The sequence below is a fragment of the Aegilops tauschii genome, chromosome 7 (assembly GCF_002575655.3).
Source record: "Aegilops tauschii subsp. strangulata cultivar AL8/78 chromosome 7, Aet v6.0, whole genome shotgun sequence".
NCBI lineage: Eukaryota > Viridiplantae > Streptophyta > Magnoliopsida > Poales > Poaceae > Aegilops > Aegilops tauschii.
Window position 1 is genome coordinate 122,464,647 of NC_053041.3, and position 72,089 is coordinate 122,536,735.

Below are 72,089 nucleotides of genomic sequence, written 5' to 3' on the forward strand. Positions count from 1 at the left end.
CACAAGGGGAGCCAAAGAATATTCTCAAGTATTAGCAGTTGAGTTGTCAATTCAACCACACCTGGATAACTTAGTATCTGCAGCAAAGTATTTAGTAGCAAAGTAATATGGAAGTAACGGTAACGGTAGCAAAAGTAATATTTTTGGGTTTTGTAGTGATTGTAACAGTAGCAACGGAAAAGTAAATAAGCGAAGAACAATATGTGAAAAGCTCATAGGCATTGGATCGGTGATGGAATATTATGCCGGATGCGGTTCATCATGTAACAATCATAACATAGGGTGACACAGAACTAGCTCCAATTCATCAATGTAATGTAGGCATGTATTCCGAATATAGTCATACGTGCTTATGGAAAAGAACTTGCATGACATCTTTTGTCCTACCCTCCCGTGGCAGCGGGGTCCTAACGGAAACTAAGGGATATTAAGGCCTCCTTTTAATAGAGTACCGGACCAAAGCATTAACACATATTGAATACGCGAACTCTTCAAACTATGTTCATCACTGGGAGTTGTCCCGATTATTGTCACTTCGGGGTTGCCGGATCATAACACATACTAGGTGACTATAGACTTGCAAGATAGGATCAAGAACTCACATATATTCATCAAAACATAATAGGTTCAGATCTGAAATCATGGCACTCGGGCCCTAGTGACAAGCATTAAGCATAGCAAAGTCATAGCAACATCAATCTCAGAACATAGTGGATACTAGGGATCAAACCTTAACAAAAATAACTCAATTACATGATAAATCTCATCCAACCCATCACCGTCCAGCAAGCCTACGATGAAATTACTCACGCACGGCGGTGAGCATCATGAAATTGGTGATGGAGGATGGTTGATGATGACGATGGCGACGGATTCCCCTCTCCGGAACCCCGAACGGACTCCAGATCAGCCCTCCCGAGAAGTTTTAGGGCTTGGCGGCGGCTCCGTATCGTAAAACGTGATGAATCCTTCTCTGATATTTTTCTCCCCGAACACGAATATATGGAGTTGGAGTTGAGGTCGGTGGAGCGTCAGGGGGCCCACGAGGCAGGGGGCGCGCCCCCACCCTCGTGGACAGGTGGTGGCCCCCTGGCCTTGATTCTTTCGCCAATATTTTTAATATTTTCCAAAAAAAAGTTTCGTGGAGTTTCAGGTCATTATGAGAACTTTTGTTTCTGCACATAAATAACACCATGGCAATTCTGCTGAAAACAGCATCAGTCCGGGTTAGTTCCATTCAAATCATGCAAGTTAGAGTCCAAAACAAGGGCAAAAGTGTTTGGAAAAGTAGATACGAGGGAGACGTATCTACTCCCCAAGCTTAAACCTTTGCTTGTCCTCAAGCAATTCAGTTGATAAACTGAAAGTGATAAAGAAAATCTTTTACAAACTCTCTTTGCTCTTGTTGTTGTTGTAAAGCCAGCATTCAAGTTTTCAGCAAAAATTCTGACTAACCACATTCACAATAACTCTTAGGTCTCATGTTTACTCATGTCAGTAGCATAATCAACTAGCAAGCAATAATAATAAATATGGGATGACAACACTTTCTCAAAACAATCATAATATGATATAATAAGATGGTATCTCGCTAGCCCTTTCTGAGACCGAAAAACATAAATGCAGAGCACCTTTAAAGATCAAGGACTGACTAGACATTTTAATTCATGGTAAAAGAGATCCAGTCATAGTCATACCCAATATAAATTAATAATAATGAATGCAAATGACAGCCGTGCTCTCCAGCTGGTGCTTTTTAATAAGAGGGTGATGACTCAACATAAAAGTAAATAGATAGGCCCTTCGCAGAGGGAAGCAGGGATTTGTAGAGGTGCCAGAGCTCGATTTTAAAATAGAGATAAATAATATTTTGAGCGGCATACTTTCATTGTCAACATAACAACCAAGAGATGGCGATATCTTCCATGCTTTACACATTATAGGTGGTTCCCAAACAGAATGGTAAAGTTTATACTCCCCCTCCACCAACAAGCATCAATCCATGGCTTTCTCGAAACAACGAGTGCCTCCAACTAGCAATAGTCCCAGGGGGAGTTTTGTTTGCAATTATTTTGATTTGATTTGCATAAAGCATGGGACTGGGCATCCCGGTGACCAGCCATTTTCTCGTGAGTGAGGAGCGGAGTCCACTCCTCTTTAGAATAACCCGCCTAGCATGGAAGATACAGATAGCCCTAGTTGATACATGAGCTATTCGAGCATACAAAACAGAATTTCATTTGAAGGTTTAGAGTTTGGCACATACAAATTTACTTGGAACGGCAGGTAGATACCTCATATAGGAAGGTATAGTGGACTCATATGGAATAACTTTGGGGTTTAAGGGATTGGATGCACAAGCAGTATTCCCGCTTAGTACAAGTGAAGGCTAGCAAAAGACTGGGAAGCGACCAAGTAGAGAGCGACAATAGTCATGAACATGCATTAAAATTAATAAACATTGAGTGCAAGCATGAGTAGGATATAATCCACCATGAACATAAATATCGTGAAGGCTATGTTGATTTGTTTCAACTACATGCATGAACATGTGCCAAGTCGAGTCACTTAAATCATTCAAAGGAGGATACCACCCTATCATACCACATCACAACCATTTTAATAGCATGTTGGCATGCAAGGTAAACCATTATAACTCATAGCTAATCAAGCATGGCACGAGTAACTATAATCTCTAATTGTCATTGCAAACATGTTTATTCATAATAAGCTGAATCAGGAACGATGAACTAATCATATATACAAAAACAAGAGAGGTCGAGTTCATACCAGCTTCTCTCATCTCAGTCAGTCCATCATATATCATCATAATTGCCTTTCGCTTGCACGACCGAACGATGTGAATAATAATAGTAGTGCACGTGCATTGGACTAAGCTGGAATCTGCGAGCATTCAATAACCAGGAGAAGACAAGGCAATATGGGCTCTTGGTTAAATCAACAATAATGCATATAAGAGCCACTTCAACAATTTAATTATGGTCTTCTCCTATCGACCCCCAAAGAAAAGAAAAGAAATAAAACTATTTACACGGGAAAGCTCCCAACAAGCAAAAGAAGAACGGGAAATATTTTTGGGTTTTCTTTTAATTATTACTACTACAGCAAGAAAAGTAAACTAGCTAAAGCTATTACTAATTTTTTTGGTTTTTCTTAAGGTTTATTAAACACACAAGAAGAAAGCGTAAAAAGAAAATAAACTAGCATGGATATTACAGTAGAAAAGTATGAGCACCGACATCTAGCAACGAGTGTGTGAACATGAATGTAATGTCGGTGACAGATACGTACTCTCCCAAGCTTGGGCTTTTGGCCTAAGTTGGTTTATTGCCACGGATGGCCTGCCGGATATCCAAAGTTGTAGTTGGGGTCGTACTGAGATGCAGCGCCTATTGCATTGTGGGCTGCAGCTTGGAGGCGAGCTGCCCTCGTCCTCCTTTCGTACTCATTTTCCTCCTCCCTGGTTACAAAATGTCTCCTCTTTGCCTGAAAGTCAAAGAGAGCAGGAGCAGGGAGAACAATATTGACAGCGTGACGCCTGTCAAAGATTAGTCGGTACTGGAGAGGTGGTTCATTCCTCTCGACAACCTGATGGTGAACCATAGCATTAAAGTCTAGATAAGTAGGAGGCAATTCAATATCATCATCACGTATGGTTACACCAAGAAAATCAGCTAAGCGGGTTGCATAAATTCCACCAAAGAAATCTCCATTAAATCTATTATGATGCAACCTACGTGCAACAATGGCTCCCAAATTATAAGATTTGTCTCCTAAAACAGCACTCCTACGAATACTGAGGTCAGGTACACACATATGACATGCTTCATCTTTACCATTTATGCACCTACCTATGAAGAGAGCAAAATAATGTATAGCAGGAAAATGAATGCTCCCTATGGTAGCTTGTGCTATATCTCTAGATTCCCCCACAGTTATACTAGCAAGAAAATCTCTAAATTCAGATTTGTGAGGTTCACTAGCACTACTCCATTGTGGAAGTTCGCAAGCAGTGGTAAAATCCTCTAAGTCCATCGTATAAGATTTTTCATAAAGATCAAACAGGACACTTTGAGAATTGCATGAAGATGAAAATTCAAACCTCCTCACAAAGGAACTAGTGAGATAGTGGTACTGGCGACACTTTTCCTCCTCGAAGCTCACAAGATCAGCGTTACGCAAATATGCGTTAAATTCTTCCTTGATTCCCGCTCGATCCATAAAGTCCTCTGAAGGCCATTCACAAGGCCGCACTGGAGCGTTCCTTGGTGGCTCATCGTCAGCATCACGCATTGCAAGCCTGGGTCCTTGCTTCCTTGAAGAACCACCTTGGTACATTTTCCTAAGCATATTTCTCTGAAAAATTTCTGAAATTTTTAGTAACTTCAAATAAAAGTGAACCAAGCTCAACAAAATTGATAGCAACTACTCCCACAAGTGCCTAGAGACTATATCATGCATTAGAACTACTTGGAACCATATAAATTTGACATGCAAGCTCAAGAACATGGTCACCTAGGCAGTACAAATTTGCAATGAATAAAGCACTAGAACAAAAACTAATTGGACCAATGGAGGAGTCACATACCAAGGAACAATTCCCCCAAGCAGGTTTGTGAGAGGTGCTTTGAGCAAGGAGATCGAAAATCGCAGCAAAATGAACTAGAACTCGTGCTTGAGCTGGATGGTGACTTTTTTGGGAGGAAGAAGAAGTGTGTGGGTGCAGGAATAAGTGGAGGGGGCCACCGTGGGCCCATGATGCAAGGGGGCGCGCCCTGTAGGGGTGGGCGCGCCCTGGACCCTCGTGGCCAGGTGTTTGCTCCCCCTGCTGTGTTCTCAGTGCCAGATATTCTCAAATATTCCAGAAAAAATCATATTTTAATTTCAGGGCATTTGGAGAACTTTTATTTTCGGGGTGTTTTTATATTGCACAGATAAATCAGAAAACAGACAGAAAAATACTAATTTTACTTTATTTCAACTAAATAACTGAAAGTAGAGGGATGGTACAGAAGGTTGTGCCTTCTAGTTTCATCCATCTCATGCTCATCAAAAGTAATCCACTAACAAGGTTGATCAAGTCTTGTTAACAAACTCATTCCGAATAACATGGAACCGGAGAAATTTCGAATAGCACTATGTTACCTCAACGGGTATATGCACATCCCCAATAATAAGAATATCATATTTCTTCTTGACAGTAGGAAGAGGAAATTCAAAACCTCCAAAAATAATCGATGGAATTTTTCCAATAGAATTGATACTATGAACTTGAGGTTGTTTCCTCGGAAAGTGTACCGTATGCTCATTACCATTAACATGAAAAGTGACATTGCCTTTGTTGCAATTCATAACAGCCCCTGCAGTATTCAAAAAAGGTCTTCCAAGAATAATAGACATACTATCGTCCTCGGGAATATCAAGAATAACAAAGTCTGTTAAAATAGTAACATTTGCAACCACAACAGGCACATCCTCACAAATACCGACAGGTATAGCAGTTGATTTATCAGCCATATTTAAAGATATTTCAGTAGGTGTCAACTTATTCAAGTCAAGTCTACGATATAAAGAGAGAGGCATAACACTAACACCGGCTCCAAGATCACATAAAGCAGTTTTAACATAGTTTCTTTTAATGGAGCATGGTTTAGTGGGTACTCCTGGATCGCCTAGTTTCTTTGGTATTCCACCCTTAAAAGTATAATTAGCAAGCATGGTGGAAATTTCAGCTTCCGGTATCTTCCTTTTATTAGTGACAATTTCTTTCATATACTTAGCATAAGGATTCATTTTGAGCATATCAGTTAATCGCATACGCAAAAAGATAGGTCTAATCATTTCAGCAAAGCGTTCAAAATCCTCATCATGCTTTTTCTTGGATGGTTTGGGAGGAAAAAGCATGGGTTTCTGAACCCATGGTTCTCTTTCTTTACCGTGTTTCCTAGCAACAAAGTCTCTCTTATCATAACGTTGATTCTTTGATTGTGGGTTATCAAGATCAACAGCAGGTTCAATTTCTACATCATTATCATTACTAGGTTGAGCATCATCATGAACATTATCATTAACATTTTCACTAGGTTCATGTTCATTGCCAGATTGTGTTTCAGCATCAGAAATAGAAATGTCATTGGGATTCTCAGATGTTTCAGCAATAGGTTCACTAGAAGCATGCAAAGTCCTATCATTTTTCTTTTGTTCTTTTTAGAAGGACTAGGTGCATCAATATTATTTCTCTGAGAATCTTGCTCAATTCTCTTAGGATAGCCTTCAGGGTAAAAAGGTTCCTGAGTCATTTTACCAGTTCTAGTAGCCACTCTAACAGCATAATCATTATTCTTATTATTTAATTCATTGAGAAAATAATTTTGAGCTTTAAGTACTTGTTCTACTTGAGTGGTAACCATAGAAGCATGTTTACTAATGAGTTTAAGTTCACCTTTAACTCTAGACATATAATCACCCAAGTGTTCAAGCGTATCAGAGTTATATTTCAATTATCTACCAATATAAGCATTGAAGTTTTCTTGTTTAACAATAAAGTTATCAAATTCATCCAAGCATTGTCTAGCAGACTTATAATGAGTAATATCACCTTCATCAAATCTATAGAGAGAATTTACCTTTACTACCTATGTCGGGTTATCAAGACCATGAGTTTCTTCCGTAGGTGAGGGATTAAGATCATATATTTCTTCAACAGGCGGTAAATTAAGACCATGTATTTCTTCAATAGGAGGTAAATTCTTAACATCTTCAACTTTAATACTTTTTTCTTTCATAGATTTCTTTGCCTCTTGCATATCTTCAGGACTGAGAAATAGAACACCTCTTTTCTTCGGAGTTGGTTTAGGAATAGGCTCAGGAGTTGGCTCAGGAAGTGTCCAATTATTTTCATTTGTCAACATATTATTCAATAGAATTTCAGCTTCATCCGGTGTTCTTTCCCTGAAAATAGAACCAACACAACTATCCAGGTAATCTCTGGAAGCATCGGTTAGTCCATTATAAAAGATATCGAGTATTTCATTTTTCTTAAGAGGATGATCAGGCAAAGCATTAAGTAATTGGAGAAGCCTCCCCCAAGCTTGTGGGAGACTCTCTTCTTCAGTTTGCACAAAGTTGTATATATCCCTTAAAGCAGCTTGTTTCTTATGAGCAGGGAAATATTTAGCAGAGAAGTAATAGATCATATCCTGGGGACTACGCACACAACCAGGATCAAGAGAATTAAACCATATCTTAGCATCACCCTTTAATGAGAATAGAAATATTTTAAGGATATAAAGGTAGCGAGATTTCTCATCATTCGTGAACAGGGTGGCTATATCATTTAATTTAGTAAGATGTGCCACAACAGTTTCGGATTCATAGCCATAAAAAGGATCAGATTCAACCAAAGTAATTATATCAGGATCAACAGAGAATTTATAATCCTTATCAGTAACACAGATAGGTGAAGTAGCAAAAGCAGGGTCAGGTTTCATTCTAGCATTAAGAGATTGCTGCTTCCATTTAGCTAATAACTTCTTAAGATCATATCTATCATTGCAAGCTAAAATAGCTCTAGCAGCTTCTTCATCCATAACATAACCCTCAGAAACAACAGGTAATTCATATTTATTAGGGGGAGAGTCTTCATCATCACTATCTTCAATATTATCAGTTTCAATATTTTCATTCTCTCTAGCCCTAGCAAGTTGTTCATCAAGAAATTCACCAAGTGGCACAGTAGTATCAAGCATAGAAATAGTTTCATCATAAGTATCATGCATAGCAGAAGTGGCATCATCAATAACATGCGACATATTAGAATGAATAGCAGAAGCAGGTTTAGGTGTCGCAAGCTTACTCGAAACAGAAGGTGAAGTGCAGAGCTAGATGGCAGTTCCTTACCTCCCCTCGTAGTTGAGGGATAATTTTTTTTTCTTGTCTTTCAAGTTCTTCACAGTGACCAGTAGATATAAATCCCAAGTGACTCAAATAATAGAGCTATGCTCCCCGGCAACGGCGCCAGAAAATAGTCTTGATAACCCACAAGTATAGGGGATCGCAACAGTTTTCGAGGGTAGAGTATTCAACCCAAATTTATTGATTCGACACAAGGGGAGCCAAAGAATATTCTCAAGTATTAGCAGTTGAGTTGTCAATTCAACCACACCTGGATAACTTAGTATCTGCAGCAAAGTATTTAGTAGCAAAGTAATATGGAAGTAACGGTAACGGTAGCAAAAGTAATATTTTTGGGTTTTGTAGTGATTGTAATAGTAGCAACGGAAAAGTAAATAAGCGAAGGACAATATTTGAAAAGCTTGTAGGATCGGTGATGGAGAATTATGCCGGATGCGGTTCATCATGTAACAATCATAACATAGGGTGACACAGAACTAGCTCCAATTCATCAATGTAATGTAGGCATGTATTCCGAATATAGTCATACGTGCTTATGGAAAAGAACTTGCATGACATCTTTTGTCCTACCCTCCCGTGGCAGCAGGGTCCTAACGGAAACTAAGGGATATTAAGGCCTCCTTTTAATAGAGTACCGGACCAAAGCATTAACACATAGTGAATACATGAACTCCTCAAACTATGGTCATCACCGGGAGTGGTCCCGATTATTGTCACTTCGGGGTTGCCGGATCATAACACATAGTAGGTGACTATAGAATTGCAAGATAGGATCAAGAAATCACATATATTCATGAAAACATAACAGGTTCAGATCTGAAATCATGGCACTCGGGCCCTAGTGACAAGCATTAAGCATAGCAAAGTCATAGCAACATCAATCTCAGAACATAGTGGATACTAGGGATCAAACCCTAACAAAACTAACTCGATTACATGATAAATCTCATCCAACCCATCACCGTCCAGCAAGCCTACGATGAAATTACTCACGCACATCGGTGAGCATCATGAAATTGGTGATGGAGGATGGTTGATGATGACGATGGCGATGGATTCCCCTCTCCGGAGCCCCGAACGGACTCCAGATCAACCCTCCCGAGAGGTTTTAGGGCTTGGCGGCGGCTCCATATCGTAAAACGCGATGAATCCTTCTCTCTGATTTTTTTCTCCCCGAACACGAATATGTGGAGTTGGAGTTGAGGTTCGTGGAGCGTCAGGGGGCCCACGAGGCAAGGGGCGCGCCCCCACCCTCTTGGACAGGTGGTGGGCCCCCTGGCCTTGATTCTTTCACCAATATTTTTAATATTTTCCAAAAATAAGTTCCGTGGAGTTTTAGGTCATTCCGAGAACTTTTGTTTCTGCACATAAATAACACCATGCCAATTCTGCTGAAAACAGCATGAGTCCGGGTTAGTTCCATTCAAATCATGCAAGTTAGAGTCCAAAACAAGGGCAAAAGTGTTTGGAAAAGTAGATACGACGGAGACGTATCAGGAATCAATCACGGAGGGCTTCTACATCAACACCATTGCCTCTCCGATGAAGCGTGAGTAGTTTACCATAGACCTTCGGGTCAATAGTTATTAGCTAGATGGCTTCTTCTCTCTCTTTGATTCTCAATACAAAGTTCTCCTCGATGTTCTTGGAGATCTATTCGATGTAATACTCTTTTGCGGTGTATTTGCCGAGATCCGATGAATTGTGGATTTATGAACAAGATTATCTATGAATATTATTTGGTTCTTCTCTGAATTCTTATATGCATGATTTGATATCTTTGCAAGTCTCTTTGAATTATCGGTTTAGTTTGGCCTACTAGATTGATCTTGATTGCAATGGGAGAAGTGCTTAGCTTTGGGTTCAATCTTGCGGTGTCCTTTCCCAGTGACAGTAGGGGTAGCAAGGCACGTATTGTATTGTTGCCATCAAGGATAAAAAGATGGGGTTTATATCATATTGCTTGAGTTTATCCCTCTACATCATGTCATCTTGCTTAATGCGTTACTCGGTTCTTATGAACTTAATACTCTAGATGCATGCTGAATAGCGGTCGATGTGTGGAGTAATAGTAGTAGATGCAAAATCGTTTCGATCTACTTGACACGGACGTGATGCCTATATTCATGATCATTGCCTTAGATATCTTCATAACTATGCACTTTTCTATCAATTGCTCGGCAGTAATTTGTTCACCCACCATAATACATGCTATCTTGAGAGAAGCCACTAGTGAAACCTATGGCCCCCGGGTCTCTTTCTTATTATATTGCATCTCTTTTATTTACATCGCATCTCGTTTACTATTTTGCAATCTTTACTTTCCAATCTATACAACAAAATACCAATAATATTTACTTTACTATCTTTATTAGATCTCACTTTTGCGAGTGAGCGTGAAGGGATTGACAACCCCTTTATCGCGTTGGTTGCAAGGTTCTTGATTGTTTGTGTAGGTACTAGGTGACTTGTGCGTTGTCTCCTACTAGATTGATACCTTGGTTCTCAAAACTGAGGGAAATAGTTACGCTACTTTGCTGCATCACCCTTTCCTCTTCAAGCGAAAACCAACGCATGCTCAAGAGGTAGCAAGAAGGATTTCTAGCGCCGATGCCGGGGAGATCTACGCCAAGTCAAGACATACCAAGTACCCATCATAAAATCTTCTCCCTCGCATTACATTATTTTCCATTCGCCTCTCATTTTCCTCTCCCCCACTTCTAAAATGATTTTTGAAAACCTTTGCCTTTTCTTCGCCCCTCTTCCGTTCGTCTCTTTTCGCTTGCTTCTTGTGTGCTTGTGTGTTGGATTGATTGTTTGTCACGATGGCTCAAGATAATACTAAATTGTGTGACTTTTCCAATACCAACAACAATGATTTTATTAGCACTCTGATTGCTCCTACTACCGATGTTGAATCTTGTGAAATTAATACCGCTTTGTTGAATCTTGTTATGAAAGATCAATTTTTTTGCCTTCCTAGTTAAGATGTCGCTACCCATCTAAACAACTTTGTTGATTTATGTGATATGCAAAAGAAGAAAGATGTGGATAATGATATTGCGAAATTGAAGCTATTTCCGTTTTCTCTTAGAGATCGTCCTAAAACTTGGTTCTCTTCTTTGCCTAAAAATAGTATTGATTCATGGAATAAGTGCAAAGATGCTTTTATCTCTAAGTATTTTCCGCCCGCTAAGATCATCTCTCTTAGGAACGATATTATGAATTTTAAGCAACTTGATCATGAGCATGTTGCACAAGCTTGGGAGAGGATGAAATTAATGATACGTAATTGCCCTACACATGGTTTGAATTTGTGGATGATTATACAAAAATTTTATGCCGGATTGAATTTTGCTTCTAGAAATCTTTTAGATTCGGCCGCCGGAGGCACTTTTATAGAAATTACTTTAGGAGAAGCTACTAAACTCTTAGACAATATTATGGTTAATTATTCTCAATGGCACACCGAAAGATCCACTAGTAAAAAAGTTCATGCGATTGAAGAGATTAATGTTTTGAGTGGAAAGATGGATGAACTTATGAAATTGTTTGCTAATAATAGTGTTTCTTCTGATCCTAATGATATGCCTTTGTCCACTTTGATTGAGAATAATAATGAATCTATGGTCTGAAATTTGTTGGTAGGAACAATTTTGGTAACAACGCGTATAAAGGAAACTTTAATTCTAGGCCGTTTCCTAATAATTCCTCTAATAATTATGGTAATTCCTACAACAACTCTTATGGAAATTTTAATAAGATGTCCTCTGATTTTGAGATTAGTGTTAAAGAATTTATGAGTTCGCAAAAGAATTTCAATGCTTTGGTTGTAGAAAAATTGCTTAAGATTGATGAGTTGGCTAAGAGCGTGGATAGAATTTCTCTTGATGTTGATTCTATGAAACTTAGATCTATTCCACCTAAGCATGACATCAATGAGTCTCTCAAAGCCATGAGAATTTTCATTGATGAGTGCAAAGAAAGAACCGCTAGGATGCATGCTGAAAAAGATTGCTTTGTGAAAGCGTGTTCTTCGAGTTTTCATGATAATAATGATGAAGATCTGTAACATCCCAATTTTTCAAATTTGGATGTTATACATAGGTCATCATATGCATATCATATTTTCATTTGCATTGGGTTGTGATCCTAGAAATCTTAACCAACTAAAGGACCCAAGGAGTGAGTTGGAGGCTTCATAACTTTTCATATTTGAATTTATTCAAATTTGAAAAAGAGGATCAATTTGGTTTTAATAATTTTCTCTCCAATTATTTCCAATAACAAAAATAAATGAGAGAAGATAAAATGACTTCTTCAACATCGGAGGAATATTGGAGAAGAAATTTTAAAACCAATTTATTTTATTCGTATTTTATTTGTTATTTTATTTTAATTAGAAAAAATATTCATTTTTAAAAATTGCATTTAGGTCCAGAAAAATATTCATCTTGTCCTAAATATTAGGTTTGGACGGTGAAAATTGTTTCTGAAATTTTTAGAATTTTTTTATATTTTATTAGGATTTTATTCACGGCGGAAATTATTTTAAAAAAAGTTTCGGACCGACCGGGCCGAAGGCCCAGCCGGCCCAACCAAGCTGCACCGCCTCCTGCTCGGGAGACTCCCGGACGGCGCCGCCGCAGCCATGGAGTCCGGCTCGGACTCCACCGCATTGCCGCCCCTTCCACAAGCCAAGCGTCCCCGGCCCTTTATAAGCCCCCCCCCCGCCGCCACTTCCTCACCACCACCCCGTCGTCGCCAGCCACCGCCGCTGCAGTCGCCGACGCCGCCAGTCACCGCCGCCGCCCGTTGCTGCCGCGCACCGCCGCCGACGCCGCCCGCCACTGCAGCCGCGGACGCAGCCACGCCGCGACACCGCCGGATCCCACCGCCCCGCCGTTGACCTCGCCGCCGGTTTTCTTCGGTTGACAGGTAAAAACCGTTCGGTTTTTCGTTCGTTTTTTCGGTTTAGATTAGATCGGTTTTTATTTATTAGGTTAACTAGCGAACGTTCACCCGCTAGTCTCTGCTAGCGAACATGTTCGTTCGGTTGTCTCTGTTTACGCACGTTCGTTCGTTAGTTTTTTCTTTTATTTTATTTTTTGGCCAGGGACCTATCGATAATTACTTTTCTTATAGATTAGTCCCTGATCTTCAAACGCTCGTTACTTTTACCCGTTTATCCAAATTCAGTGAAACCAATGCCAAAATCTTCGTCTTGATCCCCTCTATTCAGATAAACAACTTGAACATGATTTTGACAATTTAAAATTTGGTTTCAAGCATATTTGAATTCAAACTTCTTTTGATCGTAGTTTGTGTTTCGTAGCTCCGATTCGATTGATGCTTTTTGCAAATCGAAGCTCTTCAGTTGAACTTTCAGTTTAGATCTTTTCTTTTGAGTTTTACCTTTGAACGTTATGTTTGAGTGCTTATGTATGCTATTGTTTGTTCATGATAGAGTTTCCGGAGTGCGAGGCTTGCTACTACGAATCTCTAGGCTTTTCCGATTGTCAGCAAGGCAAGTAACACTTTGATCATATCCCTTTATTACCCAGTTTTTATGCATTAGTTTCAACCCTCAAACATTGCATGAGTAGGATTGATAACATGTGGGTTTTGGGAAGTAGTTGATGAGGCAGAACATATTGTCTTATATCAAACCCTGGGGAGTTACTACGTTATGCTTATACTGCTATACTATGCTCGTAGACATGGTTTGGTTTGAGTGATTCATGATGGATGTGAGTATTATTATGATTTAAGGATTAATTTAAGGTGGCTACTTTAATACACATCTGGGTGGATTGTTTGTGGGAACCTAGGGAATCCAGTGCTGTCCAAGGAGATCCCGGGGAACCCGTGTGATCATCCTATGGTCTGCCACCCAGGCTCAAAGGGATCATAAGATTATTCATGCTAGAAACTTCCGTGTGCAGCCACAAGCCATTATGGGCTCTGGCATAGTTGAGTATGTTGTGTGACCTCTTTCAGTGGTAAACTAGCAGATGTAGGGGATGTAGGTGGTACGGTTTACCCGTTGAAAGAGTTAATGCTTCTGAAAGACAGTGTCTCGGTCATCCATTTCTTAAACATCATGTAGTGCGAGAAATACAACGGAGGAGATCGAGTCTTGTGGGGAAAAGTGCGCAAACCTCTACAAAGTGTACAATCTAATCATGGTTAGCCGTGTCCCCGGTTATGGACATCTTGAGTATCTGGTACTTGAATTATTGATTTGATCTCATCACTCTACCTAATTAATTTTGTTGGGTTGTTAAATATTATTTTGGGATTGAGATGGGGTTACCATTCTCAATATTATCAACAAACTTGGTTGTTAAATAAAATATATTCCTTTGTTGTAGGGAAAAACTAGCTTTATGCAAATGATAACCATAGAGCCTCCACCAGCCATATATGCATGTAGTGATAGTTATTATCTGTTCATTGCTCTATAGTGTTATTTTGCCAGCATATTCCATGTGCTGACCTACACAGGCTGCAACATATTATGTTGCAGAGTTTTCAGACGAAGAGTAAGGTGCGCTAGGCTATTGTCGTGCACTCAGCTATGCCGTTGGTGTTGATGGACTCATTTATCTTCTATGCTTCTGCAGTTATCTTTTAGATGGCCTTCGGCCATATTATTGTAAGAAGTTCTCTTTGAGACACTCGATGTAATAAGTGTGCGATTGAACTCTGTTATAAATCCTCAAGTATTGTGCGTGTTAGCATTACCAATCCAGGGATGACACTTATGCACAGAGATTTGACCGTCTGAGGTCGGATCGCTACAAGATGGTATCAGAGCACAGGCTGACTGTAGGACGTGACCACTAGGATAAGCAACAAGATACTCTTCTCTACTCATTTCTGACTCTCCTCCATTTTCTAGTCTATAGATGGCAGACCCAAGGAACAAGTTCACTCAACCTGATGAGGACACCCCGTTTGGACGACACTTGAATGAAGTCACTAAGTACCTGAGCATCGGAATACCAAGATTCACCGGGACCTACACCGCCACTCCACCTGAAGAAGAGCGCTGGATGATTCGAGTTCATGTTCCAGGAAGGACGTTCGCGCCAGTCACTGAGCCCATAGAGTTTTCCTTTGATGCACCCACCTGGAGTCTAGGAAAGAGCATGGCCATCCACATCGCCATGGGACGCATCAGCGAGGTCTACAACAAGGATCTTAAGGACATCATCTACCAGATATGTGGACGCCGAGTTGAGCAATGGGAGATGATTTGCACCAGGAGGGATAAGTCCATTGCAGCCTACATCCAGGAGTTAAATCAACACATTCGCCGTCAGGAGAACCAAATGTGCGCCAACATGATAGACATGAAGAAGGTGATGGCCAGGAACATGGAGCTAGAATAAGAACTCAAGTCTACACGTGATGGCTATGAAGAAGAAATTGTAGTACTATTGGAGAAGAATGAAGACCCGAAGAAGAAGCTAGGAATATTCATGGGAGATCCCGCACCTGAGGAGGACAACCACCCTGAAGACTACATCATAATCGATCACACCGACTCCGACCCCGATAGTGATGATGATTATGAAGACGAAGCTGGAGCAGATATCATGGAGCCTTCCACCAATCAAAGTTTCTAGTCGACCACCATATTATCAGTAGTATTCCCCCATGTATATAGTAATAGTCCGAGTATTTTGTAACGGTAGTTTAGATCGATTGTATGATCTTGTTTGAATTGAGTGAAGTGAAATGATTGTGTTTGTCTCATGTGCATATGGGTAGTGATCTCTCTTTAGACCTTAGTCTATTCTGTTCTCACCCCTCTAAACCTATCAGATGCCTCCGAGACGTGACCCCGGATTTGTCTTCCCACCGGAGCTCACTCAGTTGATCCAACAGCAGAATGCCTTGATGCAGTTGCTAGTCCAGAACCAAGGCAACAACAACCCACCGCCACCACCCCCAGTTGACAACTTAGCCTGTTTTCTGCGGTTGAATCCGTCGGTGTTCTCTAGTAGCACCGAACCGATTGTTGCTGATGACTGGCTCCGCAGGATTGGAAGGGAGCTGACCACCGCAGGTTGCATAGATGCTGAGAAGGTGCACTTTGCCGCACACCAACTGGATGGACCCGCAGCCTCATGGTGGGAGAACTACACCACCACTTTCCCCGTGGCGAATGTCACTTGGGATCAGTTTCAGCAAGCATTCCGCACTGCACATGTCCCAGCTGGAGCTATGAGTTTGAAGAAGCGTGAGTTTCGTAACTTATGCTAGGGGAATCTTACTGTGGGGCAGTACGTGGATGAGTTCAGCAAGCTAGTACACTACGCCCCAGATGATGTGGCCATAGATGCCGCAAAGCAGGAGAAGTTTATGGAACGGCTGAATGATGAGCTGAGTATGCAGCTAATGGTGGCAACATTCGCCTACTACCAGGAGTTGGTAGACAGGGCTCTTATGATTGAAGGCAAGCAGCAGCAGACAGAGAGCCGCAAAAGGAAATATGGACAATGGAAGTACAACACTGGAGCTCAACAGAAGCCTCGTTTTACCCCGAACTCCGGAGGACATACCCACCATAACCATGGAGGCCATACTTATAATGGAGTAAGCTCACACAACCACAGTGGCCCCAAGAATGGAAGTGGGAATGGAAGCAACACCAATCAGAACCGTACCAACCCAGCAACACCCGCCAAGAAGGATCTGAGTCACGTTACCTGTTACAAGTGCGGGAAGACTGGACACTACGCCAATGATTGTTCTGAGTTGAAGAATGGTAATGGAAATAGAAGATCTGGAAAGAAGCCCAATCCCTTCACCAGAGGTCAGGTGAACCACATCAACGTGGAGGAAGTTGAAGAGCAGCCTGACGTAGTGATCGGTAAGTTTTTGATTAAGTCATTTACCGCTCTCGTTCTTTTTGACACTGGTGCATCGCATTCATACATCTCAAGGGGGTTTGTGGACAAGTTTAAATTGCCAACCTTAGCCCTTAGGTCATGCATGTTAGTAAGCTCGCTAGGAGCGGAGTATATGGCCAGCCGATGGTGTGATTGGTTACCTTTAACCATTGGTAGCCATGTTTTTCCCTCAGACCTCATAATTTTGGAGTCACAAGGATTGGATATAATACTAGGTATGGATTGGCTATCGAAGTATGGAGGAACCATCGATTGTGCTAGTAAATCGATACTTCTCACCACCCCTGAGGGAAAAAGGATCAAGTATGTGTCACGGCATGAGCCAAGGAGGACCCAAGTAAATTCCCTCACATGAGTTGTTCAGGAGGAAGTGCCAGTTGTGAAGGATTATCCTGATGTATTTCTAGAGGAATTACCAGGCATGCCACCAGATCTGGATATAGAGTTTTTGATAGAGCTGTTGCCAGGCACCGGACCAAGATACGAAGAGACCTTATCGGATGCCCGCTAATGATCTGGAGGAAATCAAGAAGCAGATTAAGGATTTATTAGAGAAAGGTTATATTCGACCAAGTTCTTCATCGTGGGGAGCCCAGTGCTCTTAGTTGAGAAGAAGGATGGATCTTTGAGAACGGTTATTGATTATCGTGCATTGAATGAGGTGACGATCAAGAACAAATACCCCCTACCTATGATCAATGATTTGTTTAACCAGCTGCAGGGAGCTAAAGTATTCTCCAAGATCGATCTTCGATCGGGATACCACTAGCTGAAGATCCGAGAACAGGATATACCCAAGACAACTTTTACCACAAGGTACGGGCTATATGAGTACACGGTCATGTCTTTTGGATTGACTAACGCCCCTGCCTATTTTATGAGTATGATGAATAAGGTGTTCATGGAATTCTTGGATAAGTTTGTTGTGGTGTTCATTGACGATATATTGGTGTACTCGAAGAATGAAGAGGAACATAAGGAGCATTTGCGCTTAGTTCTCAAGAAGCTTAGGGAACACCAGCTATATGCTAAGTTTAGCAAATGTGAGTTTTGGTTGAAGGAAGTTGGATTTCTCGGACATGTTATATCAGGAGAAGGTATAGCAGTAGATCCCACCAAGGTTCAGTCTGTCACTGAGTGGTTCGCACCCACCTCAGTTGGACAGATCCGCAGTTTTCTTGGACTCGCAGGTTATTACCGGAGATTCATTGAGAATTTTTCCAAGATTGCGAAACCCATGATAGAGTTATTGAAGAAGGACACTAAGTTCAAATGGACCGAAGAATGTGAGGCCAGTTTTTAGGAGTTGAAGAAACGTTTAGTTACAGCCCCGGTACTAATTCTTCCGGATATACGCAAGGATTTCCAAGTGTATTGTGACGCTTCTCGCCAAGGGCTTGGAGGTGTACTTATGCAAGGCGGAAGAGTTGTTTCATATGCCTCACGTCAGCTTCGACCACATGAGTTGACTATGCCACTCATGATTTGGAGTTAGTAGCCGTAGTGCATGCGCTTAAGACCTGGAGACATTTTCTTATTGGAAACCGTTGTGATGTATACACGGATCACAAAAGTTTGAAGTATATCTTCATGCAGAAGGAGCTGAATCTCAGGCAGAGGAGATGGGTTGGAGCTCATAAAGGATTATGATATGAAGCTGCATTATCATCCAGGAAAGGCCTTTGTTGTAGTAGACGCATTGAGCCACAAGAGTTATGTCAATACTCTCCTAACCAGGGGATTACCACAGGAGTTAGCCGACGATCTTAGAGAACTTTGATTGGAGATAGTTCCGAGAGGTTTTGTTGCAGCATTGGAGGTTCAGTCCACATTACTGGGAAAGATTAGGGAAGCTCAGAAGACTGATAAAGAGATTGCAGAGATAAAGGAGAAGATAAGCTAAGGAAAGGCCAAAGGTTTTCGTGAGGATGAGCACAAAACTTTATGGTTTGAGGATCATGTATATGTGCCCAATGATGCGGAGATCAGGAAGTCAATACTTCAGGAGGCTCACGACTCGCCATACTCGATTCACCCCGGAAACACCAAGATGTATTTGGATTTGAAGGAACATTTCTGGTGGACAGGTATGAAGAAGGATATTGCCGAGTATGTAGCAGTATGTGATGTATGTCAGAGAGTCAAGGCAGAACACCAGAAGCCAGCAGGATTACTACAGCCTATGCCGATACCCGAATGGAAGTGGGATAAGCTTGCCATGGATTTCATCACCGGATTACCCAGGACACGATCAAGATATGCTTCTATTTGGGTAGTAGTTGATCGCTTGACCAAAGTGTCTCACTTTATCCCCGTGAAGACCACTTATACAAGCGCGAAGTTGGACAAGATATATATGACCAGGATCATATGTCTGCATGGAGTTCCGAGGACCATCGTATCAGACAGAGGAACACAAATTATTTCAAAGTTTTGGAAGCAGTTGCACCAGACCTTGGGTACCAGGCTAGAGTTCAGTACAGCCTTTCATCCGCAGACAGATGGACAGACCGAGAGAGTCAATCAGATTCTGGAGGACATGTTGAGAGCTAGCGCTAGATTATGGATCTAGTTGGGATGATAATTTGCCTTACGTAGAGTTCTCATACAACAACAGCTATCAGGCTAGTTTGAAGATGGCCCCTTTTGAAGCTTTGTATGGAAGGAGGTGCAGGACACCATTGATGTGGGATGAAGTCAGAGATCGTCAGTTGTTCGGACCGGATTTAATCAAGGAGTCTGAAGAGAAGGTTAAGTTAATTCGTGATAGACTGAAGGTAGCTCAGTCCAGGCAGAAGAGTTATGCGGACACCAAACGCAAGGAGGTAGTCTACGAAATCGGAGACAGAGCATATCTTCGTGTGTCACCACTGCGAGGAGTTAAACGATTTGGAGTCAAAGAAAAGTTAGCCCCAAGATTTGTAGGACCATATCGAGTTTTTGAACGAATGGGAGAAGTGGCTTACAAGTTGGAATTACCCGAAGGATTGTCAGGAGTTCATGATGTGTTTCACGTTTCCCAGTTGAAGAAGTGCCATGCAGAGATGGTCGATATTCCTCTGAGAGACACAGTGCCCCTGGAAGCAATTCAGTTGGAAAGTGACCTAACCTACGAGGAGAAACCCGTCAAGATTCTCGAGTTCGCCAGCCGAGTTACACGCAACAAGGTCATCAAGTTTTGCAAAGTTCAGTGAAGCCACCATACCGAGGAAGAAGCCACCTGGGAACGAGAGGAAGACCTACGGAAAGACCAGCCAAACCTATTTTCTAGCCAACCCGAATCTCGAGGACGAGATTCATCTTAAGGGGGTTAGGTTTGTAACATCCCAATTTGGATGTTATACACAGGTCATCATATGCATATCATATTTTCATTTGCATTGGGTTGTGATCCTAGAAATCTTAAGCAACTCAAGGACCCAAGGAGAGAGTTGGACGTTTCACAAATTTTCATATTTGAATTTATTCAAATTTGAAAAAGAGGATCAATTTGGTTTTAATAATTTTCTCTCCAATTATTTCCAATAACAAAAATAAATGAGAGAAGATAAAATGACTTCTTCAACAGAGGAGGAATATTTAAGAAGAAATTTTAAAACCCAATTTATTTTATTTGAATTAGAAAAAAAATATGCATTTTTGAAAATTGCATTCAGGTCCAGAAAAATGTCCATCTTGTCCTAAATATTAGGTTTGGACGGTGAAAATTGTTTCTGGATTTTTTCAAAAAAATTATATTTTATTAGGATTTTATTCACGGAGGAAATTATATTAAAAAACAAGTTTCGGACCGACCGGGCCGAAGGCCCAGCCGGCCCAACCAAGCCGCGCCGCCTCCCGCTCGGGAGAGTCCCGGTCGCCGCCGTCGCAGCCATGGAGTCCGGCTCGGATTCCACCGTGCTGCCGCCCCTTCCGCTAGCCAAGCGCCCCCCGGCCCTTTATAAGTCGCCCCCCTGCCGCCTCCTCCTCACCACCACCCTGCCGTCGCCAGCCACCACCGCTGTAGCCACCGACGTCGCCAGCCGCCGCCGCCGCCCGTTGCTACCGCGCACCGCCACCGCCTGCACCGCGCCACCGCCGGATCTCGCCGCCCCAGCATTGACCTCGCCACCGATTTTCTTTGGTTGACCGGTAAAAACCATTCGGTTTTCTTCGGTTTTTCGTTCGTTTTTTTCGGTTTAGATTAGATCAGTTTTTTTATTTATTAGGTTAACTAGCGAACGTTCACCCGCTAGTCTTTGCTAGCGAACATGTTCGTTCGTTAGTCTCTGTTTACGCACATTCGTTCGTTAGTTTTTTCTTTTTATTTTATTTTTTGGCCAGGGACCTATCTGTAATTACTTTTCTTACAAATTAGTCCCTGATCTTCAAACCCTCGTTACTTTTTAGATGTTTATCCAAATCCAGTGAAACCAACGCCAAAATCTTCTGCTTGATCCCCTCTGTTCAAATAAACAAGTTGAACATGATTTTGACAATTTAAATTTGGTTTCAAGCACATTTGAATTCGAACTTCTTTTGGTCGTAGTTTGTGTTTCGTAGCTCCGATTCGATTGATTCTTTTTGCAAATCGAAGCTTTTCAGTTGAACTTTTAGTTTAGATCTTTTCTTTTGAGTTTTACCTTTGCACGTTATGTTTGAGTTCTTATGTATGCTATTGTTTGTTCACGATAGAGTTTCCGGAGTGCGAGGCTTGCTACTACGAATCTCTAGGGTTTTCCGATCGTCAGCAAGGCAAGTAACACTTTGATCATATCCCTTTATTACCCAGTTTTTATGCATTAGTTTCAACCCTCAAACATTGCATGAGTAGGATTGATAACATGTGGGTTTTGGGAAGTAGTTGATGAGGCAGAACATATTGTCTTATATCAAACCCTGGGGAGTTACTACGTTATGCTTATACTGCTATACTATGCTCGTAGACATGGTTTGGTTTGAGTGATTCATGACGGATGTGAGTATTATTATGATTTAAGGATTAATTTAAGGTGGCTACTTTAATACACATCTGGGTGGATTGTTTGTGGGCACCTGGGAATCCAGTGTTGTCCAAGGAGATCCCGGGGATCCCGTGTGATCATCCTATGGTGTGCCACCCAGGCTCAAAGGGATCATAACATTATTCATGCTAGAAACTTCCGTGTGCAGCCACAAGCCATTACAAGTTTTTTCTTTTATTTTATTTTTTGGCCAGGGACCTATCGGTAATTACTTTTCTTATAGATTAGTCCCTGATCTTCAAACGCTCGTTACTTTTACCCGTTTATCCAAATCCAGTGAAACCAACGCCAAAATCTTCGTCTTGATCCCCTCTATTCAGATAAACAACTTGAACATGATTTTGACAATTTAAAATTTGGTTTCAAGCATATTTGAATTCAAACTTCTTTTGATTGTAGTTTGTGTTTCGTAGCTCCGATTCGATTGATGCTTTTTGCAAATCGAAGCTCTTCAGTTGAACTTTCAGTTTAGATCTTTTCTTTTGAGTTTTACCTTTGAACGTTATGTTTGAGTGCTTATGTATGCTATTGTTTGTTCATGATAGAGTTTCCGGAGTGCGAGGCTTGCTACTACGAATCTCTAGGCTTTTCCGATTGTCAGCAAGGCAAGTAACACTTTGATCATATCCCTTTATTACCCAGTTTTTATGCATTAGTTTCAACCCTCAAACATTGCATGAGTAGGATTGATAACATGTGGCTTTGGGAAGTAGTTGATGAGGTAGAACCTATTGTCTTATATCAAACCCTGGGGAGTTACTACGTTATGCTTATACTGCTATACTATGCTCGTAGACATGGTTTGGTTTGAGTGATTCATGACGGATGTGAGTATTATTATGATTTAAGGATTAATTTAAGGTGGCTACTTTAATACACATCTGGGTGGATTGTTTGTGGGCACCTGGGAATCCAGTGTTGTCCAAGGAGATCCCGGGGATCCCGTGTGATCATCCTATGGTGTGCCACCCAGGCTCAAAGGGATCATAATATTATTCATGCTAGAAACTTCCGTGTGCAGCCACAAGCCATTATGGGCTCTGGCATAGTTGAGTATGTTGTGTGACCTCTTTCAGTGGTAAACTAGCAGATGTAGGGGATGTAGGTGGTACGGTTTACCCGTCGAAAGAGTTAATGCTTCTGAAAGACTGTGTCTCGGTCATCCGTTTCTCAATCATCATGTAGTGCGAGAAATACAATGGAGGAGATCGAGTCTTGTGGCGAAAAGTGCGCAAACCTCTGCAGAGTGTACAATCTAATCATGGTTAGCCGTGTCCCCGGTTATGGACATCTTGAGTATCTGGTACTTGAATTATTGATTTGATCTCATCACTCTACTTAATTAATTTTGTTGGGTTGTTAATTATTATTTCGGGATTGAGATGGGGTTACCATTCTCAATATTATCAACAAACTTGCTAGTTAAATAAAATATATTCCTTTGTTGTAGGGAAAAATTAGCTTTATGCAAATGATAACCATAGAGCCTCCACCAGCCATATATGCATGTAGTGATAGTTGTTATCTATTCATTGCTCTATAGTGTTATTTTGCCAGCATATTCCATGTGCTGACCTACACAGGCTACAACGTATTGTGTTGCGGAGTTTTCAGACGAAGAGTAAGGTGCACTAGGCCGTTGTCGTGCACTCAGCTACGCCGTTGGAGTTGATGGACTCATTTATCTTCGATGCTTCTGCAGTTATCTTTTAGATGGCCTTCAACCATATTATTGTAATAGGTTCTCTCTCAGACACTCGATGTAATAAGTGTGCGATTGAACTATGTTATAAATCCTCAAGTACTGTGCGTGTCAGCATTACCGATCCGGGGATGACACTTATGCACAGAGATTTGACCTTCTGAGGTCGGATTGCTACAAGATCTGAAAGTGATTGATGTGACTCCTATTAAATCTTTGTTTTCCAATATGAATCTTGATAAAGATAGGACTGGAGATGAGTCAATTTTAGTTAAAAGGCATCCCAATGATTAGGAGTTTTTAGATCTTGATGCAAAAATTAATAAAAGTGGGACTGAAGAGGTCAAAACTTTACATAGCAATGAACTATCCCTAGAAAAATTTATGATGAGTGGGAACCTACTATTAAAATTAAGATTAAAGATTATGAATGCTATGCTTTATGTGATTTGGGTGCTAGTGTTTCCATGATTCCAAAAACTTTGTGTGATGTGCTAGGTTTCCTTGAATTTGATGATTGTTCTTTAATTTGCATCTTGCGGATTCCACCCTTAAGAAACCTATGGGAAGGATTAATGATGTTCTTATTGTTGCAAATAGGAATTATGTGCCCATAGATTTCATTGTTCTTGATATATATTGCAATCCTACATGTCCTATTATTCTTGGTAGGCCTTTCCTTAGAACGATTGGTGCAATTATTGACATGAAAGAAGGAAATATTATATTCCTATTTCCATTAAGAAAAGGCATGGAACACTTTCCTAGGAAGAAAATTAAATTGCCTTATGAATCTATTATGAGAGCCACTTATGGATTGCATACCAAAGATGGTAATACCTAGATCTATTCTTGTTTTTATGCCTAGCTAGGGGTGTTAAACGATAGCGCTTGTTGGGAGGCAACCCAATTTTATTTTTGTTATTTGCCTTTTGTTCCTGCTTAGTAATAAATAATTCATCTAGCTTCTGTTATGATTGTGTTTTTATATTTTAATTAGTGTTTGTGCCAAGTAGAACCAATAGGATCTTCTTGGATGATAGTTGTTTGATCTTGCTGAAAAAGACAGAAACTTTGTGCTCATGAAAATAATTGTTAAAATTCACCAGAACGTGATATAATGCTAATTATTTTTGCAGAAGATCAATATACAAATTATCCAGGTTTTCCAACTTTTTCAGAATTTTTGGAGTTCCATAAGTATTCGAACAAATCAGATTGCTACAGACCATTCTGTTTTTGACAGATTCTTTTTTGTTGTTGTTTGCTTATTTTGATGAATCTATGAGTAGTATCGGGGGGTATGAAACATAGAGAAGTTGGAATACAGTAGGTTTAACACCAATATAAATAAAGAATGAGTTCATTACAGTACCTTAAAGTGGTGGTTTATTTTCTTATTCTAACGGAGCTCATGAGATTTTCTGTTGAAGTTTTGTGTTGTGAAGTTTTCAAGTTTTTGGGTAAAGATTTGATGGATTTTGGAATAAGGAGTGGCAAGAGCCTAAGCTTGGGGATGCCCAAGGCACCCCAAGGTAAAATTCAAGGACAACCAAAAGCCTAAGCTTGGGGATGCCCCGGAAGGCATCCCCTCTTTCGTCTTCGTCTATCGGTAACTTTACTTGAGGCTATATTTTTTATTCGCCACATGATATGTGTTTTGCTTGGAGCGTCTTGTATGATTTGAGTCTTTGCTTTTTAGTTTACCACAATTATACTTTCTGTACACACCTTTTTGGGAGAGACACGCATGAATCAGAATTTATTAGAATACTCTATGTGCTTCACTTATATTTTTTGAGCTAGATAATTTTGTTCTAGTGCTTCACTTATATCTTTTTAGAGCACGGTGGTGGTTTTATTTTATAGAAATTATTGATCTCTTATGCTTCACTTATATTATTTTTAGAGTCTTTTAGAACAGCATGGTAATTTGCTTTGGCTATAAAATTAGTCATAATATGATGGGCATCCAAGATGGGTATAATAAAAACTTTCATATAAAGTGCATTGAATACTATGAGAAGTTTGATTTCTTATGATTGTTTTGAGATATGAAGATGGTGATATTAGAGTCATGCTAGTTGAGTAGTTGTGAATTTGAGAGATACTTGTGTTAAAGTTTGTGATTCCCATAGCATGCACGTATGGTGAACCGTTATGTGATGAAGTCGGAGAATGATTTATTTTTTGATTGTCTTCCTTATGAGTGGCGGCCGGGGACGAGCGATGGTCTTTTCCTACCAATCTATCCCCCTAGGAGCATGCACGTAGTACTTCGTTTCTATAACTAATAGATTTTTGCAATAAGTATGTGAGTTTATTATGACTAATGTTGAGTCCATGGATTATGCGCACTCTCACCCTTCCACCGTTGCTAGCCTCTCTAGTACCGCGCAACTTTCGCCGGTACCATATACCCACCATTTACCTTCCTCAAAACAGCCACCATACCTACCTGTTATGGCATTTCCATAGTCATTCCGAGATATATTGCCATGCAACTTTCCACCGTTCCGTTTATTATGACACGCTTCATTATTGTCATATTTCTTTGCATGATCATGTAGTTGACATCGTATTTGCGGCAAAGCCACCTTCATAATTCTTTCATACATGTCACTCTTCATTCATTGCACATCCCGGTACACCGCCGGAGGCATTCACATAGAGTCATATTTTGTTCTAAGTATCGAGTTGTAATTCTTGAGTTGTAAGTAAGTAAAAGTGTGATGGTCATCATTATTAGAGCATTGTCCCATGTGAGGAAAGGATGATGGAGACTATGATTCTCCCACAAATCGGGATGAGACTCCGGAAGAAAAATTAAAAAAGAAAAGAAAAAAAAGAGGCCATAAAAAAAGAGAAAGGCCCAAAAAAATGAGAGAAAAAGAGAGAAGGGGCAATGCAACTATCCTTTTTCCACACTTGTGCTTCAAAGTAGCACCATGATCTTCATGATAGAGAGTCTCCTGTGTTGTCACTTTCATATACTAGTGAGAATCTTTCATTATAGAACTTGGCTTGTATATTCCAATGATGGGCTTCCTCAAAATACCCTAGGTCTTCGTGAGCAAGCGAGTTGGATGCACACCCACTTAGTTTCTTTTTTAGCTTTCATACACTTATAGCTCTAGTGCATCTGTTGCTTGGCAATCCCTACTCACTCACATTGATATCTATTGATGGGCATCTCCATAGCCATCGATACGCCTAGTTGATGTGAGACTATCTTCTCCTTTTTTGTCTTCTCTACAACCACCATTCTATTCCACCTATAGTGCTATGTCCATGGCTCACCCTCATGTATTGCGTGAAGATTGAGAAAGTTTGAGAACATCAAAAGTATGAAACAATTGCTTGGCTTGTCATCGGGGTTGTGCATGATTTAAATATTTTGTGTGATGAAGATAGAGTATAGCCAGACTACATGATTTTGTAGGGATAGCTTTCTTTGGCCATGTTATTTTGAGAAGACATGATTGCTTTATTAGTATTCTTGAAGTATTATTATTTTTATGTCAATATTAAACTTTTGTTTGGAATCTTTCGGATCTGAACATTCATGCCAAAATAGAGAAAATTACATTGATAATTATGATAGGTAGCATTCCACATCAAAAATTATGTTTTTATCATTTATCTACTCGAGGACGAGAAGGAATTAAGCTTGGGGATGCTTGATACGTCTCCAACGTATATATATATACCTATACTAATTCTTGACTTCCTAGAAATTCTCTCGTTAATTAGATTTTATGAGCCGTTAATCTGGTGGGGCCGAATTATTACGGTGTGGATACATCCGTCTAATTTCTAGCAGAAAAAAGCGAAGTCCAAATTTTTAAAACATAGTACCATGAATAGGAGATTTCATGTCCTAAAAAAAACTCCCATCGTCCAGCACTCCCAATATCTCATCTATCTCTCAAAAGAGAAAAACAAATCTCACCGGCAAAAAAAAACACACGTATATCTCCCCCACAAAAAACAACTCAAAGACTGTCACGCACACAACCCTCTCTCGTGACTGTTTTGAGGGAAAAAAAGAGCCAACGACCTGACCTAACTCACATGTGCCAAAGACCTTTTCAAGGTTATCTAGAAAAAACCATTCCAAGCAGCCACGTTAATCATTCACGAAAAATAGGATCTCTGTTAATCCTAGGTCTAAGTTCGTTTTGTTGGGAAAAAAAGGGAAACCCAAGTCGATTCCCTCCGTGTTGCCTCCGATCTCCTCTTCGTAGCTGCCGCCTAGTGGCAGCCCCCCGATCTACTCCGCGTTGCCATGATCTCCTACTCCACGCGTCGCCGACGGCAGCTTATCGTCGCTAAACCAACGCCTTCTCGATCTTCCCTGGCACCCAGCAGCCACCCTCTCCTCCAAGAGCAAAAAGAATTTGTGAAAATTGTATGTTTCTCCTACTAAGCTCCAGGGTCCAGACAGTAGATTTGTGTATCCCTGCTCTCAATCTTCTATTTTCTCTACAAATTGAATCATCCATCATTGCAGTATACAGGTAGTCTGGTAGTAGCCAATGTAATCACAAGTTCTTCCCCCCAGCTCGAATTTGTTGATTGTGGCTCGGCACTGTCAGATTAATAGACAAACATGTTCAACTTCTCTACATCCATCAGCTATCGGCTACTTTGCGTCCGCGAGACATTCAATTTCATATCATGTCTGCAGAACTCATGTTGGCCTGAGGTATTACCTATTTTTCTTTTTTGCTTTCATTCTTTTCAATGATATAGTTGACTGTTGTTTTTGCTCCAGATATATTAGTTTCTACATGTTCCAGTGCTCGATGCATTTATGTAATATACCGACACTAATAAGCAGTCCTGATCACCTATGTTCATCGCCCAAAATGAGTGACAGCTAGCTCAAGGAGTTCCTGTTGTGCGTGTCGAGCGCCGGCTCCATCCTCCATATGTGAAGAAATGGCACCATGCAGGCTCGATCTATACAGCTTTATACACGTGCTCATGCTAAAGCTTGGAGGGTCGGCTATTATTTTGCATGCGTGCTTCTATTTTAGTTTGCTGCTTTTTACCTTGCTACCTCTGTATGATGCATGGTACGGTGATGTTTTTTAGAGCATGGGTTTTGTCCGATTTGCTCTGCTGTCTGTCTCAAGTCTCAACTCTTATCCGTGCATGAACTGGAACCACAGATACAAGCCCTGACAGGCACAAAAAACTGTCTGTGCCTTGACAGGAAGATATAAGCCGTTTCCCACCACGTGATAATAAAATAGCATGGAGTCATGCTGGCCGCGGTACGCCATTGTGACATCCGTCAAACACAAGGACGCATCAGACGTGGCAAGCAGAACAAGATGTCCTTGGATAATCTAACCTTTTTCACGGGCTGATTGAGACCACAAGAAAACAACCATTTGTCGACATGAAAAGTATGAAAGGAAACTTTACATGTGTGTCCTTCGTTGTTCCTGAACTCTCTGCGTGCTTCACCATCCCCTATGCCCAGCCATTGTTCATACTCAAAGTGAAAAGGCCGTACAATATGAACCTGCTACACTAAATAGTAAATTCACATGGACATGGGGTTATTAATGCCGGAGACCGTCATCACGTTGTGTTGTGGTGTCAAGGTGAGGTTCAAAGAAGTAAATGCAAGAAGACCAAGAGTGTATGCGTGTGATAGTGTACTAATTTCTCCTCTTAACAACCTGTACATGTTCATCTAATACCTGTTTTTTCTTGGAAAAAGGTGTCACATGCAGATTGAAATTGTAGATTGTCGCTGAGATATATTACAAAAAAGTTCATAATAGAACACTTCACAAAACTCTCTCACAGAGCTACAATCATGGTCTTAGATACTTCTCCTTAGTCGATCTATCTAATGTAGTTCCAGATCTTGCAGCCAAATGGTACGGTGAGAAGGCGAATATGAAAGCTGGATAAAACTGTTGCTTATTGATGATTTGGTGCGGCATACAAGAGTATATAAGAGGGTATAAACCGACTTGGGGTAGGGGTACAAAACTGACTTGGACTAGAAGTCATATACCATAATGACTACTCTAACATCCCCCCGCAGTATCAACGGCAGGCTCGACGACGTTGAGACTGAAACAGATATCTTGAAACGGCTTAGTAGGCAGTGCCTTGGTGAAAATGTCAGCAAACTGAGCCGTAGAGGGAACATGAAGCACCCGAACCTGACCAAGAGCAACATTTTCACGAACAAAATGAATATCAATCTCAATATGCTTTGTGTGTCGGTGTTGAACTGGATTGCTGGTCATGTAGACTGCTGATATGTTGTCACAGTAGACAATAGTGGCCTGCTCAATAGGCCTGTGTAGCTCGGAGAGTAACTGCCGAATCCAGATTGTATCTGCAACGGCATGTGCCACAGCGCGATACTCAGCCTCGGCCGACGAACGTGAGACTGTAACCTGTCTTTTCGAAGACCAAGAAATCAAATTGTTACCAAGAAAAACACAAAAACCGGAAGTGGACCTTCGAGTGTCAGGACAACCAGCCCAGTCTGCATCAGAGTATGCGGTAAGCGAGTTTGGAGAAGAATTATTGAGGTGGAGACCATGATTGAGAGTTCCTTTTAAATACCGAAGAATGCGTTTAACATGATTATAGTGAGGAACCCGGGGATCATGCATATAGAGACATGCTTGTTGAACAGCAAAAGAGATTTCAGGACGAGTAATGGTGAGATATTGGAGAGCACCTGTTAGGCTACGATAGAGAGTAGGATCGGAAAAGGGTTCACCGGTAGCCGAAAGTTTAAAACTAGTATCGACAGGAGTGCGAGATGATTGACAGTCAAGCATACCAGCACGATTAAGAAGATCAAGAATATACTGGCGTTGGGAAAGAAAAAGGCTGGAGGAATCGCGAACAACAGCAATGCCTAAGAAATGATGAAGGAGTCCTAGGTCAGTCATAGAAAATTCAGATCTAAGAAGAGAGACAATATGATCTAAGAACTTTTGAGAGGAGGCGGTAAGAATAGAGAAGTAAATAGGCAGTGTCAGAAGTTTGATGATACACAAAAAGAGAGGTGTCGGAGAGAGATGGAGTGAAGCCTATTGTTTGAATGAAGGAGGAGAAGCGTTGAAACCAAGCTCGTGGGGCCTGTTTAAGACCGTAGAGAGATTTCTGAAGAAGACATACATGAGTTGGAAAGGATGGATTTTCAAAACCCAGAGGTTGCTGGCAGTAGACAGTTTCTTGAAGGGAACCATGGAGGAAAGCATTTTTAACATCAAGTTGGTGAATGGGCCATGAAGAGGAGACAACAACACTAAGAACGGTGCAAATGGTGCTAGGTTTAACAACAGGAGAGAAGGTTTCTTCATAATCAATTCCTTGTTGCTGAGAAAAGCCACGACAAACCCACCTGGCTTTATATCGTGAGAGGCTCCCATCGGAGTGGAACTTTTGGCGAAAAATCCATTTGCCAGAAACAATATTTGTATTGGGAGGACGAGGAACAAGTTGCCAGGTGTTGTTTTGAAGTAAAGCATTATATTCTTCTTGCATGGCAGCGGCCCAATTGGGATCAAGTAGAGCAGTTTTGTAATTCTTTGGAAGAGAAGTGAGAGATACGGAGGTATGAAGGTTTAGGCGGTCTTGGGGTTGATGAAATCTTGATTTGGCCCTAGTACGCATGCGATGATCATTAATCGGGGCTGCTGTAGGAATAGCATGAGGGGGTAAGGTGGGTACTGGTGAGTCCGGCGCAGCGGAAGAGTCGGACGAAGGAGTAGGGCTGGGTGGTGGAGTGGGAGCAGGGCTGGGTGGTGGAGTGGGAGTAGGGGCCGGGGTGTTGGGGAGGGAGCAGGGGCCGGGGGTGTTGGGGACGTCTCGGGTGGGGTGAGTGTATGGTTGGGATTGGCTATGGTGGGTGTTAATGGTGGTGGTGATAAGTTGTGTTCGGCAGGTAGGGGAGTATATAGTTGGAAAGGACGGGGAGAGGGGGTGTTTGCGGAGCTAGGGGTGTTGGATGGTGTAGTAGTGCGTTGTGAGAAAGGAAAAATGTGCTCAGCAAACGTGACATGACGAGAGACATGAACATGTTCGGTGTGAAGGTCGAGACAGCGATAGCCTTTGTGCTCGTCAGAGAAGCCGAGAAAAGCACATGGGATAGAGCGTGGTGACAATTTATTTGCAGAAGTGGCGTAGGCATTGGGAAAACAGAGACAGCCGAAAACACGAACCGCGGAGTAGTCGGGGTGGGAAAGAAAGAGGGAATAATAGGGAGTAGTGTTGGGTTTAGTTTTAGAAGGTCGAATATTTAGAAGGCAGGTGGCCATGTGTAGGGCTTCAGCCCAAAACTTGGGAGGCATAGATGATTGAATGAGGAGAGTGCGAACTATATCATTGAGGGTGCGAAGAGAGCGTTCTGCTTTACCATTTTGAGGGGATGTGTAGGGACATGAGAACCTAAGCAGGATGCCATGTTGTAAGAAGAAAGTACGATTTTTAATGTTATCAAACTCGCGACCATTGTCACATTGGATAAAGCGAATTGGGAGGAAGAAGTGAACAGACACATAGCGTTGAAAATTAAGGAAAAGAGAATGGACCTCGGATTTGTTGCGTAGAGGAAAAGTCCAGACAAAGTGGCTGAAATCATCTAGGATAACAAGGTAGTATTTAAAACCCGAAACACTTGCAATGGGAGAGGTCCATAAATCACAATGTATTAATTCAAAGGGATAAGTGCTACAAGAACTAGAGGAACTAAAGGGAAGACGCACATGTTTGCCTAATTGACAAGACTCGCAAAACACAGAATTATGAGAGTCCCTATTACATGGTATGGTAAATTCACTAAGCATAGAAGCTAAGACAGCGGGGTTGGGATGGCCCAAGCGACGATGCCAGAGATCGACGGAGGCCAGCATGGATGTTGGAGGGGTGGCGGCAGGAACTCCATTAAGAGAATAAAGATCACCGGAGCTATTGAAGCAAGCGATCTCGGCCTTGGTCAGGTAATCCTTCACAGATAAACCAAAAGGGTCAAGTTCAGCCGAAACTAGATTGTCGCAAGTAAATTGGCGAACAGAGATAAGAATTTTAATGAGGGCGGGTGCAACTAGAACATCGCGAAGTAAAAGAGGTTTGGTGGAAGAGGGAAGTTGAGCCTGACCAACACAATATATAGGAATAGATGATCCATCTCCAAGGATAATGGAAGGGAAAGGAGATTTAGTGCAAGAAGATAACCAATTACTAGATGCAGACATATGACTAGAGGCCCCTGAATCAAAGATCCAATCCGTACCTGAGTTTCCTTGTGCAGCAAAGTTATTCATGGCCTGGAGAAAGGCAGCTTGATCCTAGCTCGCGTCGCAGGTGAGGGTGGCGTCGGAAGCAGTGCCGGCGGATACGATGGTGAAGGCAGTAGGGCCGGCTGGGGAGTGTAGTAGGCATTGGCCGGCTGTGGTGGGGGTGGCGTCGGGAGCAGGGCCGGCTGAGGTGTGTAGTAGGCGCCGTCGTCGCTGGTGTAATGACCATAAGGAGCATACGTCGGGGCGGCGTGATAGGCATTGGCCGGCTGTCGGGGGTTGAGAACCCCGGGAGCACCAGTAGGCGGCCGAAGGCCGGGTTGCCAGGCACCTGAGTATGCCGGCGGAGCACCGAGGGTGGACGGAGCGGACCAGGGCATGGGCCATGCTTGAACAAGCCCCGTCCCAGGATCATGAGGAGGCCGCCATGCAACCGCAGATGGAGCAGTGGTGGGTGGTGCAGGACTCGGTGCTGGTGATGTCGTAGGCGGAACCGAACGAGTCGACGGCGACCTGTAGATAGGGTTTTTGCCGCGGTAGTTCGGACTAGGACGCCAGCCTGGGGGCGGTTGAACAGATGACGATGCGGACGGCCCGGCGGCAGGAGCCGGCCTGGAAGGCGGCGCTGGTGTCACTACAAGAAACCTGTTAATCCATGACGGATTTCTGGTGACGGCTCTCTGATCCGTCACGGAAACCGTCACTAATTAACAAGATGCAAATGGGCCTCAAAAGGGTAGCCCCTTTATGACGGACATCGAGGGACCATCACGTAAACCGTCATGGATCGACCAAATAGGCCTAGCGGGGCCTAGTTTTTTTTTCTTTATGCACCATCCGGACCTTCACGGACAGCTCCTGTTGATGTGTCAATGTGTGCCCCCCCTTGTTTGGCCCACATGACAGTCAAATGCTGTCGAGAAAATAAAAAAGAGGAGGGCGCGCGGGGAGATGAAGTTGACCAGCCAACCAAAAAAACAAAAGGCAAAGTCCAAGAGCGCGCGGAGGTGCAAAATTTTAAGTCGCCGACGCGCGGGTGGCAATATTTTTGAGCCAGCCCATTTAACTCCATGGTCCACTCCCACCTAACCCTAATTCCCATTCTCTCCCATTCCCTCAGCCGCCGCCACTCCTATCCTTCTCTGCCGCTCCACACCAGAACCGGAGACAGCACAGAACCACCCTTACCTCTCCCTATCCGCCACTCCGTGCCCGCCTCCATCCATCATCTGTCCTCTTCCTTCTCCGTGTCCGGTGAACAAGCACGGCGAGCTCCGAAGCTCACCTCCTACGACGCGGAGGCGCGCGTGGGTGGGGCTCCTGAGATCCGTGGTAGTGTCGACGGCGGCGTCCGCGAAGATGCGAGATCCGTCATCACGGCGGCGTCCGCGAAGATGCGAGATCCATGGTGGTGGCGTGCCGAGGTGAGGTACATGATGTGGCGACACCGCCACAGATCCAAAGTACAGCCCTTGTGGCTGGGTGCAGTTATCCGTCAGCCACGCCGCCGTCGGTCCCCTCGTCGTTGCGGATGTCTTCTCCATACGTGGTGAGTAGCCTCCACTCGCCGCTATTCACTTTCTCCGGCCGGAAAGACCAAGTATGTACATCCGCATCGTCCCTTACCCTCCCGCCCCCTCTGTTCATCTCCATGGATGGATGTAGCCGTTCTTGGTAGAGGACGGCTGCAGGCTTCGTTGGCCAGGCTGAATCGGTACAGGCAAAAAATCTGGGCATCTGCCATGTCCGTCATTAAAACGAATAGCAGAAGGCACGAGCACCACTTCCTGGGCTGCTTGTTCATTACTGATTATTTGTGCTTTGTAGATGTAGGCTGTTCTGCTTCCTTCCTAATTACATTGTGCCGCACATTCATCTTTTGTACTGGAAACAAAAAGTATTAGGTAAATTTCTGTTCGTGTTGCAGTTCAGGCATTGCTTTGTAGTTGTACACTGCTAATTCAGAAGTCTGATGTATGTTGTCTGATTTTTTGAAGAGTAATTGCCCACAGCATTTATTTGCCAGCTTTTACAATTGAGAAACTCATACCATTTTATACCTAAATGAAGAAAAACTGATATCTGCAGATTCTGTAGGTACATGCTATTTCTTATCTGCAGTTTTATTGCATGTATTTTGTTGAGAAAAAGTGCCATGCCTGCCACCTCCCACGTCCTCCGTCCGCCTCATCATCCCCGGCGAGCTTGCCAAGAACGCCATTCTTGAATATCTATGAAGTTTGGATAGTGCACTGAATATTCAGGTTTTTCAGTGCCAGGTTCATTTTACTGCATAGTGTCTAATCTTCTGCATGCACATAATGGTGATGGATCCCATATGAGTCAGGGCATCTAATGGTCTTTGTACAACTAAAAACATTTTTTACTTAGTGATATCTGCACTGCCCTTGCCTACATAATTTGCACATCTCACATGGACCAGAAACATTTTTTACTTGGTGATTATATCTACACTGCCTTTTCCTGCACATGCTCTTTATGTTATGCATACACTTTACTCAAACATCTATTTGCCCTTATGTTCTGCTATGGCACTCGCTCAATTTACATTTGTGAATTATGATTGCTGGAAGTAAACTTGACTGAAAATACACGTAATTCATGCTTGTTCTTCTAACAAAAAATTCAGTCCATGCTTATGTCCCTGTGTCACTGAAGAAGATAATTTGGAATCCAGCTCTTGAACTTTTTTTGGTTGAGTTACTTCATGAGCACAACACTTCTTACTGCTGGCTATTTTTCTTTTCTCATTGTGCGAGCACTAGCAGTGTAGAATTTGTGAGATCTGCTAGTTAGTTAAGCAACTACTAGTTTAATAAGTAAATGCCCATGAGATGCTCCTGTTGGTACCTTTGATTTTTCTTCTTTATGGAGAGAAAGTAATTCATTAATCTCACTGAATCCATCTACCAAGAGTAGATTGTTTGTTAACTAGGCCTGCTATTACACTGCTTCTCTGTTATATATTATGTGCAAACTTCCTCTGTGTTATGTGGTGAAAATTGCCATCATATCGATTTCCACACAATAAGTTGATGAATTTATGCCACATGATCTTTGCTCAATTTAATATATATCACAATTTGATGATGAATTTCTTGTTCTCAGTACATGCCACCATGTTCAGGATGTTATGTACTAAATACCTCCATCTAAACAAGTTGTAAAAATATTTTTTTCCTGCCCTTTACTCTGTTTTATTTATTTATATTAGAAATTGGTGCAGAGTTAGATATGTGTAGAGCTTGAAGATTTGTCCTCTTAATTACAGATGGTGCCCAACATTTGGTAATCTTATAAACCTGACCAAAGCTAACTCTTAACTATACCAGGTATATGGTCTTCTCCGTAGCAGCAGTAGTTGAGACATCATTAGTAGTGGTTAGGTTTGCACTTATGGTACGAAATGATTCTACAAAGTTTAGTTGACAGGTTTGTATGGCCTCAACTACTGCTGCTATAGTACTTAGTTATGTGATGTGTGTTTTGTTATTTTATCATTTGAATTTTATTTGACACATTTTTTTGTGTTTTGTTACTTTGCCATTTGAATTTCATTGCTGCCTTGATGTCTAATTCAATGATTACCTGACTTCTTAATATGGTTGTATAAATAATCCTTCTGTTTTCCCTTATTCTTCTGGTTTGCAAGCTAATAGTTTAATTGATGTTGAGTTTCTTCGCTTATTGCAGCAGAGGTGATGGATTTTGTACAACTGTATTTCTGGAAATGCGTGTACACAGAATTACAATCTGAAGGAGTGATGGAAGTGAAGATTGCGCGCTTTTATTTAAGATTACTAATAGTAAATGGTATATTGTTTTTCCTTCAGATTTAGGAGTGTTAGATCGGCTACATAGTGCATTTGTTCAGTCTCAAATTTCTAGTGTTATTACTAGCATATTCTCTAATTCTTTGGTATTATTCAACATCTGCTCTGTCTCAATTCTGTATCACATCTCATATTGAATTGTGGATCATCATTTTGCTTAAAATGGTGTTGCCTTTGAGTGTTTTGATTTTATGCAGGTTTGGCAGTTAATTTGTGTTCTTGGAGATTGAACTTTTTCAGCGAGAATTATTTGGGTTCGGAAGCTGCCCTGAAGCGGTGGTGAAGTGTTGGAGACTAAAAATCTGCTAGTAGTGCATTTTCTTTGAAGCCATGTTACTCTTTTTTTTAACAAAAATGCTTAAAGCGCTTTCTAGATATGCTTGTGATGTTTTGAAGTCATGTTGGAACTCTGTATTGTCATGTGAACAATTGATATTTTTGAATAAATATAATTTGGTTGTCCTATTGTAAATTCTGTTGCATTGAGAAAACAGGCAGGACAAAAAAGGGCTATTAAGTAGGACTAAAAAATAGGTACGCTAATGGTAGGTGAAAGATAAACATTATTTGGTTGGACTGTCTACGAAATTGGGCCAAATCCCTAACTAGGCTGATTACAACATGGGCCATGTTATCCTCCACGTCAGATCCAGGTAGACGCCATGTCGCAGCCACGTCATGTAAATCGGTGACGGTCTGTTCCGTCACAGCCTAGTTTGGGCTTGGCGGGCCTGGGGCAGATCCATGATGGCCAAGAACCGTCATGGAAAGTATGATATCAAATTATGACGCGATATACATGACGGATTTTGGATCCGTCATGGGTGGGCACGCATGACAGTTTTTGGGTGATCTGTGACGGACTAGGATTGTCATGTATTAACAAGTTTCTTGTAGTGTGTAGACGAGAGAGGAGGACGAGCCGCAGCATGAAAGACCTTGGGGCGAGAGTCCTTGCGAGCTTGTGTTTCCGCCGCGAGTTGTAGCAAGGAACGAACTTCAGCGAAGGTTGGAGGGGGCCGTATCATCGGTATGAACGAGGCTTGCTTGTCAAAGTCTTCGCTGAGGCTGCCGCCGACGATATTGATTAGCTGTGAGTCGCTAACTGTATCGCCGAGTTCGCGGAGCTCATCACCAATGGTCTTAACGCGCTGGCAGAACAGGTTCACCGGGGCGTCTCCTTGCACCATATTGCGAAGCTCGGTGTGGAGAGCGTTTTTCCGAGCGTCGGTGTTGCTTTGGAAGAGCTGACGGAGGGAGTGCCAGATGTTGGCAGCGGTGGCGCCGTCGTGATCGAGCATGTTGAAGATCTCGGTGGTGATGCGGGTGTAGAACCACTGGACGATCACGAGATCGTCTTTCAACCAGCGGATCGTCGGGGCGGGGAAGACAGTTGGCGGCGACATGCGAGCGCAGGTTGCAGCGGCCGAGGTGGAGATCGAAGAGATGTCTCCAATGGTAGTAGTTGTGGGCGGCGAGATCAAGAACTATGGGGATGTAGGGGCTGACATCGGAGATTGTGTCAGCAAAAGATATTGGTGCGGCGAGGATGGGTGCAGGGTAGTTTTGTGGAGCTATGGTGAGGGCCGAGAGAGAAGCGGCCGCGGCGTTGGCAGCCTTGGCGATGAGTGCGGCCCGGCGCTCGAAGTAGCCGGGCGGCGGCGGTGGCGTTGGCGGAGCCATACCCTAAACCCTGCGACCGGTATCTGATACCATGAAAGCTGAATAAAACTGTTGCTTATTGATGATTTGGTGCGGCATACAAGAGTATATAAGAGGGTATAAACCGACTTGGGGTAGGGGTACAAAACTAACTTGGACTAGAAGTCGTATACCATGATGACTACTCTAACAGAATAATCCAATGCCGAAGGCTACAACAACAGGAGCAGCCACGGCATCGGTATCATGAATGTTGAGACGAGTCGGATGGGCTCCTGCAGTCCAAAACAGTACCTGATCAAGCAATTTCTGGTAGGATGCCCCAGGCAATGATATAGCTAGCAGTTTATCAGCCGACGATTAATTCTTGCTTTGTTCATCATTGTGCCTACTCATTACCTTTACAGGTAATTCTCAATCCAGTGTGATCCATGGTCAGGTTTATATAATGCATAACATATATATTGTGTATATTCAATAATGCCCCTATGCCAGATATTTTTTTAAGCTTGCATATATAATCAGTGATGCTTTTAATTATGTGTCGTGTGTTCTGCTATTTTTGTAGAACGTTCATGGTATATTTTGCACAAGACATTTCGAACCTATTTGAAAGCAAAGATATTGACCTACTAATCCATATATTTTTTATCCTCACTATATAAATTTATTATTTGAGAACGATTCATGGGTATATGAGTATGTATCAAGTTAGTCTGGTAGAGCAAATTTCTGAACCAAAATTAGTTGTAAAAGCCATACCTGATTTCTTATAGACTTTTGAGCATTCTATAGACTCTGGGGCATTATTTCCTATACTAAATATGTCGTAGTATCTCCACATACCCCAGACACAAGTTACAATGCCCTGGGTTATATGTAAAATTTAGTTTGCCTATTTGTGTCTACATCATCAAGTATTAACCTTTGTTATAATCTGAAACGATAATGCAAGAATTAACTTCAGAGGTTATGATGGTCTTAACAAACATGGTCCTATTAAAGGTGAGCGGATTAGCTGTAGGGCTATTCAACATATTTACTGCACGAAAATCGTTCAGCTAAACCATTCCTAGATGTATGTTATCCGGCATATACTTCATTACATGGTGTACTGTACAGCCTACATGCTTATTATTTGCAAACAAGCACAATCTTTGACATATATTTGATTTCACTAGGTTCGAAGGAAGTTTACCTTACATACCATGATTTTTTTCTGTTCGCGGATTACTGCACACTCAAAGCCATTCTTTTTTCCTGACAAAACACAACATCATTGAATTTTCATTCAGAACAATACGAAGTAAGGAGTAGGGAAACCGAGCTAGGCATGAGAGGAATAAAACAGGATTAAATCCTCTGGACATCCGTCAGATGAACAAGGCACGTGGTTAAATCTTTGTATTGTACATAATGTTTTTGCTGGATAATAGCTGACAAATATAGTTTCATAGGCCAGAATATCCAAATTGACGACTATTGATTTGATTTATTATTTTTTGCATTTGAACATAATGTTTTGCTATTAGTTTTTCTGAAGATACCAAGAAAGGTTGATTTTCTGTACCTCGATTGACAATACTCTTTTCTGTTACAGCACATGCCAACAAGATAGTACCTATGAAGAAATTAAAGTTGTGTTTGCAAAAGTTCCACTTGGAGTTATCCTTCAAGTTAACCAATAATTGTTTCGAAGTAGTTATCTTTCATATTCAACTAATAGGATTTGCTGCTAATATTATTTTATTGAAAATAAATTTCAAGGAAGCGTGCATGTTCATGGATCAGCAAAAGACAATTGTGTAATTCGTCCTTCAATGTCACCGTAACCGTAAGATTCTGCCCTTATGTTATTATGTTAAAATTGGTTTCAGATGTACATACTTATTGGTTGATGGTAATTCTACAAATCATTTAACGTTTTAAGTATTGAATAGCCTGTTGTTTTACTACATAAATATCAGGTATACATACCTTTTACTGCATGTTCTATATTTAGAATACATGTTAAGTAAGTATTAGAATATATCCAGCTCCAGTATGACTCTGTTAATCTTGACCTACTCAATGCATTATCTTTTTGTCCATGAGAGATCTCTGTCTTAGTTTATGTGTACTTTTTTTTTCAAATTTTGGCACAGGAATTCATCTAAAGCTTTTATGAAGACCCAGAGCATTCATTGGCTTCGGCCAGGTAAAATTTTGAATATGGACATGTTTTAGAGGAACCAGAACCATTCTATCGTCATTTATATACATGAAGCTTAGATTGCCCGTCAAAAAAGCATTCGATATAACGCTTCTATTCACATAGACAACATGAATGGTAGAGTACTATTATTACTATAGCTGTCAAGCAAGAAAATATAATAGATTTCCCCTTACCACCAAGGAAAATTAAACCATCTAAATACATGATCTCATATACATGTTCTATGTACATAAATGCAGATATACAGTATATCCAATCAAGCAAAGACTATGGAAATACTGATGTACCAGTTGGTGGGATATGCACATATTAATCCACATTTTCAATATTTAATGTTTCTTAATTGATAGCCCGTGCAGGTGCACGGGTTGACGACTAGTATCTATAATTTTTGATTGTTCCATGCTATTATATTATCTGTTTTCGATGTTTAATGGGCTTTAATATGCTCTTTTATATTTTTTTGGGACTAACCTATTAACCGGAGGCCCAGTGCCAGTTTCTATTTTTTTTTTGCCTATTTTAGAGTTTCGCAGAAAAGGAATACCAAACGGAGTCCAAACGGAATGAAACCTCCGCGATGATCTTTCTTGGACCGAAAGAAATCCAAAAGACTTGGAGTCGAAGTCTGGAACTCCACGAGGCGGCCAAGAGGCAGGAGGGTGCGCCCCCCACCCTCGTGGGCCCCTCGTAGCTCCACCGACGTACTTCTTTTGCCTATATATACTCTTATACCCTAGAAACATCGCAGAGAGCCACGGAACCACTTTTCCACCGCCGCAACCTTCTGTAACCGTGAGATCCCATCTTGGGGCCTTTTCCGGCAATCTACCGGAGGGGGAATCGATCATGGAGGGCTTCTACATCAACACCATTGCCTCTCCGATGAAGCGTGAGTAGTTTACCACAGACCTTCGGGTCCATAGTTATTAGCTAGATGGCTTCTTCTCTCTCTTTGATTCTCAATACAAAGTTCTCCTCGATGTTCTTGGAGATCTATTCGATGTAATACTCTTTTGCGCTGTGTTTGCCGAGATCCGATGAATTGTGGATTTATGAACAAGATTATCTATGAATATTATTTGGTTCTTCTCTGAATTCTTATATGCATGATTTGATATCTTTGCAAGTCTCTTCGAATTATCGTTTTAGTTTGGCCTACTAGATTGATGTTTCTTGCAATGGAAGAAGTGCTTAGCTTTGGGTTCAATCTTGCGGTGTCCTTTCCCAGTGACAGTAGGGGCAGCAAGGCACGTATTGTATTGTTGCCATCGAGGATAAAAAGATGGGGTTTATATCATATTGCTTGAGTTTATCCCTCTACATCATGTCATCTTGCTTAATGCGTTACTCTGTTCTTATGAACTTAATACTCTAGATGCATGCTGGATAGCGGTCGATATGTGGAGTAATAGTAGTAGATGCAGAATCGTTTCGATCTACTTGACACGGACGTGATGCCTATATTCATGATCATTGCCTTAGATATCTTCATAACTATGCGCTTTTCTATCAATTGCTCGGCAGTAATTTGTTCACCCACCGTAATACATGCTATCTTAAGAGAAGCCACTAGTGAAACCTATGGCCCTCCGGGTCTCTTTCTTATTATATTGCATCTCTTTTATTTACATGGCATCTCGTTTACTATTTTGCAATCTTTACTTTGCAATCTATACAACAAAAATACCAAAAATATTTACTTTACTATCTTTATTAGATCTCACTTTTGCGAGTGACTGTGGAGGGATTGACAACCCCTTTATTGCGTTGGTTACAAGGTTCTTGATTGTTTGTGCAGGTACTAGGTGACTTGTGCGTTGTCTCCTACTGGATTGATACTGTTCTCAAAACTGAGGGAAATACTTACACTACTTTGCTGCATCACCCTTTCCTTTTCAAGGGAAACCAACGCATGCTCAAGAGGTAGGAATGCCCCGGAAGACATCCCCTCTTTCGTCTTCGTCTATCGATAACTTTACTTGAGGCTATATTTTTATTCACCACATGATATGTGTTTTGCTTGGAGCGTCTTGTATGATTTGAGTCTTTGCTTTTTAGTTTGCCACAATCATCCTTGTTGTATACACCTTTTGAGAGTGACACGCATGAATCGTGATTTATTAGAATACTCTATGTGCTTCACTTATATCTTTTGAGCTAGGCAATTTTGCCCTAGTGCTTCACTTATATCTTTTTATAGCACGACGATGGTTTTATTTTATAGAAATTGTTGAACTTTCATGCTTCACTTATATTATTTTGAGAGTCTTTCAACAGCATGGTAATTTGCTTTTGTTACAAATTTAGTCCTAATATGATAGGCATCCAAGAGGGATATAATAAAAAAAATTCATATAAGTGCATTGGATACTATGAGAAGTTTGATTCCTTATGATTGTTCTGAGATATAGAGATGGTAATATTAGAGTTATGCTAGTGAGTAATTGTGAATTTGAGAAATACTTGTGTTAAAGTTTGTGATTCCCGTAGCATGCACGTATGGTGGACCGTTATGTGATGAAGTAGGAGCATGATTTATTTATTGATTGTCTTCCTTATGAGTGGCGGTCGGGGACGAGCGATGGTCTTTTCCTACCAATCTATCCCCCTAGGAGCATGGCATAGTACTTCGTTTCGATAACTAATAGATTTTTGCAATAAGTATGTGAGTTCTTAATGACTAATGATGAGTCCATGGATTATACACACTCTCACCCTTCCACCATTGCTAGCCTCTCTAGTGCCGCACAACTTTCGCCGGTACCATACACCCACCATATACCTTCCTCAAAACAGCCACCATACCTACCTATTATGGCATTTCCATAGCCATTCTGAGATGTATTGCCATGCAACTTTCCACCGTTCCGTTTTGTTGGGGAACGTAATATTTCAAAAAAATTCCTACGATCACGCAAGATCTATCTAGGAGAAGCATAGCAACGAGCGGGGGGGGGGGGGGGGGGGGGAGTGTGTCCACGTACCCTTGTAGACCGAAAGCGGAAGCGTTTAGTAACGTGGTTGATGTAGCCGAACAACTTCGCGATCCAACTGATCAAGTACCGAACGCACGACATCTCCGCGATCTACACACGTTCAGCTCGGTGACGTCCCTCGAACTCTAGATCCAGCTGAGGCCGAGGGAGAGTTCCATCAGCATGACGGTGTGGTGACGGTGATGATGAAGTTACTGACGCAGGGCTTCGCCTAAGCACTATGACAATATGACCGAGGTGGAAAACTGTGGAGGGGGGCACCGCACACGGTTAAAGATCAACTTGTGTGTCTATGGGGTGCCCCCCTCCCCCGTATATAAAGGAGGAGAGGAGGAGGCCAGCCAGCCACAAGGGGCGCGCCAAGGGGAGAGGAATCCTACTCCTAGTAGGAGTAGGTTTCCCCCTTTCCTAGTCCAACTAGGAGAAGAAGGAAGGAGAGGGAGAGGGAGAGGGAAAGAGGGGCCGCGCCCCCTCCCCTAGTCCTATTCGGACTCCCCTTGGGGGGGGGGCGCCACCTCCTGGTTGCTACCCTCTCTCTCCCCTAAGGTCCACTAAGGCCCATAACTTTCCGGGGGAGGGGGGATTCCGGTAACCCTCCGGCACTCCGGTTTTATCCGAAACTCTCCAGAACACTTCCGGTGTCCGAACAACATGGTCCAATATATCAATCTTTATGTCTCGACCATTTCGAGACTCCTCGTCATGTCCGTGATCTCACCCGGGACTCCAAACAACCTTCGGTACATCAAATCACATAAACTCGAAACCTGGATGCTCATATTGGCTCCCACATATTCTACGAAGATCTTTATTGGTCAAACCGCACAACAACATACGTTGTTCCCTTTGTCATCGGTATTTTACTTGCCCGAGATTCGATCGTCGGTATCATCATACCTAGTTCAATCTCGTTACCGGCAAGTCTCTTTACTCATTCCGTAATGCATCATCCTGCAACTAACTCATTAGTCACATTGCTTGCAAGGCTTATAGTGATGTGCATTACCGAGAGGGCCCAGAGATGCCTCTCCGACAATCGGAGTGACAAATCCTAATCTCGATCTATGCCAACTCAACAAACACCATCGGAGACACCTGTAGAGCATCTTTATAATCACCCAGTTACGTTGGGACATTTGATAGCACACTAAGTGTTCCTCCGGTATTCGGGAGTTGCATAATCTCATAGTCATGGGAACATGTATAAGTCATGAAGAAAGCAATAGCAATAAACTAAATGATCATAGTGCTAAGCTAACGGATGGGTCTTGTCCATCACATCGTTCTCTAATGATGTGATCCCATTCATCAAATGACAACACATGTCTATGGCTAGGAAACTTAACCATCTTTGATTAACGAGCTAGTCAAGTAGAGGCATACTAGGGACACTCTGTTTGTCTATGTATTCACACATGTACTAAGTTTCCGGTTAATACAATTCTAGCATGAATAATAAACATTTATCATGATATAAGGAAATATAAATAACAACTTTATTATTGCCTCTAGGGCATATTTCCTTCAGTCTCCCACTTGCACTAGAGTCAATAATCTAGATTACATAGTAATGATTCTAACACCCATGGAGTCTTGGTGCTGATCATGTTTTTCTCGAGAGAGAGGCTTAGTCAACGGGTCTGCAACATTCAGATCTGTATGTATCTTCAAAATCTCTATGTCTCCCTCCTTGACTTGATCGTGGAGGGAATTGAAGCGTCTCTTGATGTTCTTAGTTCTCTTGTGAAATTTGGATTCCTCTGCCAAGGCAATTGCACCAGTATTGTCACAAAAGATTTTCATTGGACTTGATGCACTAGGTATGACACCTAGATCGGATATGAACTCCTTTATCCAGAATCCTTCATTTGCTGCTTCCGAAGCAGCTATGTACTCCGCTTCACACGTAGATCCCACCATGACGCTCTGTTTAGAACTGCACCAACTGAAAGCTCCACCATTCAATATAAATACGTATCCAGTTTGTGACCTAGAGTCATCCAGATCAGTGTCAAAGCTTGTATCGACGTAACCATTTATGATGAGCTCTTTGTCACCTCCATAAACGAGAAACATATCCTTAGTCCTTTTCAGGTATTTCAGGATGTTTTTGACCGCTGTCCAGTTGAAAGGATCTAGATGACGATTAGAGGGGGGGTGAATAGGCGTTTTAAAACTGTTACAGATTTGGCTTTATCCTAATGCGGAATTAAACTAAAAGGATACCTTTCAAGCACAAATCCTAAATATGCTAGGCTCAACTAAGTGCACCAACAACCTATGCTAAACAAGATAGGCACTTAAGGAAACTAGCAAGCACAAACTATATCACAAGACATGGAAATGTAGGAACAACTAAACAATTCAACTAGCACAAGATATATCAATATGAGCAAGTATGAATTGCGGTAAGTAAAGGGTGTGGGTAAGAGATAACCACAAGTGCGTCGGAGACGCGGATTTATCCCGAAGTTCACACTCATGAGAGTGCTAATCTCCGTTAGAGCGGTGCCGAAGCCAAAGCTCCGGGGCGTCACCAAGTGACTCACCATATTCTCCTTTTCGAGTCACCCCCAACGGATGAGCCTCGATTCACTCGGGGTTGGTCTTGAAGGCGAGCACCACACCTTTACAAACTTCTCCGGAGCACACCACAAGCAAGGAAGCTTCCGGAGGAACTTGACCACCTAGGCCACTTCAACACCCTTCCCCGGAGCACACCACAAGAGGAAGCTTCCGGGGGAACCTTGGCCACATAGGCCTCTTCACAATCTTCACAATGAATATCACCAAACCGTCTAGGAGGCCGAAACCTCCAAGAGTAATAAACTCACGGACTCTCACTCGAACTAATCGATGTGGGGAGCTCAAACCAATGCAACAAATGCAATGCAATGCCAAGCAACAAATGCTCAACACACTCTCTCAATCTCACAAGATGCACTTTTGAAAGTAGGAGATTGAGGAGAGGGGATGCAATGGATATGATCAACAAATGGCACACAAATCCATCCACAAATCCCCCTTCACATAGAGGGGAGAAAGGGCTTTGGGAGAGGTGTAGAGAGGCTCAAAATGGTGTTTTGAAAGTGTAAAAACCAACCCCCAACCGGTGGGAGGAAAGGGCCCTTAAATAGCCAAACTCAGAAACTAGCCGTTGGGGCTCCAATGGGCATTTCCTGGGAACCCCGTGTGCACGGGGGTTTAGACCCCGTGCCCACGGGGTCCCGTGCGCATGGTACAAGCCCCGTGCACATGGGGCCCCGTGCCCACAGGGGTCAAATACCCCGTGCACACGGAGTCCCCAGGACAGCCAGCAGCAGCCCACTAAAACGTTGATAACTTTGGCATACGGACTTCGAATTCGATGATCTTGGGCTCGTTTTGAAGCTATGGAAAAGCCCAAGGTCCTCAGATAGAGAACCACCCAAGATCAACAAGAAAGAATGATGCAAGAAATGCAAAGGTTTGAGCTCTCTACATGCGACGTGATCAAGCTACTTGCCCGAGAGTCCCTCTTGATAGTACGGCTATCAAACCTATAATCCGGTCTCCCACCAAGCACTATGAGACCGGCAAAACTAGGAAAACCTAGCTAAGGTATACCTTTGCCTTGCACATTCAACTTGAGCTTGACGATGACTTTAATGCTTGCCTCAAGTTGGAATCCCTTTCTTGTCCACGACCACTTGGTGAAGATACTCGAATTGCTTCCTCATGATGCAATGAGGGAAGCCTTATCTCAAGCCCATCTTCACATGCACATTATCATGATGTGGACCGCAAGCTTCAAAGCATATAACCTCCGGCTTCTCATCTTGCACCTGGACTCCCCGAACTCGATGACCATCACCACTTGATGTCATCTCATCTTGCACTTGGACTCCTCGAATCCGATGACCATCACCACTTGATGTCATCCACACATAGGCTACACGAGATCTTTCCTTTTGATGGAAGCCTATGAGAAACACCTAACCCACATAGACATAACAAACATATAGCATGGGTTAGGTAACAAAGCACAATTCACAATTACTTACCATACCACTAGATCACTTGATCTCACGTGGTACATTGTTTGTGCTTTGTGAGTTGACCACTTAGATATACTCTTCGAGCTTCATCTTGGTCAACCAACATCTTTACTTCAAGCTCCATCTTGGTTTCTTGAAAGCCACAATGAACTCTTCATTTCACTTCATTGCTTCAAGACAATATCACCAAAGACTCTTTCATGACCATATCAAGTTCCATTATGAATATCATCTTGGTCACCACTTGCCCTTCTAAAAACTCCATTCCAAACTCTTGAGAGGCATAATGAATTCGTCACTCTAATTGCTTGCTTCAAGACTTGATCAACATGATCTTGTCTTGAGAGGCATAATGAATTCTCCACTCTAGTTGCTTGCTTCAAGGCTTGATCAACCGAAACCCAACACATGAGCTCACCATGATCTTGTCTTGAAACCATAACTCGAATTCTTCTCTTTGATTATTCTCTCAAGCCTTGATCCTCAGAAGACCAACTTGAAACCTCGCTGGATATGGAATCTCGAGAGCCAACACCTAGGCCCCGTGAGCACGGGGTATCCAGAGAGTTGACACTCGACCCCGTGCGCACGATATAAGCCCGTGTGCATGGGGTATCCAGAGAGGGATACCATGAGGACTTCTTCGGATGCTTTGATGGCAATCTTCACATAACAACCCAAAGAACTTCAAGCATCACTATGGAACATATCTTCATATAAGATCCAATGCACTTGATGCTCCATAGGAATTGTCATTTAATACCAAAGCTTAGAGCAAATATAACTTCATCTATATGGACTTCATCCTTGATTCCATCCAATATCCTTGAGGCATTAACTTCATATATATGGACTTCATCCTTGATTCCATCCAATATCCTTGAGGCACCATCTATGGACAAAACCTTCAAATATATCTCACTGAAAACATTAGTCCATAGAGATTGTCATTCAATTACCAAAACCACACTTAGGGGCTACATGCCTTTCAATCTCCCCCATTTTGGTAATTGATGACAATCTCAACAAGAGGGTTTATATAATGAATTTAAAACAAGTATGCAATCTATCCGAGAATAAATTGAATACTTGAGGTGGTTTTGATAGCCTCAAATATCACAAAGATAGTTGATGTTATCAAAACCGGTTGTACTAGCATCGAAATACTACACAAGAATTTGATGCTAGTAGAACCACACTATATAGAGCAAACTCCCCCACAATATATGCATGGAAGAACTTGGTGGAGTTTCCTCTATATACACATCCATGCAACAACCACAACAAATGTAGATATGTAGAACCACACTATATAGAGCAAACTCCCCCACAATATATGCATGGAAGAACTTGGCGGAGTTTCCTCTATATACACATCCATGCAACAACCACAACAAATGTAGATATGCATGAACCAACCTACTTCACCTAAACCCTCTAAACTTCTCCCCCATTGGCAGCAAGTGCCAAAATGGAGAAAAAAATCTAGAAGACCAATATAGTATGAGTTCCTCCTTAATTTGTGCATTTCTCATATTGTGAGTGGAATCAAATGCACATATCCAGTTACGAACAAATGAAGAAATTCACACTATATTGAGGATCCATAAAATGCACCAAAAAGATATTATGATATGAGCATAGGAGTGTTCTAAAGAACATAGAGAAGCTCCCCATGATTTGTGCATTATTTAGTTTTGTACTTGGATACAACGTGCACAAAATAGGATCATCACTTGACTAAGCAAGGGTCCAAAATATATCCAACAACTCATGAGTGCAATGATTTATGCAATACATACAAGCACTCACTACTCAACCTCGTACCAGATCCACCAAAGAATAAAAAGAGACAATTCCAAGGACCGGCAAGGAAACGAAAGGATATCAAAGAGGGATACGCACTTTCTCATGTGTATAAGTTTCTTACGTGGCCAATAATCATCAAGATGAGCATCCACAAAGAAACTTGCACACACAAAAAGATACAAAAGATAAGAACATGATATCCAAGAATGAATCCATTATTTATACAAACTTGATCTTAGCGAAGGGCTTTGTCACATGGCACATGGCACAAGGCACATGGCGCAAACTGATCTCATTTGCATAAAAATGAATTACTAAGCATGAGAGCAAATACCACAACCAAAAAGATTGTTTCTTGCAATTTTATCAATATTGCACATAAGAGCACTTTTGAGGAATTGGTATGCAATAAATTGCTTAATTGGCATATTTGGGATAAGTGAGCCATGAGCATGGTTTTATAGATCCCCATGATATGCTTCTTCTCAAAAGTCTCATAGATGCAATAAGGAGGTTTAAGCTGTTGCAAGAAACACAAACTCAACAAGTACTAAACATGCCATGATGCAACATACACAATGTTGACTCTAATTTAAACAAACGCATGAAGTAAGTACTTGTTACCGAGAGAGCATTGGTTCAAGGGGCCCTCGATCTAGCCCATGAACATGAGGGACTTGATCTTGTTCTTGGATAGGTAAATGATCTCCCATAGCATCTTGTTCTTGTGTTGGGGGTGATGACTTCCCTTGTGGTGGATCCACAAGAGGGGCTCTTACTCCTTCTTCTTCTACATGGACAAAGGGTGTTTCTTGTGGAAGAATATGACCAATCCCTATTGTACTTGTAGCTTGGGAAGGAGCCTCATCACCTACAACACTTGAAACAAATTGCTCCGCATGGAAGCTGTTATTCTCATCACACTCCACATTCACCATTTCCTCAATACATCCCGTGGATTTATTGAGAATACAGTAAGTGTGGGAGTTTGATGCATATCCAACAAAAAGACCCAAATTATGTTAACCGGGTTGAATTGATGAGAATGAAACACTTACAGCCGAATCGGGTTTTCATTTATCTTCTCCCTCAAATCAAAGAATCAACCAAGCTTGGCTCTAATAATTTTCCATGGTGTCTCCACCTTCCTTGTGAATAAGCCAAGCATCCAATGCTTCTCCACAGTACCTAAAGCACATTAAGGTACAATTTGGTCCCCAAACATATTGGGTCCGAAGTAGTTAGGACAACCACAATATATAGGGCAAACTCCACATTAAATATGTGCAAAAGGATATGAACTTGAAGTTCATGCACACTTTTAACCATTAATGATTTTATGGAGTTTACCCTACATAGAGGATCAAGTAGCAAGCAAGGCATGAAGAAGAATATAAATAAATATGCATGCTCATGCCTACCAAGATCCAGAGAGATACGATTTGGAAAAAAGAACACTTAACCGAAGAATACTCCGATAGTATCACAAAGTATTCAAGTTGTCCAAATTATATCAAAGTGACGAATCCACACAGGACCGCACACAAAGTACAACATATGAACTAAGCAAAAACCAAAGAGCATATAGGATATACAATACACACATGCTCAAAGGCTTATCTTACTCAAGTAGATAAAAGATAGCACAAGCAGTGAGATAAGGCAAGTTGAAGCACAAGCCGAGAAGAAGATGATCATAAGGTTCTACCACATGAGGAAATACCAATTGTAAGAGAATACAAATGGTATTTGGAATTAACACTCGGGGGTAGATTATGAAGATGCACAGGATCATCAACAACTCCAAAGCAAAGAAAGATAAATAAAGCGTACTTAGCCGGGTGGACATTCCGGCCCATAGGACCCCGTGCGCACGGGCTAGGTCAGCCCCGTGCGCACGGTGTGTCCAGAGAAAAAACACCACCCCGTGCGCACGGGGGTCTAGGACCCCGTGTGCACGGGGTGTCCAGTGATTTTCACCCACCCCGTGCGCACGGGGGTCCAGGACCCCGTGCGCACGGGGTGTCCAGTAAGTTTCGTGGTACCCCGTGCGCATGGGGGTCAGAGACCCCGTGCACACGGGGTGTCCAGAAACTTACTGAAGAACCTCACAGGACACCGCGACGAAGCACGCAACAAAGGTAAATAACAACCAACAAGAGATAATTAGTGGATACTCTGAGAATTTGAATTTCAAATGAGCTTGACATACCACATAGTGACTAGATAAGATTGAATATCAATACTATGTGGCATTTCTCATATTCACATTTTGGGTTTGTGATGTGCACACAACAAAACACTCCCCCATAATGTGATGATCCACCAATATCTTGCAAGAGCCAATCATGATACAATACAGGCTCAAAACAGCAAACACCACTATATAATGTGCAATGCAACCTACACATGCTAGATAACACAAATCAAGCATACTAAGAAACACAACATATAGATGCACATGCTAGATACAAAACCTAAGCATGCAAGGGGCGAGCAACTTTCAATGTAAGCAATATAAATACAAGTTACCGCAAAGAGGAACATTGGATAGATAATATGAAGATAATCCACATGACTTGGCTCGAACAAATAAATGGTGGATATCCTTTTGTTTATGAACTATCCAAATCTCCAATGTCCTCCACACACCTATTGATCAATTTTGAGCTTGATGGTACCCAACCAAGTTGGGTCCTAAGAAGTTAGTCACAATAGGCTTGGCAACCCAAATGGCCTTTTCCATTTCCAAGCCACTTTGGGCGCCAACAAACTTGGCAAACAAATTGCCAACAACATCCTTCCTAAGCGAATAATGATCATTGACTAGAGGAGGCTTAGGGATGTTATCGTTGGGACAAGATGAGGATATGTGTCCCTTCTCACGACAATTATAGCAACATGTGCTCCCCCTTCTCTTCTTCTTTATTTTCTCAACTTGGGGAGCATTATCTTGGTTCATCATTGGTAGTGGCCTTTCTTCAAGTTGAGGTTGACCTTGAGATTGAACTTGAGGCCGCTTCCCTTGTTGCTTCACATTTGAAGCCTTCTTCTTCAATGGACAATATCTCACATGGTGTCCAACATTCTTGCACTTGAAGCATGTAATGTTGGCATCATTCTTGACTTGGTCTTGTCCCTTCTTCTTTTTCTTGGACTTCTTGTTGTTGGAGATGAAACCAAGTCCACCCTTGTCATGAGGGGATTTTTGAACACTCAAGATAGTGTTGAGAGTGGAATTTCCTTCATAACACATTTCCAAGTCTTTCTTCAAATTAGTGACTTGGGCCTTGAGCTCTTTGTTTTCCTCTACAAGGTTAGTATCAACAAAAGTACTAGAGGAAGTAGAAACTTCATTGTTAGAGCAACAAGGCAAGGAGAGCAATTCATCACAAGAATTGGGAATAATATGTCTAGATGAATCACTAGGACTAGCACATGTCAATAAAGCATTTTGAGTAGAAATAGTGCTAATGTCCACATGAGGCTCACAAGATGTTACCTTAGTCACAATAGCCTCATGAGCTAAATTTAGCCTTTCATGGGAGATTAGAAGGTCATCATGAGAGCCCGAGAGCTTTTCATGACTTTCTTCTAATTTCCCATAATTGCTAGTTAGCAAAACAAGTTGAGCCCGTAGCTCAACATTCTCCTTCAAGATAGATGCTTCACAAGAAGTAGAGTTAGTAGCACAAGCATCATTGACAATATAAGAGGAGCTAGAAGAAACTAGAGACTTCACATGAGTAGCTTGAAGTTCCTCATAAGACTTAGAGAGTTTGGCGAGCTCTCCTTTGACATTCTTGTAGCCAAGGTCAAGGTGCTCAAAATCCTCTTTAAGTTTATCATGAGCAACTTCAATCTCTTCTTTGGAAGATTCTAAGTCTCTAAGAGTTTCTAGAGCATCAAGAAGGTTACAATCAAGTTTATCATTTTGTTCTTGCTCTTCGTGAAGTAAATCATTACACTTTCCAAAATGAGTAATAAGATCTTTAAATATCTCATAAGTGTTCTTATTTACTCCACGAAGAGAATTACCAATTTCATATATTTCTTGACTCATATCCCTATCACATTCATCATAACTCTCATCATTATCATTACTAAGAATAGATGATACCTCGGTAGTACCTCTTGCCATGAGGCACATGTGAACATCGGAGGTTGATGATGATTCTTTTGGAGAGGGAGATTCTTCATCATCAAGAGTAGGATATCCATGTCCATCCTCTTGACACTCATAGCATTTCCTCTCCAACATAGTGATTTCGTTCTTTGCTCTTCTAGCAAATTCTCCATTAGTGATGTGTGCACCATTTTCTCTTATTTCCTCTACATGGTTAGTCAAACAACAACTAGAGGAAATATAAGCATAGATATCATGGCAACAAGGAGAATCAAGCATATCATCACAACAAGTATTCAAGGAATCTCTATATGATATGTAAGGACTATCAACACAAGAATGTATGTCATTTTTGCTAGATGTGTTCAGGTCCAAAGAAGCTACAAAATTAGCATTTATGCATGAAAGATCATCAATGTTGAGCACAACATCATCATCACAAATTATATTTCCACTCACCATGTCATTACCTTGGGACATGTCATATGACGGTGAGGTGGAAGAAGTTGAAATGTCCAAGCACACGGAGGAAGAAGCAATATGGAGTTCTTCATGATATGAAGATGTGGAGAACTCCTCAAGAGACACCTCCGAAATATGATTGACCCCATCAAGATTGGACCCACCATATATTTCTTCAAGTTTTGTCCACATCTCATGAGCCGACGCACACGTCATAATTGACTCAAACACTTCGAGGGATATAGACCGGATTAAGGCATTCTTTGCACCATACCCACAAAGCATATCATCATTTTCCTTAATAGATGGAAAAAGTTCATCCTTCCATGGAGAAGCCCCTACAAGAACAATTCGCACAAAATTTGGACCCATGGCCCAGAAATGACAAAGCATGCGAATTTTCCACAAGTGATAGTTTGTGCCACTAAAACAGAAAGTGTCATCGTGCACTATACCACTAGTCGACATCTTTACTCTCTAGGTGGTGAAGCCTAGCAAGGAGAGACCAAAGCTCTGATACCAATTGAAAGGATCTAGATGACGACTAGAGGGGGGGGGGGTGAATAGGCGTTTTAAAACTGTTACGGATTTGGCTTTATCCTAATGCGGAATTAAACTAAATGGATACCTTTCAAGCACAAATCCTAAATATGCTAGGCTCAACTAAGTGCACCAACAACCTATGGTAAACAAGATAGGCACTTAAGGAAACTAGCAAGCACAAACTATATCACAAGACATGGAAATGTAGGAACAACTAAACAATTCAACTAGCACAAGATATATCAATATGAGCAAGTATGAATTGCGGTAAGTAAAGGGTGTGGGTAAGAGATAACCACAAGTGAGTCGGAGACGCGGATTTATCCCGAAGTTCACACTCGTGAGAGTGCTAATCTCCGTTAGAGCGGTGCCGAAGCCAAAGCTCCGGGGCGTCACCAACTGACTCACCGTATTCTCCTTTTCGAGTCACCCCCAACGGATGAGCCTCGATTCACTCGGGGTTGGTCTTGAAGGCGACCACCACACCTTTACAAACTTCTCCGGAGCACACCACAAGCAAGGAAGCTTCCGGAGGAACTTGACCACCTAGGCCACTTCAACACCCTTCCCCAGAGCACACCACAAGAGGAAGCTTCCGGGGGAACCTTGGCCACATAGGCCTCTTCACAATCTTCACAATGAATATCACCAAACCGTCTAGGAGGCCGAAACCTCCAAGAGTAATAAACTCACGGACTCTCACTCGAACTAATCGATGTGGGGAGCTCAAACCAATGCAACAAATGCAATGCAATGCCAAGCAACAAATGCTCAACACACTCTCTCAATCTCACAAGATGCACTTTTGAAAGTAGGAGATTGAGGAGAGGGGATGCAATGGATATGATCAACAAATGGCTCACAAATCCATCCACAAATCCCCCTTCACATAGAGGGGAGAAAGGGCTTTGGGAGAGGTGTAGAGAGTCTCAAAATGGTGTTTTGAAATTGTAAAAACCAACCCCCAACCGGTGGGAGGAAAGGGCCCTTAAATAGCCAAACTCAGAAACTAGCCGTTGGGGCTCCAACGGGCATTTCCTGGGAACCCCGTGTGCACGGGGGTTTAGACCTCGTGCCCACGGGGTCCCCTGCGCACGGTACAAGCCCCATGCCCATGGGGCCCCGTGCCCACGGGGGTCAAATACCCCGTGCACACGGAGTCCCCAGGACAGCCAGCAGCAGCCCACTAAAACGTTGATAACTTTGGCATACGGACTCCGAATTCGATGATCTTGGGCTCATTTTGAAGCTATGGAAAAGCCCAAGGTCCTCAGATAGAGAACCACCCAAGATCAACAAGAAAGAATGATGCAAGAAATGCAAAGGTTTGAGCTCTCTACATGCGACGTGATCAAGCTACTTGCCCGAGAGTCCCTCTTGATAGTACGGCTATCAAACCTATAATCCGGTCTCCCACCAAGCACTATGAGACCGGCAAAACTAGGAAAACCTAGATAAGGTATACCTTTGCCTTGCACATTCAACTTGAGCTTGATGATGACTTTAATGCTTGCCTCAAGTTGGAATCCCTTTCTTGTCCACGACCACTTGGTGAAGATACTCGAATTGCTTCCTCATGATGCAATGAGGGAAGCCTTATCTCAAGCCCATCTTCACATGCACATTATCATGATGTGGACCGCAAGCTTCAAAGCATATAATCTCCGGCTTCTCATCTTGCACCTGGACTCCCCGAACTCGATGACCATCACCACTTGATGTCATCTCATCTTGCACTTGGACTCCTCGAATTCGATGACCATCACCACTTGATGTCATCCACACATAGGCTACACGAGATCTTTCCATTTGATGCAAGCCTATGAGAAACACCTAACCCACATAGACATAACAAACATATAGCATGGGTTAGGTAACAAAGCACAATTCACAATTACTTACCATACCACTAGATCACTTGATCTCACATGGTACATTGTTTGTGCTTTGTGAGTTGACCACTTAGATATACTCTTCGAGCTTCATCTTGGTCAACCAACATCTTTACTTCAAGCTCCATCTTGGTTTCTTGAAAGCCACAATGAACTCTTCATTTCACTTCATTGCTTCAAGACAATATCACCAAAGACTCTTTCATGACCATATCAAGTTCCATTATGAATATCATCTTGGTCACCACTTGCCCTTCTAAAAACTCCATTCCAAACTCTTGAGAGGCATAATGAATTCGTCACTCTAATTGCTTGCTTCAAGACTTGATCAACATGATCTTGTCTTGAGAGGCATAATGAATTCTCCACTCTAGTTGCTTGCTTCAAGGCTTGATCAACCGAAACCCAACACATGAGCTCACCATGATCTTGTCTTGAAACCATAACTCGAATTCTTCTCTTTGATTATTCTCTCAAGCCTTGATCCTCAGAAGACCAACTTGAAACCTCGCTGGATATGGAATCTCGAGAGCCAACACCTAGGCCCCGTGAGCACGGGGTATCCAGAGAGTTGACACTCGACCCCGTGCGCACGGTATAAGCCCGTGTGCATGGGGTATCCAGAGAGGGATACCATGAGGACTTCTTCAGATGCTTTGATGGCAATCTTCACATAACAACCCAAAGAACTTCAAGCATCACTATGGAACATATCTTCATATAAGATCCAATGCACTTGATGCTCCATAGGAATTGTCATTTAATACCAAAGCTTAGAGCAAATATAACTTCATCTATATGGACTTCATCCTTGATTCCATCCAATATCCTTGAGGCATTATCTTCATATATATGGACTTCATCCTTGATTCCATCCAATATCCTTGAGGCACCATCTACGGACAAAACCTTCAAATATATCTCACTGAAAACATTAGTCCATAGAGATTGTCATTCAATTACCAAAACCACACTTAGGGGCTACATGCCCTTTCACCAGTGATCCACTCCTGGATTACTTTGGTACCTCCCTGGTAAGCTAATAGCAAGGCACACATCAGGTCTAGTACACAACACTCCATACATGATAGAACCTATGGCTGAAGCATAGGGAATGACTTTCATTTTCTCTCTATCTTCTGCAGTGGTCGGGCATTGAGTCTGACTCAACTTCACACCTTGTAACACAGGCAAGAACCATTTCTTTGCTTGATCCATTTTGAACTTCTTCAAATCTTTATCAAGGCATGTGCTTTGTGAAAGTCCAATTAAGCGTCTTGATATATCTCTATAGATTTTGATGCCCAATATATAAGCAGCTTCATCGAGATCTTTCATCGAAAAACTCCTTTCAAACACTCCTTTATGCTTTCCACAAAATTCTACATTATTTCCGATCAACAATATGTCATTCACATATACTTATCGGAAATGCTGTAGTGCTCCCACTCACTTCCTTGTAAATACAGGCTTCACCGCAAGTCTGTATAAAACCACATGCTTTGATCACTTTATCAAAGCATATATTCCAACTCCGAGATGCTTGCACCAGTCCATAGATGGATCGTTGGAGCTTGCACACTTTGTTAGCACCTTTAGGATTGACAAAACCTTCTTGTTGCATCATATACAACTCTTCTTTAAGAAATAAATCCATTAAGGAATGTAGTTTTGACATCCATTTGCCAGATTTCATAAAATGTGGCAATTGCTAACATGATTAGGACAGACTTAAGCATCGCTACTAGTGAGAAAATCTTATCGTAGTCAACACCTTGAACTTGTCGAAAACCTTTTTGTGACAATTCGAGCTTTGTAGATAGTAACACTACTATCAGCGTCCGTCTTCCTCTTGAAGATCCATTTATTCTCAATGGCTCGCCGATCATCGGGCAAGTCAATCAAAGTCCATACTTTGTTCTCATACATGGATCCCATCTCAGATTTCATGGCCTCAAGCCATTTCGTGGAATCTGGGCTCATCATCGCTTCCTCATAGTTCACAGGTTCGTCATGTTCTAGTAACATGACTTCCAAAACAGGATCACCGTACCACTGTGGTGCGGAACATACTCTGGTTAACCTACGATGTTCGGTAGCAACTTGATCTGAAGTTTCATGATCATTATCATTAACTTCCTCACTAATTGGTGTATGCATCACTGGAACTGATTTCTGTGATGAACTACTCACCAACTCGAGAGAAGGTACAATTACCTCATCAAGTTCTACTTTCCTCCCACTCACTTCTTTCGAGAGAAAACTCCTTCTCTAGAAAGGATCCATTCTTTAGCAACGGATATCTTGCCTTCGGATCTGTGATAGAAGGTGTACCCAACAGTCACCTTTGGGTATCCTATGAAGACACATTTCTCCGATTTGAGTTCGAGCTTATCAGGTTGAAGCTTTTTCACATAAGCATCACAGCCCCAAATTTTAAGAAATGACAACTTGGGTTTCTTGCCAAACCACAGTTCATATGGTGTCGTCTCAACGGATTTAGATGGTGCCCTATTTAACGTGAATGCAGCCGTCTCTAAAGCATAACCCCAAAACAATAGTGGTAAATCAGTAAGAGACATCATAGATCACACCATATCTAATAAAGTGCGGTTACGACGTTCGGACTCACCATTACGCTGTGGTGTTCCGGTGGCGTGAGTTGCGAAACTATTCCACATTGTTTCAAATGAAGACCAAACTCGTAACTCAACTATTCTCCTCCATGATCAGATCGTAGAAACTTTATTTTCTTGTTACGATGATTTTCCACTTCACTCTGAAATTCTTTGAACTTTTCAAATGTTCCAGACTTATGTTTCATCAAGTAGATATACCCATATCTGCTCAAATCATCTGTGAAGGTCAGAAAATAACGATACCCGCCGCGAGCATCAACACTCATCGGACCGCATACATCAGTATGTATTATTTCCAACAAGTCTGTTGCTAGCTCCATTGTTCCGGAGAACGAAGTCTTAGTCATCTTGCCCATGAAGCATGGTTCACAAGCATCAAGTGATTCCAAAAGCCCATCAGCATGGAGTTTCTTCATGCGCTTTACACCAATATGACCTAAACGGCAGTGCCACAAATAAGTTGCACTATCATTATTAAACTTATATCTTTTGGCTTCAACACTATGAATATGTGTATCACTACTATCAAGATTTAGTAAAAATAGACCACTCATCAAGGGTGCATGACCATAAAAGATATTACTCATATAAATAGAACAACCATTATTCTCTGATTTAAATGAATAACCGTCTCGTATCAAACAAGATCCAGATATAATGTTCATGCTTAACGCTGGCACCAAATAACAATTATTCAGGTCTAAAACTAATACCGAAGGTAGATGTAGAGGTAGCGTGCCGACGGCGATCACATCGACTTTGGAACCATTTCCCACGCACATCATCACCTCGTCCTTAGCCAATCTTTGCTTAATCCGTAGTCCTTGTTTCGAGTTGCAAATATGAGCAACAGAACCAGTATCAAATACCCAGGCACTAATGCGAGCATTAGTAAGGTACACATCAATAACATGTATATCAAATATACCTTTCACTTTGCCATCCTTCTTATCCGCCAAATACTTGGAGAAGTTTCACTTCCAGTGACCAGCCCCTTTGCAGTAGAAACACTCAGTCTCAGGCTTAGGTCCAGACTTGGACTTCTTCACTTGAGCAGCAACTTGCTTGCCGTTCTTCTTGAAGTTACCCTTCTTCCCTTTGCCCTTCTTCTTGAAACTAGTGGTCATGTTGACCATCAACACTTGATGCTCCTTTTTGATTTCTACCTCCGCAGCTTTTAGCATCGCGAAGAGCTCGGGAATTGTCTTATCCATCCCTTGCATAATATAGTTCATCACGAAGCTTTTGTAGGTTGGTGGCAGTGATTGAAGAACTCTGTCAATGACACTATCAACCGGAAGATTAACTCCCAGTTGAGTCAAGTGATTGTGGTACCCAGACATTCTAAGTATATGCTCACTGACAGAACTATGCTCCTCCATTTTGCAGCTGTAGAACTTATTGGAGACTTCATATCTCTCAATCCGGGCATTTGCTTGAAATATTAAGTTCAACTCCTGGAACATCTCATATGCTCCATGACATTCAAAACGTCGTTGAAGTCCCGGTTCTAAGCCGTAAAACATGTCACACTGAACTATCGAGTAGTCATCAGCTTTGCTCTGCCAGGCATTCACAACGTCTAGTGTTGCTCCTGCAACGGGTCTTGCACCTAGTGGTGCTTCCAGGACGTAACTCTTCCATGCAGCAATGAGGATAATCCTCAAGTTACGGACCCAGTCCGTGTAGTTGCTACCATCATCTTTCAACTTAGCTTTCTCTAGGAATGCATTAAAATTCAACGGAACAGTAGCATGGGCCATTTATCTACAACAACATAGACATGCAAAATACTATCAGGTACTAAGTTCATGATAAATTAAAGTTCAATTAATCATATTACTTAAGAACTCCCACTTAGATAGATATCCCTCTAATCATCTAAGTGATCACGTGATCCATATCAACTAAACCATATCCGATCATCACGTGAGATGGAGTAGTTTTCAATGGTGAACATCACTATGTTGATCATATCTATTATATGATTCACGCTCGACCTTTCGGTCTCAGTGTTCCTAGGCCATATCTGCATATGCTAGGCTCGTCAAGTTTAACCCGAGTATTCTGCGTGTGCAAAACTGACTTGCACCCGTTGTATGTGAACGTAGAGCTTATCACACCCGATCATCACGTGGTGTCTCGGCACGACGAACTGTCGCAACGGTGCATACTCCGGGAGGACACTTGTACCTTGAAATTTAGTGAGAGATCATCTTATAATGCTACCGCCGTACTAAGCAAAATAAGATGCATAAAGGATAAACATCACATGCAATCAATATAAGTGATATGATATGGCCATCATCATCTTGTGCCTTTGATCTCCATCTCCAAAGCACCGTCATGATCACCATCATCACCGGCTTGACACCTTGATTTCCATCGAAGCATCGTTGTCGTCTCGCTAACTATTGCTTTTACGACTATCGCTACCGCTTAGTGATAAAGTAAAGCAATTGCATGGCGATTGCATTTCATACAATAAAGCGACAACCATATGGCTCCTGCCAGTTGCCGATAACTGTAATAAAACATGATCATCTCATACAACAATTTATATATTATCACGTCTTGACCATATCATATCACAACAAGCCCTGCAAAAACAAGTTAGACATTCGCTACTTTGTTGTTGCAAATTTTACGTGGCTGCTACGGGCTTAGCAAGAACCGTTCTTACCTACGCATCAAAACTACAACGATTTTTCGTCAAGTGTGCTTTTTTAACCTTCAACAAGGACCGGCGTAATCACACTCGATTCAACTAAAGTTGGAGAAACAGACACCCACTAGCTACATGTGTGCAAAGCACGGCGGTAGAACCAGTCTCATGAACGCGGTCATGTAATGTCGGTCTGGGCCACTTCATCCAACAATACCGCTGAATCAAAGTATGACATGCTGATAAGCAGTATGACTATTATCGCCCACAACTCTTTGTGTTCTACTTGTGCATATACCATCTACGCATAGACCTGGCTCTGATGCCACTGTTGGGGAACATAGTATTTTAAAAAAATCCTATGATCACGCAAGATCTATCTAGGAGAAGCATAGCAACGAGCGGGGAGAGTGTGTCCACGTACCCTCGTAGACCGAAAGCGGAAGCGTTTAGTAACGCGGTTGATATAGTCGAACGTCTTCGCGATCCAACGTAAAGCGGAATAGTTATTAAAAAAGTTGTTAAAAAGATATAGGATTTTTTTAATCATAAAAAGAGATTTTTTTTGTCTGGAAAAGAATATTTTTGTATGGTCTCCTGTGGACGGAGGTACCTGCGCCCCTATTTCATCACTATTTTTGCCATACATGTCATTGGTATGGGTCCCTGTTTCATCACTATTTGTATGTTATCAAACTTGTCTTTTAATTTTTTTGTCATGCATGCCTCCTTTTTACTTTTTTTTTTCATGCATGTCCTCTTTTTTCTTCTTCTTATATATAGGAGAATAGCGCAACATCTTATCTTTATTGGATCTTCTTTGCATTTTCTTTTTTATTTCTTTTATAGCGGACATTCCATTTTTATTAGGTCCTTCTTTTATTTCTTATCATGCATGTCCTTATTTATTGGGTGTCTCTAGCAAATTTATCTTCAATTTCATCTCCAATCCTGATTTTGCTGAGGTGTTCATCCCCAATCTCAATTAGTACTGGTATGAAAAAAAGACGATAATGCATTGTTGATTAACAATGCAGCCTAGATAGTATTTTTTAAAATTGTTAACAGGTAAAATAATGTCGTATTCAGATTCTACATATTTTTCTAGTCAAATTCCATATATAATATGTTAAATTTGGAGTTACGATTTAGAAGATATGAGTATTTTTAAAAACATTTGATATATACTACGGGTTTAATGTCAGAAACATTAGGGGGTTTTCTATAAAATAGCAAAACATAGTAAGAATACTTTTTTTTATTAATAGGTATAGATATAGATAGATTTCCGGGATATGAGTGTTTTCTGGCCGTGGCCCAGCAGTGATCTCAGGAATTGGGTCAACGGCCTGTGGAGGGACAATGCCGTCGTGATGGAGGACGAGAGGTCGGTCTGCTTGATCAACCAGTGCCATGATGTCGGATTCCTTGACATCTATGCTTGGAGCAACTCCAACGACGTGCAGTGGAAACACAGGGTGGGATGAGACCAAGTTCGACGAAAGTGGATTCGAAGCTTCCCGTGGACGGCAGAATGCTCTTGGCATCCAAGATGACACCATCTCGGTGTTTGGTGTTGGCGGCCAAGAATATGACTTGAGGCTACCGCTGCGCCGGAGCCAAGGCGGTGGCGCTAATAGCGACTTTTTGATTGGAGGAAACCAGTAAAAAAATAGTCATTGATTACTGGAGTACAAAATATTCACATAGGTCATTGTTATGAATGAGATGGTTGCCATTTTCTTTTCATAGTTTTTCATTGAATCTTTCTGATCAGCAAAGAGTGTTTATGCATCTTAATTACCTGTTATAACTGGAACTTTTTTGCCAATTTTAGAATCAAAGAGTCATCTCTGGATTTCAATTGGACTTTTTACATCTATAAATAAACCATGCTTCCTGATATTTAAGGCCTCACAATCATTTGCGCTTTCCAATTTGAAATTGGGCCACCTGATTTTGACTTGGTCAACGATATTTTCTTCTTCTAGAAAAGCTCTTCCATTCAATTCTAGTCCACATACTCCATAAGTTTGAAGCTCTTTCATTCAATTGCAGTATTCGATTACGGATGTGGTTCACAATTTCGACCAGGCACGATTTTTCAAACTAATCGACAACAACCAGCCCATAAAAACCATATCAGTCCCACGCACACTCTCATATTGTAGTGTAGCACCAGTAATTCCTTTAATTCACTATACTTTCTAATTTTGAAGCTCTCTCATGCGATTAAGGTATTCAATTTTGGAATAGATTCACATTTTGATCGGATCAATAATTTTTTAAATTAATCAGCAGCAACTGGCCTATAAAAATATATCAGTCCGGCGCACCCTCTCATCAACAAGAAAAAAGCGTCAACATGTGATACCGTAGCACAAATATAGTACATGCACCAATCTACATAAAAAATTCTCCACATAAATGCTAGTTCATTAGCAGAGAACACAGAATCACACCATGAAAGGCCCACCAAAACACTGCATTATAGATAAAAGGAAAACACACTTGATCATCTCCCTCACTCGCCAAACCAAATGTTACATCAGCTCTAAAATATAAGGTGTATTGGCTTTTTCAAAAATCAAATTCTTTAACTTTGACCAAGTTTAGATCCACAAATATCGACATCCACAATGCTAATTAAATAAAATATGAAAATCCATTTCATGATGAATCTAATGCTACAGATTTGGTCAAACTTAACGATGTTTGAGTTTTCAAAAAACTAATCACCGTCGGGTTCAAAACATAAGGAGTATTTTTTTTCTTGTAAAAACCCAACAATACCAATAGCGCAGAGCGCGCTCAACCCTTCTAGTATGTATAAAGGGCCAAAATCAACTATTTGTTTTCTAAGAAGATAACTATTGTGGATATTGTATTACTCATTTTCTTCTATGAAATATACCATGAAATAAAATTAGGAAATGGATATTTGTTATATTTTTCATATGATCAAAACACAAAACTGTCGCGTTGGCCATGGCCGACGACAAAGCGGCCATCCCTCTGCCACTCTTCTGAGTTTGTGATCGTGTTATCGCCTCACGTCCATCTTCCACGCTTGCCTCCTTCCCTCGCAGTGCCATGGAGTTCCACGCCGCACTCCCTTTGCTTTCATCGCGACACGACCTTGCCGCCTCGGGCATCAGGCTTCCACGTGAGCGTTGATAGAGTTCACCTGTGGAGGAGCGGCTATGATGGGGGAGGTACAACCAAGATGGGCAAGGATAAAAAAGAAATGACAATCCACTAACAAGTGGGCCATACATGGAATAAGAAATACAAATCAGTAGTTTATCTAATTTGGCTTTGTAACCTTGCTCTTGGGCCTTTATTTTTTAAACGACCCTTTAAACCCACTACAAAAGCTAAAGTTCTGGGGAATCACCTAGAGTTGATCAAACGATCTAGACTTATTTACGGCACACTCTGGATTTGTGAACAGGGGATCTCCACGGTTCACTCTCGTGACACCTTCCTTTTTTGATTCGTCCACTAGTGCAGGAATGCTTAGCAATGGCGGGCGCAAAAAGGCCATCAGTGAAGGGCAAGCCTCCCAGGGGTGCCCGCCACTGACCTCCCGCGACTGCTAGTACACCATCAGTGGCGGGCGCCCGCCCGCCACTGGTATAGCACCTCCAGTGGCGGGCATATCCTCCCGCCCGCCGCAGCTAGATGTTGTAGTTGTGGCGATCCACATTCCCTCGCCCGCCGGATGCTGGAGTTGGGACCATATATAACCAGCAAGAATTTACATATTCAATCACATGCATTATGATGCATCACAGTCTAGTACCATATTTTATCATAGTTAAATAAATAAGCTAACAACAAGTTGCCCAACTGCATATAGCAAAGCCTGTAGAAATTTTCATAGAAACTAATATGAGAGTATCGGTCATTGAGATCATATTATGGCACTGCAGAAATAGTTGACAGAAAAAGCTCAGCTCCATCATAGCAACTTGGAATTAAGCTCAACTCTGTTAAGAATTATCCTCGTCTCCAATCATCTTCTTCACCTCGGCTAGGGCGGACTTGGAAATTTCAAAAACTGTCTCGGCGGCCTCGAGGGCTCCTTGCGCACTTTGTACAGCAGTTTGCGGCTTCTAGCTGCCCTCGTAGGATCAGGAGATCCTTCAGCGCTCTTGGCGTATTGTAGAGCCTTCTGTGTGTCTACTAGGGTCCTCTTCGCATAGCTGAGTGCGAACACCGAGTATCCAACCAGCCTTGAGAAGAAGTCCAGAGTTGTAGGAGTCGTAATGAGGCCTGTTGGCTTCTTCATCTAAATCGCAAAAGTTGACACTTAGATAAATCACATTTATACGAAAGCAATTTATACAGAAACCCTCGACGCGACTGTCGGTGATGGTGGTTCTTCACCTTCTCCTCCTCATATATCAATGTATCATAGGAAGAGGAGGAGGCCAGAATGGCCCTCTACGACAACAGTTGGTTCATCTCCCAAGTGGTTGTATATATGATGTACACTCAATATTATTTCGACTAATGATGAAAGTCGTCCTTCACCTTCTCCTCCTGCCTTACCAAGTTCTCAGAGGAGGAGAAGAGGAAGGACGACCCCTATGACAATAGTCGGTATCTTTCTCTCAAAACAACTATCATCTCAGTATGTGGATTTTGAGTGAGAATTGCCCCCGAACAAAGAATGTAACTAACAATATCAGTAGACTAATTAAGTATTATCTTAGAAACATTAAATAGATACATAATAATATCAACATCACTACATTAAAATTTGGGCAAGAACTATGCTTTAAAATGGACATATTAAGTGCTAGAAATTTAGCGGAAAATAAATAAATCAACGTTTCGCCAAAACATTAGTTCTTATTATGAATCCCTATAAAGAAAGTTCCTATAATCTACAGTCTAAGAATATGAATAAGAAAGTTCCTATACTATAAAAACAAAGAGCGTAACTAACAATATCAACATCACTACATAGAAATTTGGGCATGAACTATGCTTTCAAATGGACATATTAAGTGCTAGAAATTTGGCAAAACAAAAATAAATCAACGTTTCGCCAAAACACTAGCTCTTATTATGAATCCATGTAAAGAAAGTTCCTATAATCTATGGTCTACGGTCTACGAATATGAATAAGAAAGTTCCTATAATCTACAAACAAAGAGTGTAACTAACAATATCAACATCACTACATAGAAATTTGGGCATATATAGACTGTGCTTTAAAGTTCATATAATCTACGATGTACGATCTAAGAATATGAATAAGAAAATTCCTACAATCTACGAACAAATAATGTAACTACAATCTATGATCTACAAACCCTAGACGTAACCCGGCCCCTAACTCACGTACTCTAGCTCTAACCCTAGCTCCCCCACCAATGTGGGTGGCGGCCACGACCGCAGCCGTTGGTGTGGGTGACGGTGACGGCGGGGGCGACGACGTCGTACCGGATCCCGTGGCGACGGCGACGGCGAGGCCGACAGGGGCGGCGAACACGATGGCGGGGCCGACATGGACGCAAACACGATGGCGGGGCCGACGGTGGCGGGGAATAGGACGGCGGCGCCGAGGGGGTGGTGGAGAGGACGGCGGGTCTGACGGGGCCGATGAAAGGACGACGAGGCAGAGGCGACGACGGCGCCCAGAGCGAGATCCATGGGACAGTTAGGGCGAGTGAAGTGAGGGGGACGACGGGGTGCGCGTGGGGATAAAATGTGTTCGTGCTGCGACAGGCGGCAACTAGCGACCAACACAACTATGTTCTGGCAAAATAGGACGGCTGGCAAGAATAACTAGTGGTGGTTGTTAGAAGTTGCCCGCCACTGCTAGGGCATCTGCCTGTGGCGGGTGCTAGGCACTGCACGTCATAGCTGAGTTATGCAGATGAGTCCCGCCCAAGTGAACATACGTGTGGCGGGTGGTCCTCTGTGCCCGCCACAGTTAGTTAGTTTACTGTGGCCGGCTGGTTTTGTTACCTGCTACTGCTAGTTTTCAAAATTAGCTGTGGTGGGTGCCTCATCTCGCCCGCCTCTCATTGAGATTCACCTATAAGGCTTTTCTTAGTATTGGTCTATTCCTCCTAACTGACCTCCAATTTTTTTTTTCTTTTGCGGAAAGCGACATTCAATTTGGATCAGGCCCAAACCTAGCCAAACGGGCCTGTTAATCGGGCCGGCACGATAGCCCGCGTGTCTGGCACGTCATGGGCCGGCACGACACGAGGTTAAGTGGGTCGTGCCTGGGCTGTTATGCCGGGCATGTGTGCCAGCCCCGGCACGGCACGCACAGTGTCACAGCGAGCGAGACGTGCTACATAAATGTGCAAGTGTGCTACTGCCTACTTGCTATGCTGCTACGTGCTGCTTTTAAATTTAAAAAGTATCATGTTAGTACTTTTAAATAAATAAATGTGCAAGTGTAGCGAGCGAAACGTGCATGCATGCATGCAGCCCTGCTGCATCGATGTGCCTCGTGGGCACGCTCTCGCTGCGGCGGAAAACCCTACGCGCCGCTCAGAGCGTCAAAACGTCAAAATGTGACAGAACGCACAGGGAATGCCCCGCGTCGCTAGCAATGGGCCGGCCCATTAAACTAGAGCTAGCCATGTTAGCCGGTTAGGAGCGCCCCTGGTTTTGGGAACCCTCTAGAAGGTTCCCTGAACCGTTTTTTTTCTTTTTGACCGTATTTCCTGTTTCTCCTTGGGGGTTTTTCGTTTTTTATTTTTTGTTATATTTTTTTCAGTTTTCCCGTTTCTTTTTCTTCCTTTTTTTTTTCTGTTTTCCGTTTATTTTTACATTTTTTTTCGTTTCTTTCGAAATTGTTCAGAAAGTTCGAAATCTGTTCGAGTTTCTAAAAAATGTTCATGTTAAAAAAAATTGTTCAAAATAAAAAAAATGTTCGCGTTTTCCAAAAATTGTTCGGGCATTTCAGAAAATGTTCTTGTTTTTACACAATTTGTTCGGAATGTTTTTGTTCAAATGTTTTCACAATTTTTAGAAAATGATCCTGTTTTAAAAAATTGTTCATGTTTTCATTATTTCAGGAGTTTCAAAAAATGTTCCAGTTTTAAAAATTGTTCACAAGTTTTTAAAAAAATTTGGTTGGAAATTTTGTTCAGAAATTTCAAAATATGTTCACGTTTCCAATTTTTTTGAAATTTGTAAAAATGTTATGGTTTCAAAAAAATTGCTCAAGATTTTGAAAAAATGTTCTTGTTTTTCAAAAAATTTATAGTTTTTAAAAGTTTGTTCAGAAATTTGGTAAGTGTTTGTGTTTCACAGAACATTCCGTTTTTCTAAAAAATATTGCTTCCGAAATTCCAAATTAATTCGGATCTGCGCAGCTTGTTTGTTCTTTAAGTTCGATGCTAGCAGTTAGATCAGCGGCAATGGGTAGCTCAGTTGGCAGTAACACATCGTCTATAGCAGAGCATTGTGTGTTCGAGTCCCCTCTGGCTGGCCCGTTTAACCTAGTCCGGGCTATGCCAGGTTGGGCCGGCCCATCTGGCCAGGTTTGATCAAGCCCAACGCGCCTCGATAACAAGAAAATACCCCTCCGCGACCTAGGCATGCCATCGCCGCGGCCTCCTCCTCAACCCTAACCCCAAAACTTAAACGCGTCGCCGCCCACTGATGTTTCTGTTCTACCACCGCGCCGCTATTGTCTCAACCCCATCCATAATCTGTCACCATTGGTAAGTTTTTCGTCGCCTCCCTCATGTGGGCCGGCCCAGTCGAAGTCCCCCATGTGGGAAATGTCAACAACTTGACGCAGAGTGCGTCACATAGGAGGTCTCACTGCGGCGCTGCGCGCCTACGCATGGTCTGACGCGGCCCCTTTTTTATAAAAAAAATCAGGCCATCTCATGCCATACGTGCCTATGGGCCAGCATGTTTAGCCATGGGCCGTGCCTGTGCCTCGGAGGGCAGCACGCGTGCCGGCCTGGGCACGACTTGAGTATTTAGCGTGCCTGGCCAGGCTGTGCCGTGGTTGGCCCGTTTAACCTAGTCCGGGCCATGCCAGGCCGGGCCGGCCCATCTGGCCAGGTTTGATCAGGCCCAACGCGCCTCTATAAGAAGAAAATACCCCTCCGCGACCTAGGCATGCCATCGCCGCCGCCTCCTCCTCAACCCTAGCCTCCAAACTTAAACGCGCCGCCGCCCACTGATGTTCATGTTCTACCACCGCGCCGCTATTGTCTCAACCCCATCCATAATCTGTCGCCATTGGTAAGTTTTTCGTCGCCTCCCTGCACCTTCTCGCACACACAAACACTCAAACCCATACTCTGATTTATCCTTTTGATTTACGGTTCCTTTTTTTGCAAACTGGATTTGTTATCAACGGAAATAAGGCAATTTGATGGAGAGGTTGTTCTTATCTGGTTATGAGTGATAGTAGGAACTACTATAAATATCTAACTTTTAGAGAATCCAGAGTTGCTCTAACAATCTAATTTTTAACTACACATGATGGATTTTGGAACATGAGATCTCCCCAGTTTATCCTTCTCCTCTCATCTCCCTTTTCCGATTCCTCTCCTGAGTCCTAGCCGACGTCTAATCTAGATCAGAGAATTTGGATTTATTTAACTTTTAGAGAATCTCCAGTTGCTGCAGCGATCGAGATTTATTTATCTACACATGATGAATTTGGGAAGAGTGGATCTCGACAGCTCACCCTTCTCCCCCCTTCCTTTTCTGATTCTGCTCTCGAGTCTTGACCAACCTCCAATCTTGATTAGAGGATCTAGATTTATTTATTTAACGAATCCAGAGTTACTTTAACGATATAGATTTATTTAATCGCACACAACATATTTTGTAGCATGGGATCTCCGCAGTTCACTCTTCTCCTCCACCTTAGTTTTCTAATTCCTCTTCCTAGTATTAATGATCCTTGAATCAAGATAAGATACAACATGGCTCTATAGCATCCCCTTCCACGAACTAGATCTATCATCACCTCCACCTCAACCCCAACACCCAAACTCAGGCGCTTCGCCGCACATCATAGTTCCTATTCACCTGTGGCATTGCTGCTATCTTAACCCAATCAACTTTTATCATTGCTGACTTTTTTTTCATCCAATCACTATCTAAACCTTACAAAATTCCACAAATTAACTTTGGGTGTGCCGTGCACAATGAGCACACAATCTAGATCCGATGTTCACCGACATAAACCCATGCTCGTATGTATCATTCTAATCAATGGTGTCCTTTTACGGTTCTTGATAGAAGCATAGTCGGTTTATTTATCAAGGAAAATATGACAACTTACTATGGCTATTCTTAATTGGTTATGAGGGATAGTAGAAACTATAAATGAAATGGAATAGGGTAACATTTTGTTGTGATGTTTACATGGGTTCCGGATTTCCAGGTTCATTTACTTGATATATTCATACTTACCCTGGCATCATTTTCATGTAGAATCAAAATGGGCAGCGATCTAAATGGCGCAAGAAAAAGACATAGGCATTCCTACGAATCCTACCGGGGAACAAATTTTAAGAAAACCAGAGCAAAGGTTCAGTTTGCAGACCTTTCTGAGGATCTACTGTCTACGATTCTATCAAAACTACCGTTAAAGGACTGGCATTATATCAAGTAAATGGAAAGATAGGTGGAAGATATGCCCCAAACTAAGATTTGATGTTCTCACAGTGTCCAACGATGTGTTTTATCAGCGACAACACACTCAGAAATTCATTAAGACTGTTAATGCAGTCATGCAACAACATCAGGGCACATTTGTTGAAGAGCTCATGATCAAATTTGGATATGACAACAGGCTAGTGAATCATATCAATACTTGGGTTGCTTTTGCTGTATCGGCCCAGACAAAGAGTCTTGCCCTTGATTTACCTCCACGCGATTTGCTGGTACCGCAAGCGGATCAATACAGATTTCCTGTTAATCTTTTAGATAACAGAAGCATATTTTGGCTTCGTCATCTGCAACTTAGTTTTGCATCATTTGAACTACCTCCTCAATTCAACGGTTTCCCGAATCTGAGAACACTTGACTTGCTCTTGTTACGTGTCACTCGGAAGGATCTTCAAGATTTGCTATCAAATTGCATTAATCTTGAGTGGTTCAGTATGGTTCGATGCCACTTGAATGACGAGCTGACAGTGGTTCGTCCATTGTCAAAGTTATTATACTTGCGTGTTGGGCACTGTAAGATAACAAAGATAGTACTAAATGCGATGAAACTCAAAACATTCATGTTCTATGGGCGGTTGTATCCTGTTGACCTTGGGGATGTTGCAGACCTAAAACATGCAGTTCTTGATTTATATACCCCAATGACTCTTGAAC

The 72,089-nt window shown here is 41.9% G+C and overlaps 2 long non-coding RNA genes across 2 annotated transcripts in view; both read left to right on the plus strand.

Moving 5' to 3' along the window:
- The first annotated feature begins 33,917 nt into the window (after nt 1-33,917).
- Nucleotides 33,918-37,177, plus strand: LOC120969360 (uncharacterized). The gene is made up of 2 exons (XR_012189027.1): nt 33,918-36,685; nt 36,903-37,177. It is a non-coding gene; the product is annotated as an uncharacterized lncRNA (long non-coding RNA).
- A 32,699-nt stretch (nt 37,178-69,876) lies between these two features.
- LOC120968413 (uncharacterized) overlaps nt 69,877-72,089 on the plus strand; it is a 3,343-nt gene continuing 1,130 nt past the window's right edge. Inside the window, exons 1-2 of the long non-coding RNA XR_012189028.1 lie at nt 69,877-69,992; nt 71,199-72,089. The exon at nt 71,199-72,089 is cut by the window's right edge and continues 74 nt beyond it. This is a non-coding gene — a long non-coding RNA (uncharacterized lncRNA). The remainder of the gene's footprint in view (nt 69,993-71,198) is intronic.